At 47.2% G+C, this 72,089-nt stretch overlaps 1 long non-coding RNA gene across 1 annotated transcript; it reads right to left on the bottom strand.

Annotated features, from left to right (window-relative positions):
* Positions 1–20,482: 20,482 nt before the first annotated feature.
* Positions 20,483–62,915, bottom strand: LOC138581881 (uncharacterized). Its single transcript, XR_011304841.1, has 3 exons — positions 62,525–62,915; positions 45,400–45,631; positions 20,483–21,147 (listed from the first exon to the last, which is right to left on the bottom strand). It is a non-coding gene; the product is annotated as an uncharacterized lncRNA (long non-coding RNA).
* Between the last annotated feature and the right edge of the window lie 9,174 nt (positions 62,916–72,089).

Below are 72,089 nucleotides of genomic sequence, written 5' to 3'. Positions count from 1 at the left end.
GCAAGACTTGCCTGCTGATATCTTCGGTATGCTCTTTAGTCACGAATAAGTCTCTCTGGAGAGCGTTAGTCTCCTGTCTGGCAGAGTGAACCTCGGCACGAAGTTCTCACAACAATTGGGCCAATTGGTCTAATTCTGATGTTTCCATGGCGCCCAGGTGGATTGGTTTGGCAGGCTTCGCGTTCTGTTACGCTCCCCTGGTATCCACGGGGACGCCGCCCAGCTGTGGGGACTCTTGTGCCCTTCTCAGCCGCTCCCAGGTATAATCAGCGGAGAAGTTCTGCCTGGAAAACAGGTGGGCAATGTTCAAGACTGGGCAACTGGGGTAAGAGCCTCCCAACACCCTGCATGCCCGCAGCCCCTCCCTGGACATTTCCTCACCTTGTTATGAGTTTTGGCGCTTCTCTCTGTCCTGCCTTCTTGGCAGGGGCGCGTTGTCCTTTGTGGGCGAGTGCGATCTAGTTACTTCACTGATGCAGGCCCTTTAGAGTCTTTCAGGTAGGTCTTATTACTGTTATACTGTATGCCTTTCTTGGATTTAAATAATGTCTTTTCTCTCTCCTTAGGTGCGCGGAAGTTTGCTGTGGAACGTTGGCTGAATTGGGACTCGCCGGCAGGTGATGGTGCTTCGAGAGCGCCTTGATGCGGTAAGTAGGCGCTATGCGCAGCGCTATGATGCCTTTCCTTTGCTAACCTGTTGTCTTTTGTTCCCGTAGGTTGCGGTGCTCACCTGGAGCAAGAAGTCCCAAGGCGATGCTGGTCGATGGGCGACTCGTGAGGTAAGCTGCCGGCACAATTGTATAATGTCTAATGTCCTGTTTCTCTCCTTTTCGCAGATACGACGGTCCGGGAGGCTCGCTGTTCCTTGGATGCTGTTTGCAGGAGCGGAGGGCAGCTAGCGGTGGAATCACAGGTAAGCTGCTGCTATTACCGATGTCCTTTAGTTTTTCAAATGCTGTTATTCCGAGGTTCGCAGATGCAGCTGAACACGATGAGCGTCACGTTGCAGGATTGCAAAGTACCGCGAAGCATGCTATCCAAGTCAGGTGTGGTTTAAATAGCATCAAGAAAGTAGTCCAGGTAAAATAGTCCCTAGGCTACCACACCCAAAACACTATACCGCATAGCTTGGTTCCAAGGAGCCAAGCTGTGCGGATGCCTCCATGTTGACTGGCACTGAAATTAAGTAGTCCCCAAGCACAAGTCTTCATTAGGAATGAGCCTGGCCCCAAGAGGGCCTAGACAAAGCCTAAGCTTGTTGGGGGCCCGAGCCGAGACCCCTCCTGGCCCATGGACCTGCCGGGGGGTTTCAGGAAGTGGATCGTGACACATACCAGCAGCTGAGACGAAATGAAGAGTACCTACAAACGGTCCACGAAGAGACCCAAAGAGCCTTAATGGAGGGCCAGTGGAAATGACACACGGGTCTGGACAGACTTGCGAATGAACGAAAACGGCTATCAAGGATAAGCATGCCAGTGCGAGCAGCCATGAAAATAGATGTAATGGATACAGGAAAGAGACGATGTTAAAATGCAAAGAAACGTTGCTATGAGACAAGATGGAAGAAACCAACCAGTTAACGCGTGTAAATAGGCTTGGAACGCAAGAAGCTAAGAAAACGATATGGCTTGCAGTGCTTAATAGAAGAATAGAGTGGCAAGCGCCAACCATATATCTACCTCAATAAGGCACATTATACAAGAGCGACTCCATTTTGTAAAGCAGAAGTATGCTCAGGCGGCCAGTGGCCTACCAGGCCAGGTTTCATATTCCAGCTGAAGCCAGAAAGAAGAGCGGAATCGAAACTCAACAAAGAACAGCTCATGCCTGGGAATTCGAGGTCAACCCAAGGAAAGGGGGAGAGCGGCAACGCTGGAGAATCGAAACTTTAGAGCATACCAGCCTGCCCCGTGAAGGTCAAGAAAAGGGGGGCCCAGGCAGGTGGCGAGGCTAAAGAAGAATCGAATACACGAAAAGCTGGAAAACTAAAGCAGATTCACGGTGAACAGACATGTGACCAGTCAGGCGCGAAGCATTACCAATGTCTGATGTCACCCAGATCCAAGGGTGCCATAACTTCTCCAGATAAGAGGCTACAGCTTCGAGGCCATGCTTAGCCAACTAATTGACACATAGCTCAAAAGCCCTGATTGATGGAAGGGAGGCAGGGTGAATCTTGGGACACTAGGCACCTGGGTGTCCAGTCTGCATGCTGCTAATTAAATTGGAGATTTACGTCTAGGGGTGTAACCTGCCCAATCACAATGGACCAAGTTATCTAGGGTCTTATAGATCGTAGAACCAATGGGACGTCATAGTTGTAGTGACGTCTATCAAGCATGATGTAGAGGGTTGGACGTAGACGCCCACCCGATAAGAGTTATCCAATCTACATGCTTTGTTACCATATACAGATATAGCACCAATACTTAAGTTACCTTTCCTAACCAATTATATGGCATGACGAGTTTTGTAGAGTTAGACGTCAGTAATGATGAGTTTTAAGTATAAAAGCTGCTGTTCAACTGAAGTTTGAGGAAGTTGGAGCGAGACAGGCGATCGCAACGATGCTGATTTCCAATTGTTTCCCTGTTTGATGTTCTTGGCATTAAACAGACTTCCCTTTGCCAGACTAATGAGTCCTCATTTTTTAGTTGTGTTGGCGTAAGTGAATCCTGCACCCCCATTCCTCACGTGGTGCAGCTATCTTGTCTTACAGGTACTAGAGTGTGAGCACTGACCTATGGGCCCGTACGTGAAAACACCGCCCTCCTGTACAACATTACTGCATGGGCAACATTCTCCGTTGCAGTGGTACGGATTCTGGGATAGGACTGCAACACCCAGGTGAGACGGGAAGCTGTGCCGTATGTGTGGAGGCAGTGTGTGGAGGTGCCTGATGAGACAACAGCCCCTATAGAAGAAGATTGGAATGGAGGACATATGCAGCAGAAGTAGTTGGTTCAATATAGCTCCCCTGGAACAGAGCAGCCTGGATCAACTGGGAATATAAATCCAGCAAGCTGCAGTGAAGTGGGCCCATGCATGATTTGTATTACATTTATTCTTATGTATTACGGTCAAGTGGCACAGATCTGTGCAGAGTCTGCTAACGCAGGTTCGAATCCCGGCGGGGCCAAACTCAGCCTTTCATCCTTCCGAGGTCGATAAATGAGCACCACACACCGTGGGTAATAATAAGCAGCGCTCAGATATCTGAGGGTTCGTAGCGCTATATAAATGCCAAATTATTATTATTATTATTATTTTGTTCCATGTAAAGCGCTTTGGTGTAAAGCGCTATATAAAATGTAATAAATCCAAATACAAATGACAGCGCCAGGCAGTAGGAGGTGGAGACAACCAGGGTGCTAGGAACTAACAGCGAGAATTAACAAAGACATGAAGTGATGGCAAGGGGCTGGGCACGGAAGGAGGCAGAGCATACGGGTGTGTTACCAATTGATATTGAAGGTTCCTGGCAAAACGCCTGCACTGATGGTGGTGAGGAGAGGGGCGCTGGAGTGATAATAAGACGAGAAAACCCCCGACTCAGGTTGTGCTGCACGGTGACACCAGTGTAAAGAGGAAACCTTGTACCTAAGACAAACCCCAAGAGGTGTTGTGCAGACGGTGAGTGGAACAAGTTTGCTGATGAAGACATTGCTCACCACTGTACTACAGCAGATCAAACAGAGTACTGCACCGATTACAGAGGAAGAGTGGACCGTAGAGCACGTGGAGTCAACAATGGCATCTAAGCCGAACAAGACCGAAGGGAAACAGTCATCGATAGATGTGTTCGACGAACCAGCGCAAATGACGGACAACGCAAAAACAACAGGGCAGGACGCATGAGGAGAAGAAGCCCCCAGGCGGAGTAATCAGCAGATCCTGGCAGCCATAGCAGAGTTGAAGTCGTCATTGTTACTTAAAATTGACGCTGTCAGTATTGATGTGAACCTCTTGAGACAAGATGTCAGAGCATTATCAGAACTTACAGGTGTGTTAGAGAAAGAGATGAAGGCTAACACAAGCAGGTGCAACACAAACTCCAAGGAGGTCTCCACAATGCAACAGCAGGTGCGGAATCTGGTGAACATAGTGGAAGAGGCGGAAGGTTGGGCACGCAGAAATAATGTACACATCGTTGGACTCCCAGAAGGAGAGTAAGACTCAGACCTGACGAATTTTATCGAAAACATGTTGTTGCAAGAGATAGGAGCCGAGTCACTAACACAGGGGTTGAAAGAGCGCACAGGGCCCTGACGAGAAGACCGCCAGTCACAGCCGCACATCGGCCGATCATAGCCAAGATACTAAACTATAAAGACAGAGAAAGGATCCTGGAACACTTTCGGAAAGGGGGAACAATAAGCAGAGCATCGGCGACCATCACAGCGTACCCAGATTATACTTTCTTGGTGCAGAAGCAAATAATGAACTACGTGTCAGTCAAGAGGAGGTTACGCCCAGCTAATCTTAAATACATGCTGCTATACCCGGCGAAGATAAAAGTCTTACATAAAGACTGATCTGTTTTTTTGAGACTCCGGGTGATGTGAATAAATGGATGGAAACGTTGAACTTTCCGTCAGAGACAGACGATACGAGAAGTGGAAGTGAGAAGTGAACCTGCATTGCTTAAATACTGTACATTGAACCGTATGGTGGCCATTGTGTAATGATCAGACAATGAAATTCGAGTTAAATTGTATAGTAATTTACAACTGGCTAAAGGCAGGAAGCACCGGTGCCGCTTAGTTCTAGACGGCGCCATGATCACACTATCAACCCCATTAGATTAGATTAGGTGGGATACTAGTAATTCAGTATCCTCCTGCTGCACTCCGAATACCGGCAGTAGAGCCAGAATTAGAGCGAGATGCAGGAATGCCTGAGCTTTGGATTCGATCCTGGGCAAATGTTGGGAACAGTTGGGGAAAGGGAGGGGCGGGGAATTGGGATAGTTAGGGGGAAGTTGGCCTACAGATACACACAGCAGGAAGAGGGTGCAGGAGATAATAGGAGGGTGATGGTGGATAGCAACCTGGAATGTTAGAGGTTTGAACAGTTACATCAAACGGAACAGAGTAATGGCATATTTGAAATGCCAAAAAATTGATATAGCCTTACTGCAAGAAACACATCTGACCAAAGACAGACAGAACACCTTAGTTTAGTTTAGTTTAGTTTAGTTTAGTTTAGTTTAGTTTAGTTTATTACTTGTATTGCGCTCCAAACCCACAGGTAGTCGGGCGCATCATATAAGATTGCTCACAGCTTAGTTGTACGTAATATACAATACAATACAATATGCATTATATACAAAATGCACTTTTACAATTTTTTTACAATTTTTACAATTTACATATTTACAGAGAATATTTATACATTATATACAAAATGAATATATGCAAAATCTTTGCAAGCGGCATACCGAGTGGGGTCCGGAGTAGAGGAGGGTAAGTTCTAGATGAAGAGGGCGAACGCCAGAATCACGCTTAGCCATCAGAGTCTTTGAACATTTTTATAAGGATGTGGCGACATTTTGTGAAGGATGGTTCTAGTCTGAGTAGGGTAGGGAGTGAATTCCATAGTTGGGTAGCCTTGACCTGGAAGCTGTTGCCTCCCACTTTGGCCAGTTTGAATCTAGGGGTCAGGAGGCAATTAGTATTTGACTGTCTGGTTAGTCTTGTTTCAGATTTAGTGATGATTCTGTCCATAAGATATCGCAGGGCCGCTTTGTTTACGCATTTACGTGTAAGGGAGGCGACTTTAAGTTTTATTTTGTCCATTGTCGACAGCCAGTTGTAAGCTCTTCTGGTGTCCGAGATATGGTCTCTCCTGGCAATTCCGAGCGCGGCTCTAAGGGCGTTGTTTTGCAGGAGTTGGATTTTATTAGTGGTTTGCTTGCTCGCCCCAATGTACATGGCATTGCAGTAATCCAGTCTTGATAATATAAGAGCTCTAGCAAGGGTGATACAGCTGTCGTTAGAGAGGAAGGCTCTGCCCACTCTGATTAATTTACAGGTATAGGCTGTGGCCGAGGACAACGTGTTTACCTGTTTGTTAAACGTTAAGGCAGAATCCAAGTAAAAACCCAATGTTTTTACTTCCCTAGCAGTTGAAATAATGTTATTGTCGACGCTAAAGGAAGAATAATTCGGGCTTAGTTTCTTTAACGATAGTTGTGTACCCAGGATGATGATCTCTGTCTTGTCATCATTCAGGCATAGTCCATGAGAGGCCATCCATGCCTGGATGATGAGGTAAACCTTATTTACCAAGGCCAAATCCTTTTCATAATCACCGGTAATTGGTAGGAGGATCTGCGTATCGTCTGCATAGTTAGTGTAGGTGATACCCATATGATCTAAATCATCGAAAAGGGGCTTGGTGAAAATATTATATAAGGTAGGCGAGACACATGAACCCTGGGGAACACCACACGTGATAGGGATAGGGTCAGCTGAAGCAATGGGAGAGAATACTCTCATGGTACGATCACTGAGGAAGGATTGTATCCAAGCTATAGCTTCTGGGGAGAAGTGTGCTGCCGAGTCCAAGTGGCTGCCCAAGACCTGGTGATCGACCAGGTTGAACGCGGCCGATAAGTCCAGAAGCAAGAGGAGAGCTAGGTCGCCTCTGTCCCTGAGGTTATCGATCTGTGCCTTCAAGTCAATTAACGCAGTTTCAGTTCCGTGTTGGGGCCGGAAGCCTGATTGTCTAGATCCCAGCAGGTGATTAGATTCTAAATGTTTTTGGATTTGTAGATAGGCTATTTTATCTATGATTTTCAGGAGGAATGGTACTGTGGTAATGGGTCGGTAGTTCGTGGGAATTAGGGGGTCTAAGGTTTGTTTCTTTAGTAAAGGGAGCACCCAGGATTCCTTAAGGATAGTGGGGATGCTGTTGGTCCTAAATGATGCGTTGATCAGTTTAGTGATAAAAGGTGACAGATCTCTGGCTGCATCCTTTATGAGTTGGGCAGGGCACTGGTCACCATGGCAGTTAGAGGGTTTGAGTGAGAGTATTGTCTTTTCTGTTTCGAGAATAGTAACTTTTGAGAATTTGAATCGTGTTAGTGTGTCAGAAATAGTGGGCGGGGTTATAATGGTATTGTTGGGCGAGTTGGTTGATAGTGAAGCTTTTTTATTCTTAATTTTTGTTTGAAGAGTAGCAACTTTACATGTCAATGCTTGTTGGATATTCGAGCACCAGGGTTTGCCTTAATGCAGTTGTCAGGTACAGGGATGGGTTCTTCAAGTTCTTTGAGGATAGAAAAAATTCCTTAGTACTGGAATTAGCTTGGGCTATTCTTGAATTGTAAGATTCACGTTTGGCTAAGAGAATTTCTTTTTTGTAGAGGGCAGAGATAGCGCACAGATTAGTTTTATTTTCTTCAGAAGGGTGAGCTTTCCATAGTAATTGGCATGATCTTTTTTTGGTACGTAATGTTTTTAGGTGGGGTGTGTACCAAGAGTTGAGGTGCGCCTTAGGTTTGCTTTTTCTGAGTTTAAGTGGCGCAATTGTATCCAGGGAGGTGGTCATGGTATTGTTAAAGATTTTGATCAGGGCATCTGGTCCCAAGTTTTCTGGGAGGGCATTGAGGGTGGGTAAAATGAGGGGGAGTAGTTTATCGCAAGTGATGTTTTTTTTGTTGCGAGTAGGGACTGAGGGAGCTAGTAGTGCGGGCGGGGCAATAGTTTTCTCAGTGTTGATGGTGAAGGTTATCAGATGGTGGTCTGACCATAGCACAGGTGAGTTGGAAGAGATAGTCGCATTGCAGTTATGGTCCGCTATCCAATCCAGAGTTCTTCCTTTAGAATGTGTAGGGTCCAGTACTTTTTGGGTGAGACCTTGTTCTGTAAGGATATTTGCCACAGTAGAGGCATGTGCGTCTTTTGGGTCGTTATATCCTAAGTTAAAGTCTCCTAATAAAATGACTTGGGAAGAGTTTTTTAAATTGTTTGATATGATATTAGATAAGTCATCTTCGAAGGTACCAATGGAATTTGGAGGCCTGTATATTAGGTGGATTGTAAGAGTTTGGGTACAATTTAAGTTAAGTTTGGCTAATAGGTTCTCGCATGAATTGGTATCCAGGTGTGGTATAAGTCTGATGTGTAGGTTATCTTTTACAATGAGTGCAATTCCACCACCTCGTGCCTCAGTTCTGTCTGATCTAAGGATAGTGTAGCCTTTAGGGATAGCTAGTGATAGTGCCGGGCCTGCCGCGGCGTGCAGCCAGGATTCAGTGACTGCTAATAGGTCTAGTTGTTCTAGCTGTATGATCTCCGATATCTCAATGGCATGTGCTACCAGGGATCTAGCATTTATTAAAGCTCCTTTAAGAGTATGGCAAGGTAGGCCGGCTGGTGCTGTGGACTGTGTAATTTGTGTTTGGTTACCTTTGGCTTTACTAATATTGGTGACAGGTGACATGCAGGATCTATTGTTACTAGGTGCTAGTGTTCTGGCAAGAGGTTCATACAGTTTAGGCAGTCTTGCCCGGAGTTTGCTATTTCTGACAGGGGTCGTGCACGGTAGAGATAACAGTGATTCTTGCATGGTTAATTTGGAAAGCCTTTCTATATTGATCCCAAGTGGGTGTAGTGCTATTGTGATGGTGGGAGGGTAATAGTTTACCAATGTGTTTATTAACAGCGTGGTGGCTAGGACAAGGGTCATGCAGGTCAATGGGCTCCTAGTAGTGTACATTGTAGAAGTGCTAGATGCAATGGCCATACAGAGCCCTGTGGCAATATCTAGGTTAGAATCAGTACTTCTAGACCAAAATACAATGAGCTAGGGAGGCACTTAGCCGTACAGTGCCCTGTGGTGATATCTAGGTTTGGGTCCTCACTTCTTGACCAAAATATAGTAAGCTAGGGATACACTTAGCAGTGTAGTGCCCTGTGGCCGAATCTAGGTTTGTGTCAGCATGTCTAGATCAGAATACAATGAGCTGGGGAGACACTTAGCCGTACAGTGTCCTGTGGTAGCGCCTAGAATTCAGGTAGGTACAGCAGTATGGCTGGAGGCATTAGGTGACATCTAGATTTAACATCGGGCAGCAGGGCAAAAATGCATTAGTAACACCTAGATTTGAGGTACAGCAGTATGACTAAGGGCAACACCTAGATTTAACATCAGACAGAATGACTATGGTACATTGGTAACATCTAGGTTTGAGATAAGACAGTTGTCTACAAAGCATTAGGTCTGAGTTCAGTCTTAGCGTGTTCTGTGAGGTTGCACAGATGCTGGCAAGGCAACAACAGGCTAAAATCTGGAATTTGATTAATGGCAATTCAATGGCAAACTTAGAATGTAAGGATAGCAATTCAAGTGAGGTAGCATGGCATGATATGGGGTGGGTAACCTTGGGTTCCATGTACTCGGCATACGCCAGGGGGGTGCTGATATGGGTGGCACCGACAGTCCCGTTCAAAGTCCTCCAAACCTACCTGGATATGGATGGTAGAATGGTCATACTGCGGGGAAGGGTGGACAGCAGAGAAATATGCGCTATTAACACATATGCCCCAAATCACGACACAGCTGCATATTTCCGATATTTGTATACCAAGATAAGCCCGTACAGGGATGGAGCGCTCATATGGGGAGGAGATTTTAATGGCACGCTAGACCCCGTAATAGACAGGTCGGATGATAAATTTGTTCATCCAGCCCCTGCAGCGAAAGATTTAAACACGTTGCTGCACGCATTCAAATTGGAGGATGTGTGGAGAACAATGCATCAGCAGGAATGGGTATGTTCCCACTATAATGCTCCCACAAATCTTTATACAAGGTTGGATTACATGTTTGCGGGAGGAGAATTACTAGGGGAGTTCATAAGAGCTGAATGCAAAGCAAGGGTACTCTCGGACCATGCTCCTTTGGTTGTCACGTGGCACGCTCCCTCCCAACTTCCCCGAGCCAAGATTCCAAAATGGAGACTCAGGGTGGAAGCACTCAGAGATACAGGGTTTGGGGAAGACCTAAGGGAAGAGGTGAAGGCATATTTTCAGCCTAACAAGGGCAGTGTGAAATCAGCAGGTACACTGTGGGAGGCTTTTAAACTCGTGGTGAGAGGAGTGGCCATATCGCAGTCAAACGGAATACAAGATGTTATTTTACAAGATTTACAGGTGGCAGAGGTTAGGTTAGAAGTTATAGCGTAAACGGGAGAAACGGGAGAAAGGTCCCTAGAAGAAGCACAGGAGGTGACCCGCCTGCAACAAGAATGTCGAAAACATTGGGATAGGTTAAGCAATTTAAGTTACAGGAAATACACTGAGAGACAACACGCGGAAGGGGATAAACTGGGGTGATTTTTAGCCTGGCTCTACAAAAGCGAGAACCAACGGGAAATAGTCAGAGCAGTGGTAGGATTTGATGGAGAGTTGCACGAGTCACAAGAAGGAGTAAATAAATGATTTTATGATTATTATAAGCGACTGTATGAGGAAACCTCAGAGTGTGACGTGTCAGAGATACAGGAAGCACTGTCCGAGATTAGTCTGCCCAAGCGGAGTACGGACGAACGAGATAGATTGGAGGTACCCATTACGATAGAGGAATTAGAGTATGTGATCAAAGAACTGCCGACGGGCAAAGTCCCAGGGACAGACAGGCTCCCCAGTGAACTCTATAAAGAATACAAGGCAGATATCCTAGCTCCACTGTTGGAAATGCTTAATGAGTCACTGGAAATGGGCAGATTGCCTGGATCGTTAAGGGAGACGTTGATAGTCCCCCTTCTGAAACCGAATAAGCCAGATACAGACTGTGGCTCGTATAGACCCCTTTCATTACTAAATCAAGATGGGAAGATACTTAAGGTGGTGATGGCATTCAGGCTCAAAACGGTCATAGCCAAGCTTACACACTTGGACCAGACAGGATACGTCCTGCATAGAAAATGACCATTAACTTGCACCAAGTGATAGATTGTACTTAAGGAGATATATAACAATGTGCGGTGGCATCGCTAGATGCAGTCAAAGCATTCAATTCGGTCAGATGGCCATGGCTGCTGTCGGTGTTGGGAAGGTTTGGTGTGGGACCGACATATATCAAATGGGTGCGACTGTTATATAACAAACCCATGGCTAGGGTCAAAACAGTCGCAATCATTTCAGAACAGTGGCAGTTAAGGAAGGGTACAAGACAGGGGTGTCCATGGTCACCGATGCTCTTTATATTGGCATTTGAGCCGCTGGCGGTTTATCTTCCGGATGAATATGGTGAGGCAGGGATAGATGCACTAGGAGTAAGGCATTTGATATCATTGTGCGCAGACGATATGCTTCTCTACTTGTAACATCCCGAGACAAATTTGCAATATATTCTAGACGTGATGAGGTGATATGCCGCTTTTTCGGGTATAACGATGAATCCACAAAAGTCGAGTCTGTTTCCATAAGGTGAATATGTCGAAAAGCCTGTGCATATGCTGCTGGTGCTCCCGATTAGATGGGAATTAGGCATGTTCCGTTACTTAGGGGTAGACATTTATCATGATCCTAAGACAGAACATACACGGAACACAGTGAGACCAATGAACGAAATTGAAAATTCCATATCTTTCTGGGCTAGATTGCCATGATCCATGATGGGTCGGCCAGCGCTGCTAAAGATGGTGGTACTCCCGAGACGCCTTCACTTTTTCACAAATGTCCCATTTGCAATACCGAGGTCTTTCCTCAATAAATTGCATAATATATGTAGGAACTTCCTGTGGCACAACTCAAGATGCAGGGTGGCACTTTGGAAGCTCCAGAATACCTATGACCGAGGGGAATGAAACTACCGAACTTTGAATTATATTTCGTTGCTAGCCAGTTGCAATTTGTAGCTTAATGGCTATCAGAGAAACAACGGATAATAGACTCTGGCACAACCTGCTCGCCCAGGTTGATGAGATTGGGGTGTGTAATGTGGCGAAGAGCCTGTCAATTGATTGGGAACATTGCACTGTATTCCCTGCAGATTCCGCTGGGGGCGTTAGAAGGGGTGAGTGACCAACTGCGGTTGAATGTGAGAAAATACTGGGAACCTAAAGGGGTGGCGACAGTAGGAGACCTGATAAAGGAGGGTGTGCCTAAGGAGTTTAGGGAATTGAAAGACAAAACTGGAGTGCACCCAGGGCAACACCTTACACACTCCAGCATACTGAGGAATTTAAGGCGCACCTGGCCGGAGACTGAACCTACGTTGCAGATAGATTAAACGATTGAGACATTTTATGATGTGCCCGATGGTGGACAGGAAGTCTCGCGGATATATGAGCTGTTAATGTCCAAAGTGGGGAGGGAGTTGGGGCAGATGACACAGCAATGGGAGGCAAACTTGAAAGAACCAATGTCAGTCGCAGTGTGGAACAGAGCTATGGTGTACCAAAAAAAGGTATCCAGAAACGCAAAGCTCCAACCGATTCAACTACATATAACTTACAGAGCATTTCTAACCCCGAATAGAATAGCAAAGTTTAGACAGGCAGCGACACAATAATGCCTGAAGTGTGTGGAGGTGGATACAGATCTGGTCCATATGTTGTGGGCCTGCATAGAGATAGGTAGATTCTGGGAGGAGGTGGCTCAAGCATTAGCAAAAGCAGATATCACTTTGGACATCAGATCCCCCCTAGCCTGTTTGCTGGGGGGCTTTGCAAGGCCTAAGAGAGCTAAACGTGTGAGTAAACTGAGGGATCTAGCATATATATTGGCGAAACGCACAATAGCGATGGGATGGAAAGTGCAGACGAGGGCTCTGGTGCGAGTATGGTGGAGTGATATGCGAAAATGGGCAAATGCAGAAACTGTGGTGTGGCAAGAGGCAGTAGATAGGAACTGGGCAAAATGAGAGGGAAGGGTGGATGCCTGGAAACATTTCATTACGGATTTGGTCACGTCCACACTGGATGGCAGAGTATTGGAACACAGTCCTGCACAGGATGGTGTAGTCATCAGAGTTGGTGGTGGAAAGTAAACAGTAAGGTGGTGGAATTATGTGGTGCTCGGTAGGCCGGGGTCGGATGGGAGGATTTGGGGGCAACTGGGGAACAAACAGATGAGTTTTATACTGTGATGTGTTGCCATCTATAATGCAATATGTGTAAGATGTTGTGATATACAAAATAAATAAAAATTGTTTAATAAAGAAAAGTCTCTTTTTATATGGCTATTGAAATTTTCTTAACACAATGCATAACAACAATCTGGAAGTGTGTGTGTGAAAGAATCCCAAATACACTGCTGAACCAAAGTGTGTGACCCTCAGCAAATAATTTTATCTACTGTGTATTGCCTGCAAAAATTGGGAGTTTTCAACGCCTGCCATCTTTTATGCATATCAATACTGGTGTCAAAACAGGTCAAAATCCGTCTGTGATTGATGCGTGTCTTTGAGAGATGGTTCCTTTATGCTGACAGAATCCGAATGAAAGGTAATGAGCTAACAGTAAACCATTACTTTCAGATTTTGGTTGGAAGCACTGAGATGTTTCAGCAGAGCATGTCCCCAAGGCCAGTCTCCACAGTGAGTTAAAGAGGGTGTGGGAACATAGCTGAAATGGGAGTGTGATGAGTGATACATATAGAAATGGACCCAAAAATACATTGAGGCACACATAGAAAGTGAGATATACGGAGAACCAGGGTAATTAAATTGAAGGACAGCAGGGTGAGATTAATTGAAATGGGTCAATGAGCCTCGCGGATCAAGCGTGAGAGAGATTTTAAGACCCTACTTGGCTGAGCTTCAGCCGACTTAAAGTCGAGATTGGCGAGTAACTGACTTCTTTTTTTCAATTTCAAGCACTAAATATGACACACTCTCTTACGCTTTATCCTCTGCACGGTGTTGTATGATATTCTGCATCCCATGGCAGAATGATGGAGTGGTGTTCGGCAATCTTCTGAGCCACGCCCACCCGGAAGGCCTACATTGGGGCTACCAGGTGGGCGTGGCTTCATATGATATGATATGATCGTTTATTTATATAGCGCCTATACACAATGTGTTTCAAAGCGCTTCAAGGCAAGGGAAGGAACAAGGGAAAATACAACCACATTCTTACAGGCCATGAACAGTAGGGATGTGAAATTAACTATCGTACTCGGCCTGACGACATTTCAGATAGTGCAAGAGCTAAGACATAGATAAGGAAGGGAGGGGAAGAGTGGGAAGGAAATGGAAACAGACAGGCGACTACCGTACTAGGCCTGACGACATTTCAGGTAGAGCCGGAGAAAAACAAAAGGTGAGGGAGAAGGGTGCAGAAAGGGAGGGGAGGAACAAAACAAGCGACTATCATACTAGGCCTGACGACATTTCAGATAGTGCTGGAGGAGCGGTGGGGAGGAAAAAAACAGTAATGGGAGGGTGGAGGAAACAGACGAGGTTGCTATCATATTAGGTCCAGGGACAATTCTGATAGAGTAAGTGCATAGAAAAAAAGTAAGGGGAGGAGAAGGGAAAAGGGAGAAGGGAAAGGAGGAGAGAAAAGAGATTAAGCAGTCAAAAGAGTGGAGAAGCAAGAGTGGAGAGCGAATACAATTGCAGAAGTCAGTAGTAACACATAATGTTGCAAGCCAGGATACAAGAGGAAGATGAGAACAGCATGATTCAGGGCCACCATGAGTACAAGATGCAAAGGAAGTCCAGCATGAGAGTTGAGAAAGAGTGACGCACCGTGAATGAATGAAGTCCATAAAAGTCAAATCCAGCATTGGCCACAAGACAGTGATGGTGAAGGAAGGCACTGGGTGGGCAGGGCTTGAGCAGCAGGCAGGAAGGTAACAGGTGGGCGGGGCTTAGGCCAGGTGACCTAGATCCACTGGCACCTGCTCCCCATCTGCAAAGGAAACGAAGCTGGATGGCTCCTTAAGTATGGAAACAGAGCGGCAAGCAGGAAGGCACCAGGTTGGTCGTGGCTTGCTAAGTGGTGAAAAAGAGCGGGAAGCAAGAAGGCACCAGGTGGACGGGCTTGTTAAGTGGTGAAAAAGAGCGGCAGGCAGGAAGGCACCAGGTGGGCGGGGCTTAGGCCAGGTGACCTAGATCCACTTGCACCTGCTCCCCATCTGCAAAGGAAAAGAAGCTGGAGGGCTCCTTAAGTAGGGAAACAGAGCGGCAAGCAGGAAGGCACCAGGTGGGCGTGGCTTGCTAAGTGGTGAAAAAGAGCAGCAAGCAGGAAGGCACCAGGTGGGCGGGGCTTGCTAAGTGGTGAAAAAGAGTGGGAAGCAGGAAGGCACCAGGTGGGCGGGGCTTACTAAGTGGTGAAAAAGAGCAGCAAGCAGGAAGGCACCAGGTGGGCGGGGCTTGCTAAGTGGTCAAAAAAAGCAGCAGGCATGAAGGCAGCAGGTGGGCGGGGCTTGCTAAGTGGTGAAAAAGAGCAGGAAGCAGGAAGGCACCAGGTGGGCAGGGCTTAGGCCAGGTGACCCAGATCCACTTGCACCTGCTCCCCATCTGCAAAAGAAAAGAAGCTGGAGGGCTCCTTAAGTAGGGAAACAGAGCGGCAAGCAGGAAGGCACCAGGTGGGCGTGACTTACTAAGCGGTGAAAAAGAGCAGGAAGCAGGAAGGCACCAGGTGGGCGGGGCTTGCTAAGTGGTGAAAAAGAGCGGCAGGCAGGAAGCCACCAGGTGGGCGGGGCTTAGGCCAGGTGACCTAGATCCACTTGCACCTGCTCCCCAACTGCAAAGGAAAAGAAGCTGGAGGGCTCCTTAAGTAGGGAAACAGAGCGGCAAGCAGGAAGGCACCAGGTGGGCGTGGCTTGCTAAGTGGTGAACAAGAGCGGTAAGCAGGAAGGCACCAGGTGGGCGGGGCTTGCTAAGTGGTGAAAAAGAGTGGGAAGCAGGAAGGCACCAGGTGGGCGGGGCTTAGGCCAGGTGACCCAGATCCACTTGCACCTGCTCCCCATCTGGCCTTCCCTCTGTCACGGTAAGCCGAATATCACACTATATTGTATAATCTATGGCTTCCCATGTTAGAGTGTGGGAACGGGTGTCCAGCAATCTTCGAACACGCCTAAAGAAAATAAACAATCCTTTCAACTTTCCTTCCCGTCGGCGTCAATCTAGGCGGGCACAGCATCTCGGCAGTTTACCCCCTTGCTCTCTCTGGCCCTTCTGCCAGAATCTAGGGACCGTTTCTGAGATGATATATATTAAAAACTGGTTGTTACTCGTATGACTTTTTATAATTCCTTTAAAAAAAACAACTGCTATAAAATGTGTTTGGCCAGGGCATGAGTTGGGCTGGTGGTCGCTTGCTTATATTCAGGGCAGAGGTGGGGGTATTTCTGCCCCTGTAGTGAAAATCAAAAGTTGGAACCCATGAACCCCACAGTTTAATGTCCTAATAACTACTGTCAGCATAACAGAACCATTTATTTGTAATTAATCAGTTTGACAAGCATATATAATATCTTTATAAATATAACCTGTGATAAAACACGAATGACGCCTGGGGAACGGAGCACAGAGCGAATGACGCCTGGGGAAAGGAGCACACGAATGGCGCCTGGGGAAAGGAGCACACGAATGACGCCTGGGGAAAGGAGCACAGGGCAGATTAGATCACTAGAGCATATTAGGCTCAGTAAAGCCTTTTCAGGGTTGAGGCAGGTCGGATCCAAAATCCGGGGAGACATCTGATGCCAAAGTTGTGCATGGCAGAATGATGGAGTGGCATTCGGCGATCTTCAGGGCCACGCCCACCCAGTAGACCACCTTCAGAGCTACCAGGTGGGCATGGCTTCAGGGCCGTCACTCTGCCATGGGAAGCCCAATAGCAACCCATATTGAATAATATACAGCTGCCCATGTTAGTGTGGAACTGGTGTTCGGCAATCTTCTAACACGCCTAAAGGAACTAAACGGATGCTGCTTATTCTACCCCTGACATCACTCCAAAAAACACATCGAATGCTGGATTTATACATTCAAAAGTCGAAAAGAAAACTTCCAGTCCCAGCGTGTAAATATTACTATGGAATATTTTGTACACTACAGAAGTGCATATTCAAGAAGGGTCATCATGTTATGTGTTACACTTTCTGCCAGTGTTGGTTTTACACATTGACTGCTGGACCCATACATTCAAAGAATAAAAATTAAATGTCCAGTTCCGGCATGCAATGCCACGCCATCATTCCGCCATGGGATGTAGAACATCATACAGCAAGACTTTTAAATCTTTGGCCAGCGTATTTAAAGCGTGCACGGCTGAGATTCTAACCCAAGTCCCACAATGTGAATCCAGGCACTTAACCACAAGGCCACAGGAATACCATATTATATAGCACTACATTGTCTCATATGGACAATCTGCTATACAGGATTTGTTTTGTTACACAGATGTGCACCTTTTATACTTAGCCAGCAATATTCTATGAACATCTGTTCTCAGTTGGAAAAGACAAATTTAATGAAATGTGCACATTTTGCCTTAGCATATGTTCACTTTTTGTGAGGTCACTTCCCAATGCATCCGCCAGAGTCTCCCTTATTTTTAGGACATGAGCCCTCCGTACAGCTCATACAGCTGATTGGACCACATATAGTGCCACATAAAGTGCCCACATTTTTCCTCTGTCTCGTCATTGCTTTTCTTTGTGCACCTGCATGGGATTTTCATGCAGCCATACACCAAGTGTATTTCTATGGAATCTGCCCTAGTTTTGATCACGACCATAAGGATTAAGACAGAATACATTAGTAAATGCCACCTGCAAAGTGTATTTGCAGGCAGTGTTTACATTTTTCACGAGCTGGAGAGGAAAACTCTTTCTTTCTCCCGCCGCCTTGTGAACGTTTAAAATTGCATGCAGGGTACACAATATCACATACGTGCTAATAGTGGTGGCTCCCTGCTTGCAATTTACATTTCATGTAAAATAATGCTGACAGTCACTCCCCCACACTTTGCACCTTGGTGCTCATGCTTCACTGTGTTATGTTATTGAGTATCTGCACTGCCACCATCATTAGTGTAGTGGTCATTCTCTGCCAATTGTGTCTGCAAAAGGATGAATTGTGCCTACGGGGGGGGGGGGGGGGCGGGGGGGGGGGGAATCCAGTCACATGTATAAGTACGATTTAGGCCCTCACAGGACAACCCCATACATTTTGATTGGGGAGATGCAAGATATCATGGCTTTAACATACACCCATAGTCATTCACCCCCACCCCTTTTTCTGTGGTTTAGTGACAGTAAGACAAGAGGTCATCCTGTTTTATATTTACTCTGATCCCCCCTACTAATGTATCTACATCATCTTGACCCTCCCTGGACACACCCATACCTTTTTAATGCAGGGATGCAAGATATCATGGCCTGAACACACCCATGATCATTTCAATCCCCTGCCTCCCTGGGTGTAATTCGCAGCAACACAAGTGGTCATCCTGTTTTATATTTACTCACGTCCCAACCAATTTATATGCACTACCTAGCCACACCCTGGATACTTCAGTACCTTTTGGTTGTGGGGATGCAAGATCTCATGGCATGCACACGGTCATGGTAATTCACATCCCCTCTGTGTCTGGGATTAACTCACAGTAAGGCAAGTGGTCATCCTGTTTTATATTTGCTCCAGTCCCAACAGATGGATATGCACCATCTATCAGCTCCCTGGACCCCCCAAAACATTTTGGTTGTGTGGATGTCATGGCCTGAGCACACTCATGGTAATTTGCACCCCTTCTCTATGTGGGGTGAATTTGCAGCAAGGCTAGTAGTCTTCTTGTTTTATATTCACTCTGGTCCCAACCGATATATATGCACCTTAGTATCCCTCCCTGGGCTCTCCATACATTTCTATTGCTGGGTTGCACGACATAATGTCTTGAACACACCCATGGTAATATGCATCCCCTGCCTCCCTCAGTATAATTTGCAGTGAAACAAGTGGTAATCCTGTTTTATATTTGCTGTGGTCCCAACCGATGTATAGGCACCAACTAGACCCTACAGGGACACCCCCATACCCTTTGATTGTAGGGGTGCAATATATCATAAACTGAACACACCTATGGTAATTCGCATCCCCTGCCTCTCTGGGGTAATTTACAGTAACAAAAGCGCTAATTTGGTAATATATATATTCTTGTCCCCCAAACCGATGTATATTCACCACCTAACCCCTTCATAGACAACCAAAAAAACCTTTGATCAGTGAGGTACATGGATGGTTTAACCGAGTGCTGAAGTATCTGTGGAGGACCTGGATAGGTGTGCACTCTGTGGGAGCGGTACCCAGTGGCAAGGGAGCTGCAATTCTAAGTGTATGTGAGATTGAGTGGTAATGTAGTGGTGTGCTGGAGGTAGAAGAGGACTAGGAGAAGAATGTAGATTTCGAAGGAGAGCAAAGAGAGTGAAAGTGAGTGGTGAGTGGTGGAGAGAGGGAGTAGTTAGTGGTGGAGAGGGGGAGGTAGAGGCAGGAGTTGTAGAGGGGGCATATAATGCGGTGGAGACTGTCAGTGTGAGAGGGGAGTGTGAGAGACAAAAGGGCGAGGAGTGTGAGAAGATCGGAGGAAAGAGGTGTGAGGGGATAGGAAAAAGGGAGAAAGGAGGAGAGAATGGAGGGTGTCCATAGTCAGAGAAGGTGGCAGAGTATGGTGGTAAGAGGTGAGAGAGTAGAAGACAAAAGAAGAGAGTAAGGATGTATACAATCATGGAATGGAGTGAAAGAGAGTCAGAGAACACAGATACACAGTTCTATTTGTATACACAATACATTTCTGCACCATTTAGCCCTTTCCTGCATTGCCCACTCTTTTTCATTCTTAGGCTGCAAGCGATCATTGCCCCACGCTCATATATGATAATCTGTCTCTCCTGATACAAAAGGGTTAACTACATATACAGCGGGCTTGCCTCTTTTGTATATATCTAATTGGTCTGAACTTTGCATTCATACTTACATCTATCGAATTCATAGAACAAATTTAGGCCCTACCGTACAACCCCCCCATCTGTGATTACATATATTCTTATCCAGAAAACTCCACCCCCCACTCGATTCCTCCTTGACCAGCACCTCCTTTTCATTTGAAATGTTTCTCACTGAAGCCTCTCCATTCATACTCAATATAATTTTCTTTATATAGCAGTGAGCCGCTCCATTTGAAAAATGTCTTTACCCAGACACCAAACTAGCTGGTTTTATATTTGCTGGAATCTCAAAATATGGTTCTCGATCATGTAGCACTCCGGTAAATTACTCCCACCCTTTATATTGTGGTGGCTCAAGATATTATAGCCACATGTACACCCTTCATAATACGCCTCCCCTGCCATGCACGGGTAACTCATAGATGGACACCGGGTAAACCTGTGTTATATTAATTTGTGTCCCAAGGAATTGTTGTGTATCATGTAGAGATTATTGGATGATGGATTTTCAATTGTAGGTCTTTCATTTTTTTCATCAATCACATTGGAAGGAAACTTTGCTTAGATTATCTTTTTTAATATAAGCATTTTAAAGAACACAGATTTTTAAAAATGCACTACCTTTATGAAAAGGAATAACTTGAAAATAGAAACAGAAATGTTTTTAAATACTGCAATTTTAGCTGAAAGGGAACAGTGGTGGCAGCAGCAGGACCTCAGTATTTCTATGCTGAGTATGTTGTGGCAACAAGGCCTGTACAGTAGTAGTTGCTGAGGTATTGTTTGTGGCAACTTGATGAGTTTATTGTTCAAATGTGGCTGCTTTTGTAATGAGGACATGCATCTCAGAAGCCTTTGAAACAATAAGTCTTCTCGAGGATGCTGACCACTAAGAGATGAATGTGTGCAGCCTGGTCTTCTGGCAGCTTTTGAAATTTCATAGCACTGTTCCCCCTCTGAAGAACTACAGGAGAAAGTCCACCCAGTGTTTTAGACCTTTAAGGAACCTGATCCTTGGGATTGAAAGCATGGTTTAGATCCTGTGAAGGGCACCTCTGACTGTGTGTCTTGTTTAGTCCTGGATCAGGTTACATTGATGAAGCCTACAATCCGAGGACCTATGGGCAACTCGTAGTCACCCTTGATTGTGTGCATGGAGTGACGACCCAGAGCGTTACACAAGTCCCTCTAGACAGTGACTTCGAGCCAACAGATAGCTGCATAGGTTTGCCTGCAAAAAAGAAAATGTTTACATTACACATTTTAAGTTTTTACATAGATTATTGTCAAAGAGAGAAAAAAAATACTGAATTTGTTTTTAGTCTCTTCTTTAGAAACCATCACTATCAAGTGAAAAAAAGCCATTACACTTGTACTTGACTTGCACAGGCATCGTCAAATTAATGTAACTGCTTTAAGACATAACACATGTTTTGAGAGTCTATTTTAATGCTCCTCTATGGTCAAGTCTGTGATGTTCACATGAGATGTAATCAGATGCGTGACAACTTCCTTTGACATCTGTTACACAGAAAGTGTGCCTTATCCACATCTACCGGTCTTTGTTTTTCATCCACACAGGTCCAGTGGAACCATAGTTTGCATGCATCACAAGCATCGTGAAACAAGTTAAATCATATTAACAGAACATTTTTTATTACATCAGTGCGCTTACATTTTGTATCCAAATTCTAATTCCCATGTTTGTTACAAGCAGTCACTTGTTTCATACACTATCACAATCAAAAATTCAAACATGAATTGAATATATATCAAATAGTACAGCAGATAATTGTGGTAATCATATACTCTCATCATATAGCGAGAGAGAATCCAAGCTATATATATACATATATATATATACAGAGAGAGAGAGAGAGAGAGAGAGAGAGAGAGAGAGGGAGAGAGAGACAGACAGAGAGAGAAAGGAGAGAGTTTGAGAGAGAGGTTGAGATTGACATGGACAAAGTGAAATGGCAACTGCCAGAGAAAAAAGGCAAACAGCACAACAATGTGACATGCAGTTTGGTGAATGGAATCCAAGACTCGCATGCATTCACAAGACGGGGCTCATTGTGAAGATCAGATGTGGAAACATACAGGCAGTGAACGTCAATATATATGCATGTGGTGCCTTGTTGGGATTTGGGAAGCTGCTAGGCAGGGACCACCTGATTCCAGTAGGATGGACTGCCATTTAAGGCCCTCTGCTTGCCCAACTACAGAATTAGGTACACATGAGAGAGCAGTAGTTGGAATGGGCCTCTGCCGATCAGAAGTCCCCCGGCCATATTCCCCCACTTCCCCAGTAGAGGCCACAATTACTGACCTTTGAGTGGTATAAAGAGGTGACAGAGGAAAGTGGATGTTAAGTGTGAGAAGAGCAAAAGAGGACCAAAGAATGAAATGCTCAAGGCGAAGGAGGGGAAAAGCAGGGAGGATGATGACTCATGTGAAGAAGGGGCAGAGGTAAGAGTGTGAAGGAAAGGTTGCTGAAGCGGCAGGGAAAGCTCCAAACAGGAGAACCTGTGTAGAGGGCGACACAGGGGGTGGCAGGTGGAGCTAAGTGGATGCTCAGTAGCATAGGACCAGTCTAGTGGGGTAGAAACTGTATATTACCTGATTGAGCAGGGGAAGAGAGGTGGTGAAGCCCAACCCACCACATTCCGTGACAATTCATGGGAACTCTTCACTTCTCCCCATAGGAGAGCCCTTCCCTTTGGGGTTAGGGAGATGAGCCTGCTCCGTAACATTCCCCTAGTGGTGGCGGTATATGGGACCTTACTTGGAGAGACTCCCCTCTTCGGGATATGGACTCCTGTTCCATGAACGAACATCCTTGTCCTCTTTTCAGTGTCCCCAGCTGTTCAACCTGAACAAACTACTGTTTGCTATTGTAATATCTCTTCTTTTACTCAACCAAGTTCTAAATCTACTGAGAAGAGGAAGAGTAAAGGAGGCATACAGAATGGCAATAGCTGGAAACACAATGCTTTTGAGAAGAAGATTGAAAGAGTAATAACAACCAAGCTTTCATTAGAGATAGACAGTATTGTGAAGAGTTAGCTCCAAGGAGGCATAAAGAATACCTATTGGAAACAAAGGAAGAGCTCCTGATCCCCTGCTGTGGAGTTTCCAGCTACCAAGGATAAAAACCAACAAAGGACTTGCTGAGGAGAGAAGCCGGCGTCAAGCTGGCACAGCACGGGAAGTTCAAACTTGGGAAAGAGGAGGCTATATAGAGAAGCTGTTCCAAGGTATGACCTGGAGCGATCGAAGAAGCAAGCCATGAGGACCGACTCAATTGATTGGTGGGGAAACCCAGGCAGTGGCGTGATCTCTTGGATGTGGACCATGTGGTCCACAAACAACGCCGAACAAAGCAATTACAAACAGAATACGAAAAGCAAAGAGGGCAACAGGAGTAATCACCTTTGTTACAGTGATTGCCAACAGAATTAGAAAAGTCAAAAGTGCCACAGGAGTAATCTCCCTTGTCACTGTGACTGTAGGAACTGTAATAAAACCTAAGAATACTACGGGAGTTATCTCCCTTGTCCCTTGTACCAGTGATCGTGAAAACCCTAAGAAAAGCCAAGTAGAGTATGGTTGTGGTCCCCTTCATCGCAGTGGTTGTGAAGCTTATGGAATAAAAGTCCCACCATTGGGGAAAGAGCCAAGTTGGACATTAAGGAGAAATAATCCTTGGACACTTGATAAAGACACAAGAAGCCCCATTGAGGGCTAATCAGAACTGCTGCAAGAGACTATAAAATCAGTTACTAAGGCTGAGTGAGAGTGTCATTCTCCTGGGTCCTTTTTTTGTTTTACTGAATCCCTGTCGATTAGTGGTAGGGTTCCGAATAGGATAGTTTTTGGACAGAGGATGGACACTTTGTCTTTTGACAAACCACCCTGATGACGAGCACCCGAGTTAGACTTTTGTTAGGTAGGGCAAACCCTCTAGTATAGGTAAATATAGGTATTTTTCTTATTATTTCAATAAAAGCTAAGTGTATATGAATGCCACCACTTTGTCCCACTCCTTCTTCCGACAGACCACAATTACTGAACCCTCCTCAGAGTGCAGCTAGCCGGTAGACCCAAACCTGGATATGGTGAAATTGGCAAGTCTTCTAAGACTAAACATCCTTGGCCAGGAGTTTGGATCCAACAGCTGATGACACAGAGGGCCTCATTATGAATCCGGCGGTAACCGTGCCGGAAACACCAGCAGGTTACTGCCGGACTCGTATTACCATTTCGCCTCTGTGATTCCCGGAATCACCGGGGCACTACAACACCAGTGACCCGGTAATTCCAGAGGCGGAATTCGGTAAATCCCCATTCCCATGGAGTGCCATAGGACTCCATGGGAATGGGGAAGTGGAAACACCAGCACCATGCTGTAATGGTGCTGGTGTTTCAACGTCCGCCTGCAGGCGGGTGGTGTTAAACCCGCCAGGTCAGACCTGGCGGGAGTGACACCTCCCGCCTGCAGAACTTGAGATCAGCCGGTCCGGAAAGAACGGTGGTGGCGGATTTACCACCACTGTTCTTTCTGGACCTGCTGACTCGTAATGAGGCTCAGAGGCTTACAATGCTGTCCAAGGCCAGGAGATGTTCACTAAGGTTGAGCACAGCTGCTTACTGCAAAGACGAGCTCAGAGAGATTGTTCCCTTGGCAGGGGTTGGGCTGGCTATCATGAAATTGGCCTGATAATCCACCCATTACTGTCAGGGAAGGAATTAACAATCATTTTATACTCACTCGCAACCTGACATCGAAGGAATTGATAGTCATTTGATACTCCTATGCAACCTGTTTTAGGGCCAGGAGCTCTCTGAAACTGCAGAGTCGATCTAGGAACTGTAAGTGACACTTTGTTCTGGACAGTCACTTTTCCTATTCACTTTTGTTGAAGTTTGCCAAGGAAAGACCTGATGAAAAACTCACTCAGAGCCTTGAGAAAATGTGCTGCATATTTAATTTCTTCTGTCCTCATCACCTTGCTGAAAACATATTCACCCTGGTTCTCATGTTTTGTTCCACTATTGTGGTATTTGTGTACAATAAACCTTGTTTCGCAACATTTCGCGTGTGTCTCGAGTCCTCTGAGGATTCCCTTCTTTGTCATAGTGTGTATTTTGTTTTCAGAATATATGGATAAAGGAGGTTTTTATTTTACTAACAAGATGTGAGGGTACGGATGCATCTCGTTAATGTAGACTGTGACTATGATTACAATGACTCACAGCAATGAACTGCATCACTAATAGACAGCACATTTTTCCAAGGAAAAGTTAAATAGGAACGAGAGCACTGAAATAACAACTACCCATTTTTCATGCTCTTACCCTTCTACTTCCACACCTGATGTCCACTCCCCACACATGTGCCACAAGTCATGTGTGTTGCAATTAATTAACAATATTAGTATTGTAAATACATATTTACTTGCATAGTTCTTTTACAAAAAGAGATAGTGCCTTAATTTTAGGTAACAATAAGCTATGCATGGAATTATATTTTAACAATGTATGTATGATAGGGGATAAATTAAACAGGGCATAGCATAAGATAAAATACACATTTCTCACTGTAGGTTCTCTTGCATGTTTTTACATGTCCCCACCTCTGAGAGCTTCCTGGGAAAGTCTTACTCTCATTACAGCGATTCAACCATGTCTTGCAAAGCTAAAGAAAGCAGTGGAATAACGTATGCAGACCTCACCCCCTTAAGCACACAACACCTTTGGTACCTCAGTCATACCCTCCCCATGGGTGCCACAATAAAAGTTAATAGCATGTAATGGGTTAGTCATCTGTAGTAAGTAAGATACAGACAAGGTGGTGGACCAACCGAACAAATGGCACATAAATCCAGTGTTAAGTGTATTTATTATCGGTGTCAGGATGGGTATGGGATAAATGGGTATGGGTACTGGAGTTGTTCTCATTCGATCAGGTCTTGTCTCACAGCCTGGTATTGAGGGCATGCTTTCCTGCTCTAAACTATTGTGCACAGAAGCACCCACCTTAGAAGAATAATCCCATATCTTGGTACCATTATTAGAGGAGTTGACCAACATAGGTACCCTATGCCTGCCCCTTAGGGGCCCTTCAACACAGTGATAGATGTGGAGAGGAAAAGCAAAATGGTCTCGGGCGAGCACTGCAGTAGATAGCAAGGCTTCAGTAGCAACTTGCAAGAGAATTGCTCAGTTTGTGCAAACTTTCCACGGTCTCCAGATGGCATCAGTGAGCTACAGCCCATCCGGCCCTGGCATGACATAAACTCCCAAAAGAGGATCTCAGCATGTAGAACCACTAAAAGAATCTTGGAAAACAAGCATTACAAGGTGCCTGTGTAGGTGAAATAGATGGTGTAGCCAGGGCACTTTTTCCAGGATCTGAGCTACTGCTGTGGAAAACAAGGCAAAAGAAACGACCTAAGACAACCCCAAAAGAAATTTGATCACATCACTTATGGTTGAATTGCAACTTAACAAGAAATGCCTGGTCTGTTCCAGCAGAGAGAAGTGACTGAGGTATGAAATACAGTGAGTACATGAGGAGATTGGTTCAGTGCCTTGCAAGGGTCAAGTCAAACCTGCTTACATGGCTCTAGTCACTTCTTTTGGTTTGCAAAACATGCTCCCATCTCTCTACAGAGAGTGCAAATAACTGTGATGAATCAAATGGAGTCATCACGGAATCCCTGGTGGTGACCTCCTCGTCTGCGGTCAGAGGATGGCAGCCGTTACCTGATCCTAACCCTTGGGGCGGCCTCACGAGGGAGGATCACTTTGGACGAGACAACTACCGGGGAGATGTCATGACTTCATTGGAGAAGACACAGAGTCTCCCACTTTCCCATGAGGTAGACCCTCTAATACCCAGGGCCTTTGGAAGACCCTCAAATACCCAAGACCTTAATGGCTTATTGCCAGCTGCTTGTTCACCCTTATAGAAAAAGTTAAGAAACCTCTTTTTCATATTATTCTAGTCAAACACCCACATATGACATAAACACACAAAACTACAAAATAGCACCTTTTGCTTCTGAGGTACCTTTATGTAAAGTCACTGAGAAGAACTTTCTTTTATTTTATTTGATTTAGATTTTTGAATTTCTAATGCCCATATCCCACAAGGGAAACCTGGCAGCGGACTGCATCTAGGCGCAGATGGATTTATACTGAACCAACCCCATTAAACTATGCCAGATGACTCAAAATATAGTTAAAGAACTTTTGCCTTGAGTGTAAAGGAAGGGAATTACAAGCACGGGGGCCCTCAACAGAGACACATATATTACCCCAGGTAGTAGTTCTGGAGGGGGGAATTACCAACAGGCTTTTCCCCATCAATCGCAATGACCATGTAGGCTGATGACTTACAATTCTAGATGCCAAATAGGTAGGAGCAAGGCCGTGAACACACTTAAAGACAAGACATAGCACCTTTTACACTGTTTGTCCAATGACACCTATGGACTTCGACTCCCAGAATCACCCAAGTCTTGAGACGAGGAGGAATAAGGAGTTTGAACAAATTGACAATAACTTAAAGCACAATGTGCAGTCCAATTGTTTTTCCAAATCAAATGTGCATGGGATATTCAAACATGGCCAGCACACTATAGAGAGAGGCAGTGCAGGAGAAGACGTTAGCTTCTATCCAGAAGCTTACAAGCGTGAAAATCACATATCGGTGTGGCAGAGCAGAGTAGACTGCCAAATCAGGAGGAGAAACACTGCATGAGAAACAGAAGTGCTGTGGAGATGCTGGGAGCCACGAGAGAGGTTTTGGGTGCTCAGCAGCTTGGCAAGACAGCATTCCCTATTCCAGGACCGGAAGGGAAGCAGGCGTCTGACTGCAGAGCCACAAAGGAAGCTGTAAGGACTCTTTGCAGCCAATAAAGATGGACATTCAGGAGCTCAAGAAAAGAACAAAAGTGCTGGAAGAAAGCGCTGAGGAGGAAGGGAGGGCCCCCGTAAATAACATCAGGATCTTGGGCCTATCGGAAAAAGCTGAGGGCCCCTTCATGGAGTTGTATCTGGAGAAGTGGCTGTCTGAATGGATGGGTCCATTGGGGCTCTCACAATTTTTTTCGGTGGAAAGGGCCCACAGAACCCCGAGCTGGGTGACCCCAGGTGCCCACCTGCCACTTGAAGGCCGGTGATAGCAAAATTATTGAATTATCGGGACACGATATTTCAGGTGACGGGGAAGAAAGGGGAAGAAAGGGCCTATGTTAGTCGACGGTTCCAGACTTCCAGAGGGAAGTACAGAAAGCTAGGCACTCATTCCAAGAGGTCGAGAGGAGACTGCGAGGAGCAGAGATCAAATACTCCCTGCTCTTTCTGGCCACTGTCTGGGTGGTGGTACCAGGAGGGTCCAGTTTTTCCAAAGTCCAAAAGAGGCCTGGGACTGGGCTGATGGTGAGGGCCTACGCAAACAGAATAACTCAAGGATGGTGGAGGGGGGTGAACCCTGTTGAAGTCTCCGGCGTGGGAGACATAGAGACTGCTATTACATGAAGCTTTGAATCAGAAATGATATTTGAGCCGGGGCGACGCGAGGCAAGCATGACATACGAGAGAACATAGCTGGAGCAGAGCTGGAGGGGTGCTGCTAGCGCACACCAGAGGGTTAGGGTGGAGGCAAGGGGAGCGAGGGAAGATTATTTCTTAATTCAGGTCAACTTTAGTGAATCCGCACCATCCCAGGAAGGAAGGGAGGCAGGGTCCGGGGAGTTTGTAAGCACAACCCAGACCCTGATGTTGCGTCTCTTCAGTTGGTATGGCGGGGGAGGATAGTTAGCGACCTAGGAATGTTAATGGACTTCTGGACAAGGTCAAGCGAGGCCTGGTGGCAAAATACTTAGCGCTACATCAAGCGGACATTGTGCTGCTGCAAGAGACTCACATGATTGGGACAGTTTGCATATTCTGGGGGAGGAGCAGCTACTCGGTGGTGGAGCATGCAGGCATTATGAGAAGCTCCTTAGGGGTGGCAATCCTCATTAAGAAATCAACACCGCTAGAGGTACGGCATGTTGAGAGGGACCAATGGGGGGGGGGGGGGGCGATTCTCCTGAGCCGGTCTTTGCGGGGAGAAACAGTGTGTATCATCAGTGTGTATGCGCCTCCAGCATTACAAGGGGACACATTGCAGCAGGTGCAAACTCTGCTAGCGAGATATGGGGGGCGGAATTACACTGGTGTGGGGGTCTTTAACGGTACAGTAAAACCAGCAGTAGACAGATCACTGTACACGGGCAGGCTGGTTCATCTACACACCAAACTAAAACAGGGCTGAGAAACGTATGGCGGAAACTGCACCCGGATGAACAGGGTTACTCCTTCTACTCCAATGGGCACTCCATTCTCTCAAGGATAGACTACATGTTCCCTCCCAGTCACAATGGTGTGCAGGGTGTCATCCACAAAACTTCTTTCGAGAGGTATATCGGAGCATTCCTTGCTGTTGGTTGGCATACGAGGGCGAGGAAGGGTGCAGACGGGGAGCTGGAGGCTCAAAGCGTTCAATTTAAAGGATGCCAAAATAGCGGATGCCCTCATGGAGGAATCAGAAGCCTATTTCCAGAATAATGCAGGTACAGTGGACAAAAAATACACCCTGTGGGATACGTGCAAGGCAGTGTTAAGGGGAAAAGCGATGCAGATGATTCAGCATCACCTCAAGGGGTGTAGGGAGAGAATGGACCAGCTAGAATGGGAGGTGGAGGCGGCAGAGACCATTCACTTTAGACAAAATACGGAGGAGAGCAGGAGGGAGCTATCCAAAGGTATGGGGTTATATGGTACAGCGGCCCAAGAAGAGGCCAAGACGCCATACTGAGACAAGCAGGCAATGGTGTTCGACACCAGGGATAAATGCAGCAGACTATTGGCCTGGTTGTAGAGAAGGCATGAGGAGGCGAGGTGGGTGAGAGAAATTAGGCAGACTGGGGGGGCATGGTCAGAGAGAACGATGAGATAGCGGAGGCTTTTGCTGATTACTATTGTGCACTGTACAAGGACCCATCCAACGGGGACAGGGCTAGAATAGCACACTATAGGGGCGATATATGGGAGATACTGAATTGCCGCAGTTGAGTGAGGAACAACGGGAAGGACTGGCCCAACCCTAGAAGAGATCCAATCAGCAACTTCCCAGCTCCAGGCAGGTAAATCACCGGGGGCCAAATGAGTTGCCGGTGCAATTCCTGAGGCTATTAGGGCAGGGACCGGCAGAGGAAATAAGTGTTAGGACACTTACCTGGCCTTCTCGTCGCATCCGTTCCCGGAGGTGGCAGTTATACCCATATTACCGGCTTGGGAAGCGTGGCTGTAGGCAGCGGGCCGGCGCTCGCTTGCATGCGCGAACCTCGCGGGTAACCAGGAACGGGCAGACAAGCTTGTGTTCCAAGCCTCGTTCTGGTGCCCGCTCGGCCATTACGCATGCGCAGTCCCGCTAGCGTTCCACGCCTCGCTTTCGTGCCGGACGCTGTAAATAGCGTCCAGCCCTCTACTGATCGCGTCTTAACGCGGTTTGTTCCCCACTTACCGTCGCTTGGTGCCTTGCATCAGGTTCCTGCTCCTTGGTTCCTGCTTCCTTGTCCAATTCTCTGGCCTTCGGGCTGCCTCAGCTCCTGTTGGGTCCCTTACTTGTGGTTCCTGCCCTCCAGTTTCCTCTCCCCTCCCTGGGTTCATTTCTATTGGGATTAGTTTCCCTTGGCTCTGTGGCTCTTAGGAGGTTGTGGGGTTCCCATCTTGGCCTTCTCCCTCTCCTTGGGCCTCCCTGTTCCCTGGGTCCACTCTCTTCCTGATCTCCTTGTTTGCCTGGATCTTTCTTGTCATATTGGCTCTGGGTGCCAGCCCTCCTGATTATCAACTGCCTTGGTGGATCATGCCTGGACATCTTTGAAGACCTCTCATCCTCCAGTTGTGAACCTCTACCGGATCATACCAGCTCAACACCTCATCACCTCCCTGTCAGTGCTTGCACTGTCCCGACGTCACTTTAATCCACAGGGAGGTGAGCCAGTGGTGTTGGGAGGTGATTCCAATCCATCCCTGTTCCATTAGGGTTGGGTCGGGGTCGCTTCCTAGAGTTACAATTTCTGCATTCAGTTTGGAGGTTTACCAGTCTGGCGTCACCGGCGAGACCAGCAACTGAAACTTCAGGTACGCAGCGCTCCAGAGACGCACAGCTTAACAGATTAAGACGCCTAACAACCAGTTCCAATTCTGAAATGGAAGATTCTGAAGAATTGAGGAATGAGATCAGGGCCCTACGCGCCGAGATGACTGTATTGCATCAGGAGAATTTGGCCTTACGTCAGCTGGTAGCTCAAGGGACTAACCCCAGTACCTCTGCAGAGTCTGTGATGGCTCAGACCACCCCAATAAAGTTTGACGGAGATCCTAGACGGGTGGCAGAATTTTGCAATCATTGTAGAATACATTTTTTGTGCCGTACTACGCATTTCAACCAGGATAAGGCTAAGATTGGGTATATTTTGGGAAATCTCACCGGAAACGCATTGGCCTGGGCCACTCCTTTGGTAGCTGCCAAGAGTCCAGTTCTGGAAGACTTTGTGGCCTTTGAGAAGGCTTTTCTGGAAGTGTTCCAGTCTCCCAACCTCGCCGCTGCTGCGCAAAATCAGCTCATGGACCTGAAGCAAGGATCCAGTGATATAATCGCCTACATCAGCCGTTTTCGTCAGCTGGCCACCGATTCACAATGGCCTGAGATTACTCAAAAGACCCTTTTCCGTAGGGGGTTGAGAGATGAATATAAGGATGAACTTCTCCATATTCCAGAACCTGAAACCCTGCAAGCATTGCAAGAACAGTTGATGCGGATCGATCACAGGTTGTCTGAGAGAAGGGGTGAGAGGCGCCGTTTGGAAAGGTCAATATCAAGATTCATTCCAGTACCAGCCAAAGCATCTACCTCGTCTGAACCAACTCCTGAACCAATGCAACTAGGAGTGGTCAGAGGTCCCCTATCTGATGCCGAGAAGAAACGTAGGCGTGACCTACGGTTGTGCCTGTATTGTGGGGACTCCGGTCATTATCTCAGTACTTGTCCATCAAGACCGCTTCGAAAGTCGGAAAACTGAATGGCCTATCGTCTAGGGGAAAGGCGACGATGGGCCCCTCTTCTTCTACAGTCCTTCCCGATTCGGTACAGGTCCGACAACCCATGCAATCAGTCGTGCTTATGGTCTTAACACTCAAGGTCTCTTGGTCAGGAAGAGAACCCATAAGGGTGCTAGGATTATTGGATTGTGGAGCCTCTGGAAATTATATGGATGCAGATTTTGCCATCAGGAATGGTATTGCTTTGATTGAAAAGAACTGTGCTTCGGTGGTGGAAGTTATTGACGGTACCCCGTTGTCTTCGGGTCCGGTCCATCAACATTCCGAGACACTAAGTTTGTGGATTGAAGAACATCATGAACAGATCTCTTTGGATATTATCAAGACTCCCTCTTATCCGATCATTTTAGGGTTGCCTTGGTTGTTACATCATAACCCCAACATCAACTGGCAGACTCGGACCTTGGTTTTCAGCTCTGATCGTTGTGTGCAGGACTGTTGCCATGTCGGTTCTTCTTCAACGCAATCTTCAATCGCCACCCAGACTAAAGGGGTTGGTGTGCCACGCTTACTCTCTGTTTCTTCAGTTCCCTCTGAATATGCTGAATTTCATGAGGTTTTCTCTGAACCTAAGGACATACCCTTACCTCCTCACAGATCTTTCGATTGTGCCATCGACCTGTTGCCCGACGCTGTGATTCCACACGGCAAGGTGTACTCCCTGACCGCTCAAGAAAAGGAGGTGTTGCAGGAGTATCTTGATGAATGTCTTCAGAAAGGGTATGTTGCCCCTTCTAATTCACCGGCAGGATTCCCACTGTTTTTTGTAAGGAAGAAGGAGGGTACTCTGCGCCCGTGTGTTGATTATCGCCAACTAAATGACATTACTCGAAAGGATAGATACCCACTTCCCTTGATTCGATCCATTTTGGAATCTTTACGTGAGTCAAGAATGTTTTCCAAGTTTGATCTCCGTGGAGCCTACCATTTGGTACGGATAAAGGCCGGGGATGAATGGAAGACGGCCTTCAAAACTCCAAGCGGGCACTATGAATACAGAGTTATGCCTTTTGGGCTATGTAGTGCCCCAGCTGTCTTTCAGCGTCTAATGGATCATATATTTTCTGATTTAATCGGGACCTCAGTCTGGGTTTATTTGGATGACATATTGGTGTTTTCAAGGAATCTCGAAGAGCACATAGTACAAGTAAAAGAGGTACTTCGGCGGCTACATGTGAATAACCTTTACGCTAAGCTTGAGAAATGTCATTTTCACCAAGACTATATTGAATTTCTTGGGTATGTGATCAGTGCGTCGGGTATACACATGGATCCAGCCAAGGTTCGTGCAATCCTAGGATGGAAGGTCCCCAGCGACAGAAATTCTCTTCAACGTTTTCTTGGATTCATTAATTTCTACCGGAGATTCATTCCATCCTTTTCGCAACTAACTGCACCCTTAACCTGTTTGACCAGCAGTAAGAGAATCTTTGTTTGGGGGCATGATGCTGCCGCCTCTTTTGAGCAACTAAAGAAGGCCTTTAGTTCCGCGCCTATCTTACATCATCCCCAAGACGACCAGCCATTTATCGTGGAAGCCGACTCTTCGGATTTTGCTGTGGGAGCCGTTCTACTTCAGATGGATCCGAGCGTTGGAATGGAGTTTCCTGTGGCCTACTATTCCAGAAAACTTACGGCTAGTGAACGGAACTATCCCATTATCGAAAAAGAACTACTGGCCATCAAGACCGCCTTTGAAGAATGACGCCATCATCTTCTCGGAGGACGCTTTCCAGTGGAGGTACGCACTGACCATCGAAACCTGCAATTTCTACGCTCTCTGCAGTGTCGGACCTCCCGCCAAGCTCGATGGGCCTTTTTTTTTTCACAGTATGATTTCCGTGTCACCTATGTACCCAGTAACTGTAATGTGAAGGCGGATGCTCTTTCCCGTTCTTTGGCTGCTGATGTGCAACATGAGGGACGGGACCTGCCTGTGATCGCTCCCAAGCATTTTCTACTGGCTTTGCCGTCGTTCTTGCATAAGGTGGTGCAAGCTACTTTGTCTGACTCTTCTCGGGATACGTTGGTGAGACGTCGCCAGTTTAGGGAGAAGGACGGATTGCTTTTTTTCCAGAACAAGTTGTACCTACCCACGGATGAGCTTCGCAAGACAATCCTACAAAGCTTTCACAATTCCAAGATAGGGGGTCACCGTGGTATTCGGTCTACGCAAGAACTAATTTCTCGACATTTTTGGTGGCCTAAATGGACTTTGCAAGTCAGACGTTATGTGGAATGCTGTCCCATCTGTGCCCAGGTCAAGGTTCCACGCATGAAGTCTGTGGGTCTTTTACATCCCATGGAAACACCGCCTTTTCCTTGGCATACAATCGCCACTGATTTCATTGTCGACCTTCCGCCCTCCGAAGGTCATACCTGCATCATGGTTATTGTCGACTGTTTCACCAAGATGGCCCACTTCATTCCCTTCCCTGGAATTCCCACGGCTGCTCTAGTAGCGCGTGCCTTTTTGCACTATGTATATCGCCTGCATGGATTACCTGTTAAGATAATATCTGACCGTGGTTCTCAGTTCATCTCTTCCTTTTGGGGTCGATTGTGCCAGCATTTAGGCATCCAGAGGGCTCTCAGTTCTGGATACCATCCTCAGACCAACGGACAGACAGAAAGGACGAACCAAACGTTGGAGCAGTACCTCCGTTGTTTTGCCAATGCCTCCCAAACAAATTGGATGTCGCATCTCGATTTGGCCGAAGTTGCGTATAACAATGCAGCTCATTCTGCAACCAGACTAAGTCCTTTTTTTTGTACTTTTGGCCTTCATCCCAGATTGCTGCCTTTTACTCCAGTACAATCAAGTAATGTTCCTTCGGTGGATCACCTTGTCACCGATATCCAGAATCTGCAGCGTCGAGCGGCTGGTACCCTGGCCAAGGCACGTGAGGCCATGAAGAGACAGGCCGATAAACATCGGAGCACTGAGCCACCATTCCGGGTGGGAGATCTTGTGTGGTTATCTTCCAGATATTTGCCCGCACGGAACGTACCCTTGAAACTAGCTCCCAAGTTTTTGGGTCCCTTTCCGATGGTCAAGAGGATATCTTCAGTAGCTTTTGAACTTAAGTTGCCGGAATCCTGGAGGGTCCGCCCTGTTTTTCATGTATCTCTTTTGAAAGCTTATCATTCGGATCCCTTCCATCGTGCCTGCCCCCGACCCGCTGCTATTGACGTGGAAGGTTTCCCTGAATTTGAGGTGCAGGAAATATGTGATTCCCGTCTCTTTAGGGGTAAATTGCAGTATTTGATTGACTGGAAGGGCTATCCTGCCTATGATCGCACTTGGGAACCTGTTGAGAGCGTTTATGCCCCTCGTTTGGTTAAGGAATTCTATGCCCGTTTTCCTTGGAAGCCGGGATCTTCCGGTCTTTCCGGAGGGGGGTATGGTGTTAGGACACTTACCTGGCCTTCTCGTCGCATCCGTTCCCGGACGTGGCAGTTATACCCATATTACCGGCTTGGGAAGCGTGGCTGTAGGCAGCGGGCCGGCGCTCGCTTGCATGCGTGAACCTCACAGGTAACCAGGAACGGGCAGACAAGCTTGTGTTCCAAGCCTCGTTCTGGTGCCCGCTCGGCCATTACGCATGCGCAGTCCCGCTAGCGTTCCACGCCTCGCTTTCGTGCCAGACGCTGTAAATAGCGTCCAGCCCTCTACTGATCGCGTCTTAACGCGGTTTGTTCCCCACTTACCGTCGCTTGGTGCCTTGCATCAGGTTCCTGCTCCTTGGTTCCTGCTTCCTTGTCCAATTCTCTGGCCTTCGGGCTGCCTTAGCTCCTGTTGGGTCCCTTACTTGTGGTTCCTGCCCTCCAATTTCCTCTCCCCTCCCTGGGTTCATTTCTATTGGGATTAGTTTCCCTTGGCTCTGTGGCTCTTAGGAGGTTGTGGGGTTCCCATCTTGGCCTTCTCCCTCTCCTTGGGCCTCCCTGTTCCCTGGGTCCACTCTCTTCCTGATCTCCTTGTTTGCCTGGATCTTTCTTGTCATATTGGCTCTGGGTGCCAGCCCTCCTGATTATCAACTGCCTTGGTGGATCGTGCCTGGACATCTTTGAAGACCTCTCATCCTCCAGTTGTGAACCTCTACCGAATCATACCAGCTCAACACCTCATCACCTCCCTGTCAGTGCTTGCACTGTCCCGACGTCACTTTAATCCACAGGGAGGTGAGCCAGTGGCGTTGGGAGGTGATTCCAATCCATCCCTGTTCCATTAGGGTTGGGTCGAGATCGCTTCCTAGCGTTACAATTTCTGCATTCAGTTTGGAGGTTTACCAGTCTGGCGTCACCGGCGAGACCAGCAACTGAAACTTCAGGTACGCAGCGCTCCAGAGACGCACAGCTTAACAATAAGGGCAATGTTCTTGGAGGGATTTGAAGAAGGTATACTGCCGACAGATCTCTGACAACCCACGGTAGTGATGAGTCACAAAAAAAGGAAACCCGCAGACCAATGCAGAGCATACCGCCCCATTTCACTGATCAACGGGGAGGCAAAGATCATCGCAAAAGTGTTAGCCAACAAATTACTACCATTAGTTGGCAAATAAATTCCCCCAGAACAGTGCTGGTTTGTCCCTGGAAGGGCAACCAGGGTGAACATTAGACAATAGCACAACACTCTGGACGTGGCCCCTTCCCTACAGGTCCCACATACAGTGATTGCGATCGACTCAGTGGTTTGGGAGTACGTGTGGGCATTTACCTATAGGTTTAGGTTTGGGCCTCGATTCATCAGGTGGGTGAAGTTGTTATATAAGGATCTGGAAGTGAGGGTAAAAGGGAACGGGTGGACCTCTGGTATCTTCCCGTTGTAGAGTGGGACCAGGAGTGGATGTCCTCTATCACCATTGTTATTCCTGAGGGTGATGGAACCCCTAGTGGTGATAGTAATGTTGGATCCACTGTTGCAGGGTTTTGTGCAGCCGGAGGGAGAAGATGAAGTACTTATTTATCTGAGGAATTTATCTGAGGGATCCTAAGTGTACTGGGCCTCGGATCATGGAGGTCTTCTGGGCATTTGAGGAGGTTGGCGGCCTTAGAATCAACTGGGAAAAATCAATCCTAATGGTGGTTATACAGGTGGATGAGGTAGTTCCTGAGGGGTGCCCTCTCACGATAGAAAAACTTTCCATGAAATATTTGGGCATCACAATGGGATTAGAGGGGATGCGGTTTTTAGCAACAACCTGGACCCAGTGCTGGACTGGTTGAAGCGCGATGCTAAGCAATGGGCGACATTACCAGTATCCTTGGTCGGGAGAGCAAACTTATTTAAGATGATGTCCCTGCCGCTCTCTTTTATGTGCTGCAGAACTCCCTGGCAAGGGTTCCCCCAGGGATCTTCTGGACCATTGAACAGTTGCAGAGGGGGATCATTTGGGAAGATAAGGCCCCACGTATAGCATATAAAATGCTGTCTAGATTGGTGTGGGACAGGGTTTAGGGGTCCCGAATGTTCAGAATTACTACTGGGCCTCCCAGCTGGTGGTGATGAAAGAGTGGATGTTTGGAGGGAGGAGGTGGCCGCACTTAGAGTCGGAACTGGGTCGGATGGGCTCTGTTACGCCCCTTGCAGGTGATATATGGTAGAGGGCAGTGCATGAGTTTACTAGATCCGGGGCGGGCGTACTTTTCTCCCAAAAGGCTGCCTTGAGGTCGATGGGGTAGGGTGAAATAGTGACTAAAGAGGCACCCATATGGGAAAATGTAGATCTACCAGAAGTGCATAAACTGGGCAGGCAGAGGAAGTGGCAGGAGAAGGGCATTATATGAATGAAAGATATTGTGACACAGAACCAACTCACCCACTTCCAACAGCTGCAGGAGCGGTATGATCTGGGGGAGGGGGAATCTATACACATATATCTGGCTGTAACACGCAATGTCTCGAGAGGGGCGATACACGTGGGATATATCAGATAGGTCACCAATTGAAATCAACCTCTTGGAAGGAGAGATCAGAGCGAAAGCGATCACGCAGACACATCAGATGCTCAATAGTTTTACTTCAAAACCCCTGACGAAGTTGGGAGGTGCATGGGAAGGGCACCTGGGACCATTGGATGAAGAAAACTGGCTGGAGGCATTGGGTTCGCCAAGGGAGGAAAGCATAACCCTAAGACTGCGGTTGATACAGTATATTGTGTTACATAGAGTGTTTGATGGCAGGGATCGCCTGCACCGAATGGGATGGCAGCTGACCCTAGGTGCTTGAAATGTGGGGCGGGAGTGGGCTCCTTTTCTCATATGGTTTTGGAATGCCCTGAGGTGAAGGACTTCTGTGACAGGGTTAGACGCAAGATGTCAGGGATGCTTGGTGAAATGATACCAGATTGTCCCAAGATGGTGTTGTTAAACGTATGGGAAAAGCCCAGGTTCAGCGCCAAGGACAAATCTCTGATCAGGACTGCGCTGACACCGGGCAAGAAAATCTTGGTGACGAAATGGGGTACCCCTACACTCCCTAGTTTTTAGAGGTGGTTAGAGGGGATGGATCACTGTGCAGAGTTAGATAAGTGTGTGTATAGAGATAGGGATGCCCCCAAAAGTTTAAACAAATGTGGGCCAGGTAGACTGGATAGAGCATCTCTTGTGGTCAGCAGGCTGGAGGGGACAAAAGGAATGGAAGGCTTAGGAGTATTTGAAATAAACCCCATTGAAACTATCTATGTAGTTTGGGTACTTTAAAAGCCACCTGTGATAGACAGCAAAGAGCTAAAATGATTGTTTGAGGGAAAGGGCAAACAGCTATAAACTCTTGGAGAGGCAGAAGATCAGGAAATGAGGAATAGACATGGGCTGGACCTCAATTATGTGCAAGAGATCTGAACATCAAAATCTAAGCTATCTGAATCAGGCAGCAGGATTTAGAACACATTCATTGGCATGGCAACTTTAAGATAACAGCAACAGAAAGAAAGTGGGGTTCACTTTCTGGTTCAATAGAACCAGAGCCTGCGCTGAAGTCGACGCCATGATGACATTAAAGATCTCCTTAAAAAAGATATGCACTGAGGGTCCCATGAAAGTAATCATGTCATTTATGCATCAGAGATTACCTATGGCAAGTAGCGTGTAGGCAGATTATCAGGGATAGGTACTGATGTCCAGGCACCGATGGATAAGCCGAAACGTTAGTGCTCTGTGTGAGGGGTCAGAAAGGAGAGCTGGACACAAAGTTATCTTTTCCTCTAGCCCTGTTCTAAAGAGAGACCTCCCTACCAAAAACTAAAACTAAGAATCTGTCTGTTTCAGTATGTCAGTTGTAAAAGAAAAGCCGTCCGTGTGCCCAATATGTCCTATTCTGACACCCACACTAAACAAAACAACAAAAAGTAAATATCTTTGTCTGGATGTTGGCCCAAAAGTTTTCAAAACAAGAAACATAAAGGATGACTCCAATTAAATATTTTCTTCAAGGTAAAGACTCTTAGATCCCGAGGTTGTTCCCCTTCCACTGGATTCTTAGATCAACTGGAAAAATAAACATCTCTTTTGCCAATAGTTCCTTCGTATCTTCACTAGAATTGCAAAGTTTTTGTTTAAACAAAATACATTCTGTAACAGTCTTTCTGTAGTATTTCTGATACTTGGTAGACCACCTGGTAAACTCACCTGCGAGGAATCATCGCACAATTTCAACTGCATGGTGTACTTGCCTGCCAGGACTTTTCTTAAGGTTTCTCAGACCACCTGGTATACTCCCCAGCCAGGATCTTCATATAACTACAGCTGCCTGGTATACTCCCCTGCTAGGATTTTTTATGGTTTCAAAGTTCTTTCGTTATCAAAGTTCCTTGAATACCAAATCAGCATATAACATGAGGTACTTGGTAGATTGATCTGTGGCAATCTTTATTCAATCCTATTTTGTATTGAGTTTATACTGTGTCATGTCTCAAATCAAACAAACTTGGTCTTTGTCTTTTCTGCATTCAAACTTTCTTTGTGCCTTTTCTGTGTCAACAATAGTGTAGCTTTCAAGCACTAGATGGCACACTTGTCAGAATGGCCAGGGATCCCCCGCTGCTTTGGGCAGACTCCATCACCCACTTTCCAGTTTGGAGTGTGCGGATGTCCTCCCTGCATCCTGCGCTGCTCCACGGGCCTACGCCAACTGTCCTGCTTGGCCCCGGCTGGAGACTGCTGTCGGGTCGAGCTGTCCAACCTCCATGAGCTCCGGTGTAGCTCCCAACTTCTCCATGGCCCTTTGTGTTCACACGTGGTACTTTTTCTCTTCTCCCAGAGGTTCTCTCCATTACACCAGCTCTGTTGGTGAGCCTCACGCTCCTGAGACCCAGCGTGGGCAGCAACGTCTCCTTCTGCACTGCTCGACTGGACAGTGCAGTTGCTGGCTTTAAATGTCACGCTCATTGCAGGTTTGAAAAGAACAACTAGTCTGTGTGTGAAACTTCAAGCACTTATCAGTTTGCACAAACTCCCTTGTCCTCTTCCTCGTCTCAGTACTTGGGTGGTTATGGGAGTTGGAGTCCATAGTTGTCCTGGGACTTTTAACTCCTGGATGGTTTTCCTTATTCATTCACAGAAAGGCACATTAGAAAGAAAAGATGTTGTGTACGAGTTGTGGGTATTTCAGCCAAAGGTGGAGGCCTGACTAAGATGACAAACGGTCATCAAAAACTCAGGTATCAGAGGTTCTTCCTTAGGGTATACTGCGTTTTGGCCAATGGAGTCAAACGTCTCCCCGGTAGTTGTCTCCTCCCATGTGATCCTCCCTCATGAAACCGCCCCCATGGTCAGGATCAGGTCGGGGCTGCCATCCCCTGGCCACTTCAGAGGAGGTCACTGCCAGGGAATCTGTGGTAACTCCACTAGATTCATCACATCTGTGAGGAGCATGGTTTTGGTAGCCGATCAATGACTAAACAGTAGCCAGGTGATACCACTGGCAAATGGGGGAATGGAATATTACACCAATGGAGAAGGAGATGTTTCATCGTGGGCATAGTCAAGCCACTGTCTGTCTACCCAACATGTTTATGTCGGGAACCTCTGGGAATGGGGGAATTCCTGTGCAAATGATTTGCATTAAGTAGTTCACCTACCTCTGAAACAAACAGACCTGGAGGTGGTTGGCAATACGGACAAGTTGTATAGGCTTAGCGCATGACTCAGAGTTTCTGAGCATGGTGAACTCCCATGTTGTGAACTGTGATAATCTGCTCACCGACATTAGTTTGCAGCATAGAAATTTAATGATGAACTTGGGTGGTGAGCCATGTGAAACGCTAAGTGGGCACCAAATGCCAATACAGACTTCTGATAAACCTGATGCCTTGTGGCCTGCAGCACTTTGCAATACTTTGTGGGGTGCAGCACCTCTGGATTCCTCGCAGAACTGGACATTCAGTGCCTTTTTATGCCATTTTATATGCCAGAAAAGACCAATTGGGATACTCCTCTGGTTTGGGGAAGTGAGAGCAGGCAGAAAAACATGTGTTTAGCATAATGATGTTATGTGTACAGGTTTACAATGTAACAGCGGCATACTGCTGTTGCTCACAGTGGCAGTGTTGGAAGACTTGGGAGCTTTAACTCACACACCAACTTTAGGCACAAATGTTATGTTATGTTATGTTATTTTGCATTTATATAGCGCCTTATATACCATTGGTATAGTCTGAAGGCGCTGGTAGGTTGAACGCCCTCGGGAACCGAAGTTCGGGTCAGTAGAGAGAGAAGAGACAGTCAAAAGTGCGTGTGTGCACCAGGTATGTGTGCAGCTGATGCAGAATTCAGGTGGTAGCTGCTTCTTAGCGGTAGGTGTGGTGGTTGAGAGATCAGGAGTATGTGTTCGCTCTGGCTGGCTTTATCCAGGACGAATTTGGCTGCGTTAGGCCTGAGGAGAACGCCTGGCTGGGGGGTGTGAAACCAGCAGTGTTTACTTAGAGTGTTGTGGAGTGAGCGGGAGATGTAGATATGAGAACAGTTATACCGAATGGTGTCATAGTATCTCTGTGTTCTAGTTGAGTGGTGATGTAAGGGAGAGAGTAGGCGTGAGGTGTGTTATGATAAGTACTCTTTCAAATGTTCACTGCATTCCAAAACATATTATGTATGTCACGCAGTTCCGAGCGGGCAGGTCCGTTCTATTCATTTTGTTCATTTCAGGCGTTCGGGATTGTACTACACATTCATGCTTGCTTGACCTATTCTTCTCCAGTGTGCCTCACTCATGCTCTCATGTGTTCCATAAGTGTGCACTCCTGTCTTTCTTGTGCATGCATTCCAGTTCACCCAGCGCATGAACTCCTGTCTGCCTACGCACGCATCCGCTTTGTATACTCAAACGCTTTCTATACACTCATCCGCCCTCCACATTCATCCGCACCCCACACTCATCTGCTCCCCGCACTCATCGGTCCTCCACATTTCTCCGCTCCCGCACTCATCCGCTCCCCACACTCATCCGCTCCCCAACACTCATCCGCTCCCCAACACTCATCCGCTCTCCACACTCATCCGCTCTCCACACTTGCTCTGTGCTTTCCACATTCAGTCGCTCTCCATGCTCCTCCGTTCTCCATGCTCCTCCGCTCTCCACACTCATCCGCACTCCACACTCATCCGCACTCCACCATCATCCGCTCTCCACCCTCATCCGCTCTCCACACTCATCCGCTCTCCACACTCATCCCCTCTCCACACTCATCCGCTCTCCACGCTTATCTGCTTTCCACGTTTCCCACCCATCCGTTCTCGATACTCATCCGATTTCCACGCTCATCCACTCTCCATGCTCATCCGTTCTCGGCGTTCATCCGCCCTCCTCGCTCGTCTTTTCAACATGCTCGTTCACTCTTACACTTTCGTCTGGTTAGACGTCGTCCGCTCCGCACATTCGTCCGGTCCGCACATTCGTCCCGTCTACACACTCGTCCTGTCTATACATTCCTCCCGTTTACACAATCATCCCGTGTACACACTCGTCCCGTCTAGACACTCGTACAGTCTTGATACTCGATTACCCGGACCACCCACATATCGGCAAAACATACTACTCGTTGGCCTGATAAATTACTTGTCTGTTCTGCGTGACTATCCGTTCCAGACACTCATCCGCACTGTGTATTTGTTCGCTCTACACATTCATCTGTTTCACAACTTTCATCCGCGCCACACATTCATCCACTTCACACCCTCGTCCGCTCCACACACTCGTCCGCTCCACACTATTCGTCCGCACCAAAACGCTCATCCGTTCCACACACAACATCCATTTCACACACTCACCCGACACCACACATTCATCTTTTCGTACATTCGTCCGCTCTATCAGCTCATCTGCGCCGCTCGTATGTCTGCTCCACGTATTCGTTTGTTTCGGAACACTCATCCGCTCTCCGCACTCATCCGCTTTCCACACTCATCCGCTCTCCACACTCATCCGCTCTCCACACTCATCCGCTCTCCACACTCATCCGCTCTCCACACTCATCCGTTCTCTACATTCATCCGCTCTCGCACTCATCCGCTCTCCACCGTCGTCTGCTCTCCAGGCTCACTGCATCGTACGCTTCTGCGCTCTTCACTCAGTCGTTCTCCACCCTCGCTCTGTGCTTTCCATACTCATCCTCTCTCCACACTCATCTGCTCGCTACACTCATCCACTCTCACACTCATCCGCTCTCCACCGCCATCCGCTCTCCAGGCTCAACTGCATCATATGCTTCTGCGCTCTTCACTCAGTCGTTCTCCACACTCGCTCTGTGCTTTCTACATTCAGTCGCTCTCCACGCTACTGCGCTCCTCACACTCATCTGCTCTCCACACTCTTCCGCTCTCCTCACTCATCCGCTTTCTACACTCATCCGCTCTCCTCACTCATCCGCTTTCTACACTCATCCGCTCTCATACTCATTCCCTCTCACACTCATCCGCTCTCGCGGCTCAACTGTATCTTACGCTTCTGCGCTCTCCGCTCAGTCGTTTTCCACATTCGCTCTGTGCTTTTCGACATTCAGTCGTTCTCCACGCTCCTCCACTCTTCATGCTCCTCCGCTCTTCAATATTCATCCGCTCTCCACACTCATTTGTTCTCCACACTCATCCGCTCTCCACACTCATCCGCTCTCCACACTCATCCGCTCTCCACACTCATCAGCTTTCCACGCTCATTCGCTCTCCACGCTCCACACACATCTGCTCTCCATACTCATCCGATTTCCACGCTCGTCCGTTCTCCATGTTCGTCCGTTCTTGACATTCATCCGCCCTCTTCGCTCGTCACTTCTAGATTCTCATTCACTCTAACACTTTCGTCTGGTCAAGCGTCCATCCAGATCTCCTAGTTTTCTGATGATTTATTCATATTATCCACTTCACTGTTTTGATCTACATTATTCGTTTGGTATTGTTTGTTTTATGGTTTACATTCGATTTTATTTATTTATTTATTCATTTTTTTTTTTTTTAGTTGTACATTTCTTGCTTCCGGTCAAATTGCTGGTTAGTTTTAGGGGAAGAGCCAGGTTTTCAGTAGTTTGCGGAAGGCCGTTAAGTCTTCAGTTATGGTGTATTAAGGTGGACCACATAGAAATACATCTATGCCTAAGGACTTTGAGTAGTGCCCCTACTTCAGTATCACGCAGGAAATACATCTCAGCCTAGGGTGCCAGCATACAAATTAATATTTTACTTATCTGACCTATCTGCATACTAAGTTCTGGAAGGCAAAAGAGAAACAGCTGACACTTTAGATGCACCTCTTTGGAGTGAAGCAAAAACATCACCAAGAGTACCCAAAGGCCAAGAGAAATTTGGTCCAAAGCCCTTTGCAAAACAGACCAAATGGTCCCATGCTACTGAACAATCACCATCTTAACCTGTTTACAGGTCAATGAAGAAAAGTGGGTCGGAAATAAAAAGAAAGAAAACTAGCAGTTTAGGCACAAAGCGACCAATTTCACCAGGTGCTCAATCCCCAATGATGTGAAAAAAGCATAGCCAATCAGAGCTAAAAGGTGTATGAGGGGGAAGTCCAATGCAAAAGGCATATGTTCGTTGACAGTGGGTCTTTATCTTTGCCTTTACGTCCATTGCTACAGCAGTCTTTCCTTCGCTACATTTGCATTGCCGCCATGACATCATTCTCCCGTCCGTCACGCTGTGATGCTACATTTAAAAGTATCATGCCCCTTACCCCTCTTCAGCTTGCTCCCCCGTCCTCTCTTATCCTCTCTCCCTTCTGCTCATTTGAACGCAGTGTTTCCACCCACTTCACTCCCACTCACCTCCTGTTGCACCACCCGGTCCTACATCTTACCTTTTCCCAGTTTCCTTCAACCCGGCCGTACTTCTTTTTTCCGGCACTCTTCTTCCAGCCTTGCCTCCTGTCCATCTTCTAGTGACTTCTCTTGCCCGCTGTGATGAATCCGCTGGTGCCATCACTTCTTTCCCGGCGGTGACCTCTCCCCATGTGGCATGGGACGGCAGCTGCTTCCTGATCCTGTCCCTGGGGGCGTCTTATGAGGTAGGACCACATGGAGGGATAAAGCCTGCGGGAGAGTGGCGGTGCACCATTGAATGAAACATGGTATTCATCCTTTTCTTCTGAGAACACCCCATACATGACCGATGCCTTGATAGCATATTGTTACACCTCCCCTTATTCACCTAGAAAGGGAATGGAAAACTGTCCGGCAAGGGCTGTGTGTGAACCATCAAGACTTGACTAACTGTCCAGAATTCATGAAAATGTCTTCCCAGACTTTAACCACAAGTTATGATATGATATGATATGATAAGACATTTGTAACGTGCCTATACACAGGTGTTTCAAGGCGCGACGAGGCAGGGAGGGGGGACAAAGGGAAGACAGACAACGATCCTACAAGGCCAGGTGTCATTCAGTGCATGGGCAGAGGGGGAAGGGAAAGTGCAAGGGGAAAGGGAGAGGGGAAAGTGCAGTACAGGGGTATTAGAATAACAGGATAAATAATAAGGGCCAGCTGGTGGCAAGTGCAGGGTATGTGCAGACAAGTGCTGGGGAGGGGGGGCTGTAGGATACAGAGACAGTCCCGCAGTGCAGTGGTTGCCAAGGGAGGCAGTGCAAGGGGAGAGTGGCTGGGCCAGGGACCGAGATCGCTGAGAGTGGCCCAGTTGTAGATTCAGTGCAGTTTCAGTCAAAAATTTAGCAGGGGAGAGGAGGAGAGAAAGTAGAAGCAAAGAGGAAGGTTTTGAGGTGCTTCCGGAACCGGAGATGGTTCTCCTCAAGTTTCAGGGAGGCAGGAAGGCTGTTCTAGAGGGAGGCTCCTGCCGCAGAGAGAGATCTACCCCCAACTCGTTGCTTGGAGAAGCGGCTGACCCTGAGGGAGTTGGAGGCGGATGAGCACAGAGCTCGAGAAGGAAGATATTTAGGAAGAGAGAGTTGAAGGTATTTTGGCCCCAAGTCCCAGAAGGCCTTGTGGACAATGCAGAGGGTTTTGAACTTAATCCTCGCAGCCACTGGGAGCCAGTGGAGAGATACCGTCCCTAGGCTTGAGGCCAAGGACAAGTCTCACAGTCCTGTTCTGGATGAGTTGCAGTGGGCGGAGAGTAGAGGCAGGAAGATTTAGATAGAGGCTGTTACAGTAGTCCAGCTTAGAGAGAACCAGGGCTCTGGAGACAGTGAGCTTCTGGGGGAAGGAGAGGAAAGGAAGAATACCTCTGAGGAGGTGCAGCTGGTAGTGTGACTTCTTAGAGACGTCAGATATGTGAGGAGAGAAGGAGAGAGTGGAGTCGAAGATGACCCCTAGGTTTTTTGCCTTACAGGTAGGAGCAGGAAGAGGGCCAAGAGAGGTCAGAGGTCATTGGCGGCACACCATTCCTGGATAGCAGACAGACAGTCAGAGATGAGGGAAGGAGAGGAGGAGGCCGAGGGTAGCCTGAAAATGAGCTGGGTATCATCAGCATAGCACTGAAGGTTGGGGCAGAGAGCAGCGATGCAGTGGGCAAGGAGTGCCAGATATTGGCTGAACAGCCAGGGAGAGAGGTTAGATCCCTGGGGGACATCACAGGTAGAGAAAAAGATGTCAGAGAGGAAGGACCCCAGTTGGACCTGGGAGGGTCGATTGGAGAGGAAAGAGGTCAGCCATGCCAGAGCCTGACCAGTGATACCCAGGTTATCACGGAGATGGTTGAGCAGGATGGCATGGTTGACAGTATCAAAGGCAGAAGAGAGATCGAGCAAGATGAGAACATACGGAGTGTTAGAATCAAGGTTGGAGAGCAGGTCTTCACGGATGTTCAGGAGAGCAGTTTCCATGCTTCTGGCAGCTCTGAAGCCAGACTGATGGTCATGAAGACAACCAACAGATTCAGCATGGACATTAAGCTGGGAGATGGCCAGTTTCTCCAGGAGCTTGCCCAGGAAGGGAGTGATGGAGATTGGGCGATAGTTAACCGGGCAGGAGGGGTCGGAAGAGGGTTTCTTAAGAAGAGGGTGCACAAGGGAGTGCTTAAGGGGGGATGGGAAGACTCCAGAGGTGAAGGAGTGATTGCAAGAGCTAACTTGCCTTTAAACACTTCTAAAGACACTTACACAAATTCCACATATGAAACATCAAGAATGTACTTCCACTCCCATAACCACAAGAATACTGGGACGAGGATAAAGAACCAAGTAATGCAGAGCAGAAAAGACCAAGAGTACAGGCTGCACTCTAGCTGTTGGAGGGAGAATTCTGCTTCTCTCGGAATGCACTGAGAGACCTTGGAGCTGCAGATGCCGTTGTGGAGCCATCCGGCTCAGGAAGACAGGCGTAGGAAATGGACCCTGAGAGGAGAAATGGTGTGAGAACGCCAGAAGCCAGCACAGGGCTCCTGGGCGTTCGCCGGTATGGAGCTGCAGCGTTTCCTTTGCCAAAGCAGAGCTGAAAACAGAACAGCCCAGCAGGAGCCACAGGAAGTGTATCGGCCAAGGAACAAAGGCAGAAAAATGGAGAAAGAGCCTAACGACCGCCTTTGGCTGACCACGTGAAGATATAGGAATGCCAGAAAGAGCCAGTGAGTTCCCTAAAGGGAAGGAGTGACACTGGGGCGTACAGGCAGATATGACAAAGACGAATGACTACAAAACGTGTGAATGAAAGGCTTGAGAGAGAAGGAAATACTGAACCTTCTACAATCAAGGAAAGCGATCAAGAAGTAAGAGACTTCAGATTTTGTATGTGTATGCAGTACATATTGAAGAAAAGTCCTGGCAGGATAGTGTTCCAGGCAGGTACTGTGTTAGATAAAGTAGACTCAAGTGAATATTGAATGTTGTCTCGGGAGGATAGCTCACGGGCAACGTGCTCGCCTTGGAAGCAAGACGACATGGAGAAACACACGTTCGATACCCCGGATCTGTGCTTGGAAACCTCTGGGTATTAAGCATTTTATAAATAACCTATCATAGCATATCATATCATATCATTAGATTCAAAGGTGTGTGCAGAGCACACCGGAAGAAAAGCCCTGGTAGGAGAGTATACCAGGCAATTGCAAGAGAGTAAAGAAAGCCAGGGCAAGACAGTAACCCAAGCAATTGCAGTGTATTAAATAAAGCCCTGGCAGGAGAGTATACCAGGGAAGAACAAGCGTGTCTACAGGAGAAAGTCCTGATAGATCAACACACCAGGCAAAGAAAAAGTGAACAGTGTACAAAGAATACATCAGCAGAAAGGAGTTGTGAGGGGTCAGTAATGCAAGGCGGATAACTGCTTGTAGTGTTATCAGTCTTTGACAATTTATTTTGACAAAGAAATGGAAACAAAAGCTAACTGCGTGCAAAAACACGGGGGCTTATGCTGTGACTTGATACTATTCATACCCTCACACGTGCTGTTTACAGAAACGCACATGTTTTTGAAACATCTTTGTTCACGTTGTATTTTAACGTTTGGAAATGAAACTGCCCTTTCTATCTCGAAGTGATACAACTTCTAAACTAACTGTGATGTCTGGCTTTAATTGTCAAGCCGTTATTATTTTTGCCCTCGCCTGGCATCTTACGAATTACAAGTTGGATAAAAATGTAATGCTGAGGCGAACTCATGCCTTAACACTGCTCATACTTTTATTTTATACATATAGACTGCGTGCCCGCTCGATACTAGGTTTTTGCTATTAACCTTAATACTTATTAATTTAAGGTGTAAAACGCTTCCAAGAAACTCATTCCTATTATATATATTCTTTTGTGATTTTCACACAGGTGGGATTTATCCCTGTGAACCCCAGTTTCTACATGCATTATGCAGTGACTCATGTATTAACTATTTAGGTAAGACCAAGTGTTCCTATTCCTAACATGAATTATTATGCTCATTTCACCATTAGCCTGCTTACCACACATTTTTTAACATACAGACTAAGATCTCTGTCTCTTCCACCACTCCCACCTGACCCTAATATCCTTCTTTTCCCACAATGAATTGCATGCTTAATAGCACAGGCTCATCACTCCCCCTAACTTCCTCTTTTGGTCTATTTCTGGTGCAATGGTAACTATACCATTTTAAGAGACAATGTTTTCCTAACGTATCTAGCAATACTTTATATTAGTGCACTTTGAATAAGTGTAAATGTATGAATACTTGAGTATGACGATTATACATATACAGACTTTCATGTGTGTTTATTTTTTTTGTTTTTTATTATTTTCTCTTCTTTTAACAAGCCTGGATTTGAAAAAGGCAGTTTTGCCGAAACACGTGTCATCCACAAAGGCTCTTAAACACAAAAATAAAAGGAATTTACAACTTTGACCACAATTACTTGTCCATTCTATTACTCCTCGGCGCACTATTAGGTCATAGCTCAACACAACCATACCCATTGTCACAAACGGAGTGGAGGGTCTCAATGTCTCCGTAGTAGCTAAACCTAGTGCGACGCAAGTTCCTTAACATTACTTCAATTTTCAAGGACAAATCCTTCTAACTTAAAAGGGCGCGCAGGTACCAACGACAGGTGTCATTCTAAAAAGTCCCTCACCAGTAATGCAAAACCTAACTAAGCCTACTCTTCCAGGGAATTCCCTACCTAGTATAGAATCTAAGGGAAAATCTTACAGCATGCATAAAATGGCCCTTACACTCAACAACAGAACAATCAAAACAAATCATTAACAACATAAATAAAGGATTACCAAATACGAGTGCCCTTGAATGACTTCTACTTGTCATGGGTAAATCTTGTTCCACCAGGAATGTCCAAACTCTATTTCTACCATGGAAAAAGAAAGTCTTAAATCAGTTCTTGAAAAGTTCCAAAGAAACAAAAGTTAATTCAAACATAAATCCACTGGTAACAGTACCTTCTTTGTTTGATGACATGATTCCCTTTCCAAGTACCACAAAGAAAACAGCACTTATGGTATTCCTGGATAACCTCCTTCCATGAAAGAATGGATAGAGTTCAGAACAAAAGTACCACTTCTGCTTAATACCAACTCCTCTTCTTGTAATCTCTGCAGCGTCTTGAATACAGTTTGTCAGGATGCTTCTTCTTACGGTTTGTTCTCTCCTTAGAAACTCCCTTCTGGCAATGATACTGTGAGAACAGACTCCTTTGCCTCACAGTCTACAACTGCTTCTACTACATTCAAATTATAATGTTCTGACAATATTATAGAATACCACAGTTCTACTAGTTCTGCTGCAACATTATACTTGTAGTAAAGTAGTTAGGCAACTTAAACAAGACTCTTCAACCTCTACAGGTTGGCAAGGCACTCTTCTTTCCTCTGTGATGAGAAGGAGCAGCCTCTTTCCCTTTCCTATAATTCTTGCAGCTACCACAAAATCTGTCTTGGCTGCCAGACTGCTTCTCTCAGTCAACTTTAACAGTCTCAGCTCCTCGGATTAAAGGTCCGTTCTTTTACAAGCACCCAACTCCCTACCCCAGCTTCATGTATACCTTCTTGTTTCCAGTAGTTACTCCAAAGCTGTATTGCTACTCTTCCAGCCTTGGATAACCTTTTCACCCTTGTATCAGAGGACTCTAGATTTACAACAGTTTCAACGACCTTAAAGCAATGGTGTTCAGTTCTTAATTGGGCTGGGTTCAATTTACAAAGGCTTTGTCTACTGGCTTTGGCAATGCTTGTTCTTTTCGTGACTTCAGCAACTTCTACGACTTCTATAATAAGTGTTATGAAAGTTACAAGAGACAATTTTCTTTGTAGAAATACATTTAGGTACACACGATTTTGCTTTGATGACAAGCTTCTACTTAAAGGTGTGCATTCCCATTTTTCAGGCAGCGTTATGCTTTAATAGAAATTGGGAAACACAGTTTCATACATGGAACCTCTCTTTGATGTTATATAGCCTTGTAACACTACGGAAAAGTCAACTACTGCTTCTTCAAAGCTTATCAGCACTGTTCTCCTCCTTAATAGGAGACACACAACCGTTCGGCAACAGTTCAAATATAACAATGGGAAAAAGAAAGGCTTTCTCTTTACGCGAGCACTTTAACTTCTGTGAAACAAGCATGTGATACAATTTCCTTGTTATAGTGACTTCCCACAGTTGCAAACAACTTTACTCGCTTTTACTTATATGCGAGCATCAATTAAGCTGGTTACTGTTACTGGCAAGGTATTACTAATGATTTGGAGTACAGAGCTTCATTCATCGACTCCACAATCCTAGTGGTTGCAGGATGCTTCTATTTCCTGTCTTTATTTCTTTTGCTACTAATGCTACAGGCACTCTTGGGACCCACACCCCTCCACAGCACGGGTGTCTCTGATCCGGCCTTGATGATGGAGAGTCTTCCTTTCTCAAGTTTCAGCACATGGGCCTCGTGGATGCAGGACTTCAGGTCTGTATTCACAGCAATTATGCGCACCTGGAAAGACTGCCTGTTTATCCCAGTCTCTTCCAATGTAGCCACAGCCAAACAGAGTTTGTGAGCACAGGACCAACTCAGAGCCTGCAGGTGAAATCTGCTCTTCCTTTGCACCGGCGTTCCTTCTAGGGGTCACAATTCCTAGTGGAACTGCCAGCCTTGTGCTCTGTGTTAGGGAGAATTCTCTTAAAAGGCTAATTTCCCTAGTCCCCCAGCAGCTTTGCTGGATTTCAAGGGTTTGTTTTTTTACTCCTGCAAAGAATGAGACTCGTTTTCCCACTCTTAGACACAGGGCCTCATCACGAGTTGGGCGGTAACGGCGCCGGTATTACCACCAGCGGTATTAGCCCTACCGCCAAACCCCCGGTGCTATTAGTGCCGGATCACGGGTTTGGCGGTAATGGAATTCCCCACTGAGCCCATTCGGGAATGCCCCATTCCCCATTGGGCTCAAAGGGGAATTTTCGTGCTCTTACCACCGGCGGATTTCCCGCAGGCGGTAATAGTGCACATTTTCGGCAGATTTCCCCCCAGCTCAGAGCTGGGGAGAAATCCGCCGAAGCCCTGATTTGGCGGACCCTTAAATCCGGCAGTAATAGCGCGACCGCCGGATTTAAGGGTTACCGCCAAACTCGTGATGAGGCCCATAGTTTTGATGTGTGTTTCAGGCTATTTTTGTGCTTATGTGCTATGGAGCTTTTTCTCACTCCATAGGTATCATCTTTTTACATGTGTGTTACACAGCACCCTCAGTGCAGTAACACAGAGGTGTCATAGTGACCCCCAAACATAGACTTCATACCCTGGGACTGACTACTGTCTCCCAGGGCATGCAAAGTTACCATTGACTTTGCTAGTCAATAGTTATGAACAAAACCAGGACAAACCATCTTACTATGGAGGTACTGGGAAGGGTTAATAATTTTTCCCTGGTGTTCATTTTCGAGAGGGTACTGTCCAGTCCCTCTCTCCAAAGTTTCTGGCTGTTGGCAGTGGTTACTACCATAAATATTGGACCGCAAATATTTTCCTATGGGATTTTCCCATTGTTCGAGGCTACCACTTTTACTGACAGCCTTAACAAACCGCCGGGTCATATTAACTTTACTCTGGTGGTTTTTTTTGCCAGATCTTTAATAATATTTCTTTCTCGTATCGCTCTCTGTAATCCAAACCGAGGTCGGGGCCCTTTGTTCGTCCTTTTGGTGGGGTTTATGGAAAGAAGCCCTCCTTCAGGCGCCAGTGAGTCTGGGGTAGACAGGATGTGTGGGAGGGGGAGTAGGCACCCTGGACATGGTTGCCCTAAGCAACCCAAGTCGCACTCTGCCCTGATAGGCTGGGGGGTTATCCCGCCAGGATAATCACCCTGCTGCGTGAGTGACAGCTAGGCTGTATGAATGGGGGTTTTTCTGCATAAAAGCAGGGACCTTCGGACTGGAAGATAGACGTCGCCACTGGACCTGAGAAATCCAAAGAGGAGAGAAGGCAAAGACATCTGCAACGACTGAACCACCAGTAAAGCCCTGCTGCAGATCCTCACCACTTTTCTCCAACAACAAGAGAAGATCTTCACCTGCAAGAGCCTTCTTCCATTGAGCTGGTGGGACCAACCAGTTCACCAATCATCTTCCAGGACCTGCCTTGGTTGAATCGCCAGTGCCAAGCACTCAGAGACCGGATAGCCAGGCACCCGTCCACCACAACCGTGATTTAAAGGAGCGTACCTTTAATTCCATTTTGGCATCAAAGCGGCCGGCTTCATCCCTGGGCAGTGCAGTAACTCGAACCTTCCTCCACGATGAGAGCCTCTCTTCCTCTGCTGGATCTCCCGAACTGCAGGAACTGCCAGGAACTACCGCCACTGCAGGAGCCTCTTCCACTTGTAAGGTACACTGTTCCGCCAGGCCTCCCGTTTCGTTGGGTACTGCTAAAGGTGTTTTAAATCCTTTACTTACCTTCTGGGCTGGCCGTCCCTATCGTCTAACATTGTCTTTTACCTTCTGCACCTTCCTTTTCAATCGTTAAACAAACGCTTGACTGCAGCTACTAGAACCGTTTGAACCTGGGCACTTTGCCTTGTACCACTGACTCTGGCACAGGCCTCTTGACTCTGGCTAATTCTGTTACAACTGCCTTCTCTAGATTTCTTGTCATCAAGAAATGTGTTGGTGCACCTAAACTCTTATAATCACCTTTTCCTCCCCCTTTCTATATTGTTGAAGTGCCATTTTGCTCGGTTTTCACCTAAGTATTGCTTGTGCTAAAGTACTACTAACTTGTTCACAATCCAATTGGGAAGTGTTGCTGGTGTGTTTAGGAGTCTAACCCTGTATAACTTGACCTTTCCCTCCCTCTGAAGAAATTGTTAAAGTGCCATTTCTGCTTGGTTTACACTGTGCCATTTTGCTCAGTTTTCACTCTTGCTCAAACTTGTCTACAATTTAAATAGGGAGTTGTGTATACTTTTCTTGACTGTTTCAACTTGCTTTAATGATAGTGATTTGTGTGAAGAATTAAGAGTGTGTAAAACAAATATATATTCTTTTTGATACAAAGCTTTGGTCAGTGTTTCCTTGTTCTATAGTACTGTGGTCCTATTGTGTAAACCCTGAATACTGCTCATCTCCCTCTTGAGATAGGTCTGACTGCTCAGCCACAGCTACAAACTAAATCTTTGTGGTACAGACTGATACCAAAGGAACTTTATTGCATATACCTGTAGTCCTAATCTTCTGTAGTGCTCCCTAAGGGAACTGCATAGGATTCTGCCTAAAACTCTGCTTCCTCCTCTGCTATTGGCGCTGACCTTCTGGCTCCTGCTCCAGCTTCTCTCTACTGCTTTCTCCCGCTGCAGCCTTTTTTGCCTCACAGGTGGGTTAATTGGCTTTAGGTGCAGGCCCTTAGAGCTAATTGCCTGGTCTTGCAAAACGCTGTAAAGCCTGCCTACCATTGGTCTCTACATGCCTTTTCAGCCCTCTTCATCTTCACAGTCCCTGAGGGACTATGGGCATATAGTCCATGTTTGATAAATTTGGTTTTCTTAATTCTGTAACAATGTTAAGGATGATTTATCTTCCCTTGATGTTATTAGAAGAGGGATTATAGGGTTTGTCAAAAGGTAACGTTTCCGTCATTCCTTTTGGCATACCTTTGTCCTTGGGGAGGATATGGGAGTTTAGGGGTACAAATGACTTGTACTTTGGGTACAACATGTGGTTGGATAATGCTATTTAGAGTTTACCCTCCCATCCTTAGTAGGAGGTTGAAATATATGAAAGTGGAAATAGGTCAGTTCCTCCTTTATTCCCGTGGCAAGAATATTCTTCTTCAAGGAGAAATACTGTGTCTCACCCTGCAAATTCTCCCCACCGCCCTGGGTCTTGTCTCCATCCAGGTAATCCTCCCAGAGTACACCTCCCCCAGGATTTGGATCAGGAAGTGTCTGTCCTCTTCTGGCCCCCTGGGAGGAGACTTTGGGCAGGGTTTTGGTGGGGGATCTGTAGGATTCTCCACAAGGTCCTGAGAAGAATATATCAGGACAAGGCACATGCTGTGTAAAACTAAGGCAAGAGAATATTATCTTTGAAAGTGTATACAGAGCACAGGGGATTACACCAGGTGAAGACAAGTTGAACAGTATACAAGACATATATCAACAAAAAGGGGTCCTGAGAAGGATATATCAGGACCAACCAAAGGTTGTGTGAAACAAAGGAAACAAGAAGTGAAAACCTGGCAGGAGAGTACACCAGGTATTCTAATAAGAAAAGGATAAAGAACCAAGTTGCTTTTGCAGAACATTTGCATTGTGAAGAGCAATTCAAGGAACTGATATCATTGAGCATACAACAGAGGGAAGAGAAATCCAGGGGACGGGAACTACCCTCTGAAAGAAGAAACTCTGTCTCTCCTGAACTTTTGTGCTGGAGTTATGCATTTTTCTTTTGAACATTTATAAACCACTTAAAGCCAAAGATATTACCCTTTTCACCTCAGACCTTACTTTGTTAGATTCTTAAGAAAAGAATAGTACTTTGGACACAGCACGGTTTTACTTTGGGCATCTTGACTCTGACTGACCCTTAGTTTTGGTTTTAGGTAGGGAAACACCTGTTGTGCAGGCACAGAAAGGCATTTTCCCACCCCCTTTTTCTTTGAATTAAAGTATTTAACCAAAACTGTGAACCCCTTGTGTCCAAGTCTCATTCCTGGCTCCTCATACTGCCCTCTCCTTTGTATTCGCTGCGTGGCCCGCTTTGCGCACAGTACAGACCCATGAGTCAAAACTATCAGGGAAATCGTTACATGCCGAGACATGAAATGGTTGGCAGTAAGCTAAAGAGTGTTAATTGTCAAGCGAGAAGAAGGCAGTTGGGGAACATGTAAACTGGTACAAATAACAGAGTATGATTAAGCAAGAATACATGAGGGACAACAGAGTTGTAATGTTTTGAGTAAAGAAAATATGCCGTAAAATACCAGGGTCATAGTTAAAAAGTGGATTTTGTTTGAAGTAAGTTGTATTATGCATGCAATTGAATTATGTAATACCACAGTCAGCCAACAACTGGACTCAAAAAATATTATACAAGAAAAAAATATATATTAAAAGCGTGCATGAAGCCATGCAAACTGTAAGGTGCTTGAAATTAAACAAATGCTAATGGACATATTACGACCTCTTCTAGAGACTTACTATGCAAAATAGCCAACTTATAGTTACCCGGTTCCTAACGTCTGCAAACATGTTTGGCCAGTAGTAGCGCTAAGCAATTGCATCACAAGTCTTATTAATGCCACAGTGAGCATCTACGCCATTTCCATGGAAATGTTTACATATTTCTTGTGCCTTTTCAACGCTAGACACTACTTTTTATGAAGTTGTAACGTGACACAAATCTCTACTTGTAGAGAGGCATAATGACAACATAGATGAGGATTTTAAAATTATGTTATACGTGCAAGAGATAGTATTTATATAAAAAGCCATGTAGGTACCTGCTTCACCATTTACAATCACAGAATTGATTTCAAGAAAAATGTTTCTTTTTGTGACGTTTGTTCATTCATTGATTTTAATCAGTATACATTTGTAAAATAATTGATAATTACTAATTACTAAAGTGCACATACAAATCCACATATTTTAAAAATGAATGTGTATTTGCACATGCATATATTTCATTGTAATCAATGATGTTTTGTGACATGTCCTTAATGGTTCAATGAAAGCTACTGAGTAATATGAGTGTGAATTACCTGCCTGAGAGTTGTGTTGTGAAATATTTAACGGTTCATGTGTGAAAAATAAGAGTGGCAAAAGACACTGTTGCTGACGAGTACTGTGGGTGATTGGACTATTGATTGTGTCATGATTTGAGCCTCAGTTTCATTGTAATTCAAATACATTTGGTTTAAAATAGAAATATGGAAAAAAGATTTTACCTTATAATTCAAAATTTGAGGATCTTCTTCGAATTGTGAGCTTGTCTGGCTTTGTGGCACCTATGGACATGTTTTATTTGACTTTTAATCAATGATTTATTTTTATTTTTATTTTTTGGGGATCAATCACATCAAAGCCAAACAGCCAGCCATGCACGTGGCCTTCCTGTGAGACCATGGGCCTCATTAGGAGTTTGGAGGTAGCCATGCTGTTCTTACCACCATGGCTACCTCCAAACCGGGTACCGGGTCCCAAAAATAGGGAATTACCGGGCCATGCCGACTTTAGCAGGCCCGTTAATTCCCATTCTCGGGACCTGGACCCGGTACATCCCCATTCCCATTGAGACCCCATAGGGCTCAATGGGAATGGGGATGGGGATGGGAATCAATGGGAATCAATGGGAATGGGGAGGATGCTAACAACGGACCCGTTAATGACGGGTCAGTTGTAAGCATACTGGTTTGCTCGCGGGTGGCGGTATGCATGTCTGGTGTGGACCCGCGAGGAAACCCGTAATGTGGCGGCCGCCAGCCTCCTAATGAGGCCCCATATCTTTTTAGCAGTCTCATCATCACACCATTTACAACGGGAAGTGATTAGTGATGGGAATATAGGTAACTGGCAGTGACCATTGATGTGGCACTTTTTACTTAGACTTATACAAGGCTTTAATAAGCAATTTAAGTGTGATAGTAGGATTGTTAAAAATTTTGAGGGCACAGAACACACTGTAAGCTTGCATTTCACTTTGTGTCTGTGGAAGATTTTTTTGTAGTTTCTTATTCATTTTCAATCTGCCGGAGCCATCCATATATGGTGACTGAGCATATTGAGTGTGCACTCTACTTCTGGGTGAGTTCTGGTTCTACTGAGACAGGGACTGTGTTCTTTTTCTCTTCACCCAAGGAAAGCCAAGGTTAACCACCTATTGGCTGAAAAGGTTTTAACCTGGAGCATCTGTGGTGATCACTATGCTGGGTAACGCTACTGCGAAAACTAAGTCATACAACTTAAGGATAAATACACTTGTGCATAGGCACCTTACAAATGTCCAATAAATAAATACATTAAATAAATAAACCATACTGCAAAGTGCGATACCCCCTATAATAAATATTGAAGAACTGGGAGGGCAGGAAATAACTCCCACTCCCACCATTGAGGTGAATGGCGATCAGCCGGAAATAATCAAAGTTATCAGGGGCAAACTAACTTCTTTCTTCCAGCCTGAAGTTGCTAATCCAGCTGAAGAGATGTCAAGGGGAGGGCAGGTAGCGGCTAGGACCAGCACTGTTGAATCATCAGAAGTTCACAACAGCCGTAATGGCTCTGTTATAGATAACAACTTGCTATTAGAGCTTTGCTATTCTCTGCAAAATAGTGCAGCAGCCGTTGCTACTAATGCTGCTTCAGCCGTACAACAGTTTTTGTCTGATGTGTTCCATGTCAATGCTATAGCACACTGGAATTGTTTGTGTATGTAGCTCTAACGAGTGTAACATACTGTCCCCACACTTAAAACACATACAGTAATCAAAGAAGTTGTCTCAAATTGTACATCCACTAGGCCAAACACCCATTATACACTGTCACACCATGATTGCCACTAGCTGCAGACCAGCACTAACGAGATGCTAATGCCAGCTCTGTTTGATAAAGCATGGGCCTGCTCTTTTTCACAGAATTAACCCCTGAGGCCTGCGCAATGGTGAGGAGGTAGAGGCTGAGGAACTGTGGGCCCTATACCACGTATCAGAAGCAGTTTTTTTTAGACAATACATCAGAGCATTACTGGTCAGGCTAAAGTTTGTAAGAAGTAAAATCCTTTCTGAGAATTTTTCTCTCTTTCAGTATTTACAGGTTCACGCATACAACCCTATTATTGCAGACTTGTTTATCAAATACAGAGATCTCTGATCATTGTTATGTTCCCGAAATGCTCTGTGATTTAATGCAAACCCTCGGGCCTCCACAACTCTGGCTCCTGTGCCAGCTGCTTCTCTCCTGGCTCCCTTGCCAGCTGCCTCTCTCATGGATCCCTTGCCAGTTGCCTCTCTCCTGGCTCCCTTGCCACCCTCTGCCTCCACTTCTCTGGTTACCAGTGCCAGCTGCCTCTCTCCTGGCTCCCTTGCCACCCTCGGCGTCCACCTCCCAGGCACCTCTGCCACTTCCGTTGGGTACTGCGCTCCCCTGTACCCCTGCCCAGAAGTCTATCAAAAGTGGCAACCTGCTCCACATTGCTACTCTCAACTCCTGCTCTGATGTCAAACACTCCTCTGACATCAGCCACTTCCTTGAACTGAAAAATGATTTAGGGCCAGCTCTGTCACAGGTTTTGACACACTCCTCCCTGAGGGTTACAAGATCCTCTCCGAGCCCAGGCACAACAGGCCCAGAGGCACAGTGGTCCTGATCTTTCTTGAGTGGATTCCTGCCTCCATCATTCCCTCTCAAACATACTCCTCCTTTGAAAGCCTGGTCTGCAGGCTCTCCATCTCTCCTGGCTTCTCTCTGACGTTGGTCACCTTCTACAGGCTACCGGGCCAGGCCACCCTCTTCCTTTCTGAATGGGCTGACCTCAATGCATCTCACCTCTCCTCTACCTCCCAGCTTCTCCTCCTTGGGGACCTCAACATCCACCTGGACTTCCCTGACTCCTCAGGGCTTCTTTTCTGCAACCTCTGTGACTCTCTCTCCCTCTCCATTCTTCCCTCTGGCCCGACTCACTCTGCCAGGCACACCTTGGATACTCTCATCTCTTCAGACATTCCCCTCTCTAATCCTCTCACTACTCCTCTCTCCTGGACTGACCACACTCTCCTTTCTTCTCACTTGAAGCTTCCTGTCCCCTTGGCAAAGGCTCACCCAACACGGCTACCTTCCTTTGCAGTCATTCGACCTATGAAGCGAGTATCAGCAACTGTCTTTGCCTGCACATTCGCTCCACCTCCTACTCCTGTGGCTGACTCCCATCCTGACACAGCCCTTTCCAACCTTCACCTTTTTATCTCTAACACACTGGACATCCTTGCCCCTGTCATGAGGATACCCATGAAGCCATCCAAAGAATGCTGCTCTTGGTATGACTCTGATCTGGCCACTCTGAAACGCAAGTGCAAAGCAGTTGAACGGAAATGGGGAGCTACAGGTACACCATCTGACAAACTGGCCTGCCCCCTACTCCAAAGGCAATACAGACTCTCCATGCTCTCTAATTAAAGGATCCATATTCAAGTCTGGATCTCCGTGGCCTCTAACAACATGACTGAACTATTCAAAATCTGCAAGAAGCTGGCCACTCCTACTGCAGTATCTTCCTCTTCTACTCCTACCCAGGCCTGTCTGCTCGGCCCTGGCCTCTCATTGCATTACTAAAACCCAGGACATCCTGTCCTCGCTCTCCTCTTCTCCCCTCCCAGCCTCTACCTCTCTCAGGCCTTTCTTGGCCTTCCGCTCCTTCTCTCCTTGCTCTCTCTTATCACATCTGATGAGGTTTCCAGACTAGTCCAATTTATGAAAGTCTCATCCAAACAGGTGATCCCCTACACCTGCAGAAGCATTAAGCACAACATTGGTACACTCGTTCCAGCCTTGGCCGATCTCTGCAACCACTCTTTTGCCATTAGAGGTTTCCCCTCTCCTCTCAAGCACTCCCTTGTACACCCCCTTCTAAAAAATTCCTTCTGCTGACCCCTCCATTCCAGCAAACTATTGCCCGATCTCTATCACTCCTTTCCTGGGCAAACTCCTGGAGAAGTTGGTTATCTCCCAGCTGACCCTCCACACCGAAGTTGTTGGTTGTCTCCATGATCATCAGTCTGGCTTCTGATCAGCCAAAGACAGACACTGGTCTCCTGAACACCTGTGATGATCTGATCTCTAACCTTGAATCTAACTCTCCCTCTGTTCTCCTTGAACCTTCCTCTGCTTTTGACATGGTGAATCACAAAATCCTGACCATTTGTCTCTGCGATACCTTGGTTATCACAGATAAGGCTCTGGCATGGTTGTCCTCTTTTCTCTTGGACCACCCTTCCCAGGCTCAACTTGGGTCTTTACTCTCCACACCACACTCTCCACATGTGGTGTTCCCCAGGGCTCTAACCTCTCCCCCTGGTTTTTCAATGTCTATCTGGCCGCTGTGGCCCTCCTGATCTCTACCTTTTCTTCTAATTTGTAATATTATGCGGATGACACGCAGCTCTCGTTCAGGCTACCCTCGTCATCCTCCTCCTCACTCATCCCTAACGGCCTATCCACTATTCAGACATGGTGCACCTCTAATGATCTCTGCCTGAATGCCAGGAAGATGGAGATCCTTCTCATTGGAACCCCTGCTCCCGCTTTTCCCCCCTGTCTCTGGCTGGCCTCCCTGGGCCCTCTACCCTCACCCTCTTGTGTGGCAAAAACCTTGGGGTCATCTTCAGCTCCACTCTCTCTTTCTCTCTACACATCACAGACTTTGCCAGAAAGTCCCACTTCCAGCTGTACCTCCTTTTCTCACCTTCCCCCAGAAACCCACTCTCTCCAGAGCCCTGGTTCTCTCTAGTCTGGATTACTGTGATAACTTGCATATAATGAGGATCTGATTTCAGTTTGGACCCACCTTACCAACAACCTGGATCTGAGACAGCAAAGAGTGGATGGGAGAAATTTCCCCGGTAACCCTAGGCCCCTGCACCGGAAAACAGAAGTATAGGGCTCCCAGGGAAACCCTCTGGGGTAGAAAACCCTATGCATCTTCACTGGGGACTTCTATTTCTTCTGTTGGTTGGATATCAATATTCCAGACATGTACTGGAAACCTCAAGGTGCCTCTGTGGTATATTCAGGACGTGAACTACAAGCCTCAATGTGCATCTGTGGTGAGGGGGCACTGCAAGGGAGGAAGGGAAAGGATAGGTTTAATCAAGAAAGCAGAGCAGAAGGGCGAAAGAACCCTTTCTGAATGAAATAAGAAATAATGAATAAGCCAGTGTTCACAGAGGAGAGAAACGAACATGGAATCCGGAATCAGGTCGGAAGGAGGTCTGAGAATGCCTGTAAGTAGCACAAAGAATGGAGAATGTAGAACCTAACAACAGAGAACGGAATGTTGAGATTCCGTAACCCTACCTACCCGGTAGTTGAGTCACATCGTATCGGCTCGGAGTGTTCACTGTGTTCCTTGCCAAGCAGCGATAGTTTTACAGAAGGGGGAGAAACAATCCCAGAGGCTCGGGTTGTTAAGTTCCACGCTGCAACCTGCAGGGTGGCTATGAGAGAGAGGCCATTAGATGTCAGTATGAAAGCAAAACCAAAAGTTGCTAAGGTAACCCAGCAATGCGTTCCTAGCCGGAAGCGGATACACCTTCTAAACAGTTTGCTTGGAGTGAATACACTAGCAATGTGGGCGAGGTGATTCTAAGGAAGAGAGGAGTTATGGATCATAAGGCAAGATAGGCCGAAGGATTTAAAGAGTCTAGACAGAACGTATGCAGACGTACAGAGCGTTTGCTACGACCAGTAGCAACGCAGTGAGTTCCCATTCTTGCACCCAGAAAAGCATTCCCCTGCCTGGGGGGCGGAGCCAAGTGAGGACGTGCCTCCTGAATGTCTGCAATGCTGCATTCCCCTGTAGGCGCCATATTAGGTGGATTCTGCAGGGCAGAACTAATCTGTTTCCATCGATACCACAACGACCAGCAAAATCTGTTCAGCATGATAATTACTGCAACAGCATCTTTATCAATTTACTTTACTCTACCCTTTGCCCTCTACAACTCATCCAGAAAAGGATCACAAGACTTTTCCTTGGCCTCAAGTCCAGGGACCGCATTTCTGCGGCTCTGATATCCCTTCTCTTGCTCCCCGTGGCTGCAAGGATCAGGTTCAGCACCTTCTGCATCGTCCACAAGGCATTCTGGGGCTGGGGCCCTTACAATCTCTAACTCTCTCTTCCAAAGTACCTTCCTACTAGAGCCCTCAGCTCATCTACTTACTGCGGGTGAGTCGTGTCTCCAAGTAGAGACTGGGTGGTAGATCTCTTTCCTCTGCAGGTGCCTCCCCCTGGAACGGCCTCCCTGCAACTCTCCGCCTTGAGCCGGATCTCCTTACGTTCTGGTAGCTCCTCAACACCTTCCTCTTCTCCTCTTCCTTCTCTCTGCCTCTCTTCTGCTAACATTTCCCTTCCTCCTACACGCTATGCTGACTGGCTGCTTGGTGTTCCTCTGAGTCATACAGGGCACCAGACCCCTCCCGCTGTATGGACCCACTGCACTTGCCTTTTGGTCTTCATGCACTGCCGCCTGGCCTACTTTGCACTACCTCAGTGTAGCACCCTTGGGAGGCCCAGCCCTTTCTTGCAATAAACTCAGGGCCCTGTTGCTCTGGGTGCACTTTCCCCCCGTAGCCATCCCCTGCACTTCCTGGGTGCGCACTTGCACGATATAAATGATACTAGGCCTAGTAAGATCGTTTGTCTTGTTTTCTCTTGCCCCCCCTACCTTGTTGCACCTTGAAACACTTGTGTATAGGTGCACTAAAAATTAACATAATCAATCAATCAATCAATCAATCAATCAAAGCAGACGGGAGCACTCAATGGTGCTATTTGTCCCATTTCCCTCATTCATGAGGAGATTTCGAAAGAGTACAATAGGAGTGTACCAGGCTGTCCACCTTGGAATGATAACCTTCTATCAGAAAATAATTCATATGGTTAGTCTAGTGTTGCCCCTTGGGAAATACAAGTGAGGTGGTTTGAACAGAACGCCTGCAACACAGGGCCAGTGGTCAGTGGACCCTCAGACTGTGGCAGGCTAGTCACAACGCAGTGTTCCAGTAATAGCAGTTTGAAACTGCAATCAGGCAAGGCCTTTGTTAAGAGCAGGTGACCGAAGAAACATTTACATGGGCAGCAACAGCTGTGTTTTCACATTAGATTTCTTCTGTAAAGTACTTGAATTACAATGGCCCTCATTACGACCCTTGCGGAAATCGAAAAACGATGGCGGAAATGCAATACCGCCATCGAATAGCGCTCGGTGCGACTATGACCCGTCACCGCAAAGTACGAAGCCATTAGCGACACCGTAGTGAACGCCAACGCTAACTGCACCAAGCACGCGCGCGCGCGCCATGCCAAACCGCAAACACCACCATGGTGCAACGGTACGCCAATTCCGACCCTAGCGGACATGTACCTAACGCCATCAGGCATGGCGGAATGTACCATTCCGCCATGGCGAGAAGTACGGCATCGCGAATCAACCGTAAACGGCCCCACTGAGTGCCTGTACACCGCTCCCTGCCCACAAAGTACAACTCCCCGTAGGTGCAATGAAGCCACAATGCAACCATTGAAATGTACAAGTCACCCATGCATGCCAACGAACAAAAGAAACACAACAGGGGCCAATGGGAGCTGCAGGGCACAGATGGCACGAATACAGAAGCCATCCCAATGGACATGACCACAGTCCCCCACCAAGAAACGCACGCAAACACAGGCACCTGTGACCAGCAATATTCCGAAAACCACATCATTCAACCAGTCCACCTGGCTGACCGGCATCTGTTACACAAAACCCAATCCCCCGCCCCTGAGCATGACAACATTCAAACTGGCATATTGGCAGCCCCCATCCCTGACCTCACTGGGCTTCGTAGGCAAACGCGCACAGCACAGTACCACGCAACTAAACCCCGAAGCTGGAACCCAATGCAGATCTCCTCACAATACATCGCCCCCCAAATAGGCATATGCCACATCACTTGCAAAGAAAAACGCTACACGGGCCAAATCAGAATAGATATTTATGCACATCAAAATCACCAAGCACATACAGCCATCAGGCCATGAAATCCAAAACACCAATCACCATTGTGGGCTGCTTCCGCAAGAAATGACCAGCCACTACCTGTGTGTCGCCCTGTTCCCCCATGGTACACAGAGCCACATTCACGTCCGAAAAGGCAACATGGAAGCGCACAGAACCGCAGGGCCGTCCCAATGGGGAGGCACTAGTCCAGCTGAAAGGCCGAAATGTTGCTCCGAGCCACCAGTACTGCGTAAGGGCATGTGGCACATTGGCGATCGTCCCATAAGATCGTAATGCTGCTCCACTGATTAACACGAAGCAGCAGGTGTCGGGAGTAAAATCCATCTGCAGGAGTGGCATACAGATGGCAGTGGCAAAAGGGGAGGAGATACCTGTCAACCAAAAGAAAAGAAAAAGAACAGAATGGCCATCAGAACTACATACCAACAACTCACTTCAATGATCACACGAAATCCACAGCCATATGCATGCTAGCCCACTCCAAAGGAACATCACCACCCCAAAACCACTTGCGACTCATAACCATCTATATCGAGGTGCAAACACCATCGCAAACGAGTGTCTGAGGGCGCCTCGAGACAGGGAGGGCTCAACAAGGCCAGATGGACGATGGTCCCACTATGGCAGCCCTGCATCACATAGCGTAGGGGAGGCGGATAGATCCCAAGAAGCCCTGTACATGGCAAACTCTGTATCAAATCACCTGCCCATGCATCCATCCATCATTCCCTCATCCCGGGATCAAAATGCCTGAATAATTACTCACATGACATTAGAAACATCCATTGAGTCTGTGCGTTATGCAGCCTGCTAAATCCACAGTGCCCCAGCCCGTAATTCCAGTGTTGTGAAGTAACATGTATTTGGGAACGGACGGCCTCATCGCCCACGTAGCTATTGCGCATCCCAAACTATTCATATCAATCATTGCTCCCTCGCCATGGGCCCTGTCTCAAGGACATAGAACAATAGAACGTTACATTTGCAGTCAGACCTGTGGGCATCTCCTCGCCGCTAGCTGGAAACCGAAAGCGCCGCCCTTCGAATTCCTCATTTGCAACATCACGTCGAAAAGGCATCTGTGGCCGTTTGAAATCACTAATCATCCCATCGAGTGCGGCTGTGTGTGAAAATGGCAACTGCCTTCACCCACGAATGGGACGCCCCGCCCGTCGTTGCAACTCGGTACAGTGATGCATGAGGGCCCACCGTTACTCGAGTACTACGTCCCACTGACCCCTCACAAGTCTGTTCGCGACTGCACAGATAGTATGTGAAACAATGGGACCACAGCAGAATGAACATATCAACCAATCTTACACGGCCATCGGGTACTAATACATGATTGCAATAGCAAGATACAATTCCCCGAATTGCAGCGTTGTGCGCGGGACGTGCTCGGCCAAAGGGGAGAGCAGTTTGCACAGGTGGAATCAATCACCACAGGTGGAGGCCATACAGCCTGAAAACACATAAATTGCACAGCCAGTCTCCTCCCACAACCACACCGAAATGCTACCGGCAGGACTCGCGATGTTGGCCCTGGGGGACCTGATAGCACTGCAAGTGCTCCGACTCCAAGAAGTAGACGAACACCAACTACAACCAGCCGCACGGAGGAGACGCAGGAGGAGGAGGAGGCCAAGGCAGGGCCAGCAAGGCCCACCAGCACAGCCACTACCACCACGCAGGCAGCCCGCAATTCAACGCCTCCGAGCACATCCGTTCAACCTCACTGATGAGCAGATCCACACCCTCTACCGTCTGGACCGGGACACCATAGCCGCCATTGTGGACATGACACAGGCTGACCTTGTCAGCATGATAGATAGCCCAACCGCCATCCCACCCCTACTGAAGGTGGTGTCTGTACTCCACTTCCTGGCCACAGGCACCTACCAGCACACAGTCGGACAGTTGCATGGCATTTCTCAGCCACTGTTCTCACGGACACTATTGCAAGTGCTCGATGCCCTCCTGAAGCACGCAGACGACTACATCTCTCTACCACGCTCGGAGCAGGAAATTACCAACACAAAAGTGGGATTCCATGCACTTGCCGGCATACCGGGTTGCATTGGTGCCATCGACTGCACCCATGTTGAATTGGTCGTCCCACATGCCATGGAGGCCCAGTACCGCAACCGAAAACAATTTCATTCCCTGAATGTACAGATGGTGTGTGACTCCAACAGGATCATTACACATTGTTGTGCCCGATTCCCTGGATCAACCCATGATTCTATGGTCTTGAGGAACTCTACAATACCACGCTACATGGAACGACACGCAGGGAACAGATCCTGGCTACTCGGTGAGTCTCATTACATGCATGATGATGTGGGGTATGTGAATTGTCAATGACCTGCCAGGAAGGGGGGGGGGGTGCGTACGTATCAATGGCATTCCACATCATACGTTTCTCGTCCACATACAGGTGATGCTGGATATCCACTGAAGAGATGGCTCCTCACACCAGTCCGGAACCCACGGGACCAGCATGAGGAGGACTACAACCATGCCCACTCACGTACCCGTGTAGTCATCGAACAGGCATTCGGCCTACTGAAGACCCGTTTCCGCTGCCTCAGCAGGTCTGGCGGGGCACTCCTGTACCGCCATGAGAAGGTTGCAAGGATGGTCATGGCATGTGTCATGCTCCACAACATGTGCGTACGTAGAAATGTGCCCATGCCCCCTGACGCAGAACTGCAAGCACCTGATGATGGTCATGATGAGGGTGGGGATGTGGCAGCACCTCATGGAGTCTGCGAGGCACCGGAGGGCCGTGACATTCGTCAGCATCTCATTGATGTATGCTTCTAGCACTCACGCCTGGTGGCTGATGCATGGACACGGGACTCGTGGCACTGCGTGTGTCTGGGACATGCACAATATGGACTGTACGCCTATGATGGCCTAGTACACAAAGATCAATGTCCACACTTCTCATTGGTTGATCGTGCACTTTTTATGGCATATGTGATATCATGTTGAACACCCTATCGACCCGCCACCCAAGTGAGCCCAACACACCCCCTCCACCCTCCTACCTCCCACCCGAACACCAGTGTCCAAAGATGCTCATTGTCAGTGGGCTGTCGCTATTGCATGCCCCCTCTGCGGGTATCAGGGGCACCCCTGCCTGTGGAGCGCAGGTTCCTTCCAGATCTACGTTGGGGGCTGCCCTGGACGGAACTTGCAACGGATGATGTGTCTGCCTGCTCACGTCCATGCATGTCCCTAAGGGTTTGCGAGAGCTCAGTGAGCACACGGCGCACTGCGGCAAGTTCGGCACATACGTCTTTGGACGTCGCATGCAGTTCCCCCCTCAGGCTCTCGGTGCTACTCTCCATTTGGACTCTCAGGCTCTCGGTGCTACTCTCAATTTGTGCCCTTAGCGTCTCTGTACCTCTCTCCATTTCTGCCCTAAGTGTCTCTGTTGATGTTTCTATGTCTGCCTTGGTGCCCCCACATTCATCGGCATGGCCCTTGAGGAGTGTGGCCATTTGCTGCTGTTGGACGATTAACTTGTCGAGGGACTGTTGCCTCTGCTGGGCCATGGCCATTTGCGGTGGTGTCACAGAGGGGCTGTTGTCCTCATGTTGCCTTGCCACAGGGCTTGTGGGGGATGGCCAGTCGTCGTCTTGTGGCTGCACCTGCGTGGTATCCTCATGTTGTACGGGAGGGGACAGACAGGGGGATTGGGACAGGTCATGGATGGATCTGACCTCGACATCCCCGTCTTCTGTGTCCGAGCATGCTGCCATCAATGGGGTGTCACCTATGGTGCTGCTGCCACCAGAGGCAGTGCCTTCTGTGGCATCCATTGGGGGGACCTGTGGTGGTGGTGTTGTGGCCATGCTGGCTGCTGGGGTGCCTGTTGATGTTCCCTCCTCTGTGCTGCCACCTGATTTGTGCTGCTGCCGTGTCTTGATGCGTGCAGCTGAGGTGGAGGGTCTCTGGCCGTTGGTCTTGGCCCTCTTTGCAGGTGTGCTGGTAGGGGTGTCCTGTAGCTCGTCGTTTGGATCGGACCCTGTGGTGGAGTAAAGGAGGGCGAGGGTTATTGATGGGTCAGTGGGAATTGGAATGGCATTGTATCACATGCATTGGGGTGGTACCTGAGGGTGATTTGGGTCGGGGTCTTGGAGGTGCTTTGATTTGTGTGTGGAGTGAGGGTGCAGTTGTTTGGCAGCCTGCAGTTAGGGTGTGCCTGCTGCACGTGTAGTGCGTGTATTACGGGTTTTTAATTATTTATGTATTTATTGTGGGTTTTGACGTGCGCTTTCAGGCCGATGTGTGTGGACGTTCTCCTGGACATGTGTTTCTGTTGCACTATGTGGACGCATGGTACTTCACATGGTTGGACTTTGTGGATTTGGCATTGTTTTATCTGGCCCACCTACCTGAATCTTCGGATGTCTGCACTCCTTTCTCCATCCCTCCGACTCCCTCTATGCTCTCCATTCCGATGGTGGAGGCACAGATTTCTTCCCAGGGGGTCAACTTGATGGGTGATTCAGGACCTCCCCCGGTGGCTGTGGCAATGTTGCAGTTGGCAGAGAGTATGCTGCGGACGCGTATCCGCAGGTCGTCCCATCGCTTGCGGCATTGCTGTGGGGTGCGGGGTGCGGTCCCCACCGCACTTACCCGCTGTGCCACCAGAGCCCATATGGCCTTCTTGTTTGCAAGTGCCGTCCTGGTCATTTGCGTGGAGAAGACGACGGCTGCATTCTCCTGGAGGGTCTCTGTTAGCACGGTGAGTTCCTCACGGGAGAAGTGGACCTGCCGCTTGCGGTCGCACGCTTTCTTCGCTACTTTTCCCATTTTTCGTGGTTTCGCTAGGGTGGTTGACGGGTTGGGGTGTGTTTCAGGGTAGTGATTTTAGTGGTTGTGTGGTTTTGGTGTTTTTATAGGTGTACGCCGGGATGTTTCCCGTTCCGGGCCCATGTTTTAACTTCCGTTTCCGTATATTTCCGGGCACCGTACTTTCCGGTAGGCGCACACTGCGGTGACCGCTAAGAGGGGTGGCGGTATTGCACCTAGGGCGCCGTACGGCGGCGGTGTGGGCCGTTTTGGGGTCATTTCCGCCATCGCGGACTTTGCACTTCCGCCGTGGCGTGGTGCTCGTGCCCGATGGGTCGGAATGGGCCGCACTTTGCTCCTTCGTACAATGGCGGAAACGCTATTTACGCTGTGGTGCTCCGGTCAGTCGCTTTCCGCAAGGGTCGTAATGAGGGCCAATGTAATGAAACCAGGTTCATTTGTTTAGCAACGATTTATTGATATTGAGGAGAGTTTTTGTTGCATGGCACAGAGGTGTACTTTGCAGTGACATGTGCCAGTCAGGTAGGCGCATTCTAGAGTTTCACCCTGGGCACCATGTTGGCTAGAAACGGCCCTGGTGGGGGTAGGTGCATGATCTTCCTAATGATCGATGCCCTGCCTTCGATTTGACCAACACATGCAAAAGCAGTACAACGTATGTAGTTACCGTCATCAGAGTTCTGCCATGAGTGGGGGGAGGGGTTGTATGATATTCTGCATCCTAATGGCAGAATGACAGAGGTGGCGTTCGGAAATCGTCAACACAGCGATACGGTCAGGCCAACAATAATCTCTGACAACATCGGAAAACTAGAGAAGGGGAGATTCCTGCAGTAGAATTGCATCTCCAGCCATGCTGCACCTGTTGACTTTCTTAAGATCTTCATGATCCCTCTTGGCTTTTCCCAATGCATAGAGTATTCCCTGGTCTCGCGATTTTAGGCAGCAATAAACTCCATCAAGATTTTCCCCTTCAATTAATTGCACCATTCTATTTTTATTCATTGCTCTGTTAATATGGGGCAGAAAAGTAGGGGGCACATACACTGTAGAACCTATTATACACACACACACGCAAATGATATGCCAGTGTACATTATGTTGCAAAGGAAAGTAGCTTAGGATTCCTGCTCTAAACATTTTAATGTCCCAGAAAAGTATTTGTGATTTCTTTAACACTTCACAATTTGGTAATATTGTCATGCCTACATGCAGTGGGCTAGTGGAACTATTTAATGAGATACAGTGAGAGCAAATGCACTGGGGGTTACAGGGGGCAGTACAGAGCTGAAAAGATGCTCTGTAGGTTCTGATGTAAAACGTTTAATCCAAGTTCAACGTTAACTAACTGGCTGTTATAAGGCATTAGAATAAAGCGAGAGTTCCGATGTCTCCCTTGAATGAACTACTTAGTTCCACTGATCCTCTGGCTTCTGTATAAATGTAGTGTGTGGACTGGATGAATATTTTAAAGGGGGGGGGGCAGGAAACAGTTATTTTTGAAAGTGAACAGAAAGATAAAATGAGTGTCGGACTGCTTTCTCTTGACTCCTTGAAGATTAGAAAGAGCTGTCATAGGGATGCACAATATCATACAACAGCAGAAGCTGGAAGGCTGGGAACGTGAGCGGCTGCGAAGTCCGGGCTAACAAGGACAGGAGACAGTGAATGCAGCAAGCTTACCCTGCAATGGGGGCTTCCTAGGACCTCTTCTCTGCTCCACTGCTGCTCCTTTGCCTCTAATTCCATAGTGGCCAAATGCATCTATTCCCTAGTTTTTCTCATGGCCCTGGTTCCCTAGTGCCCCTATGTCTCTGGATCTCTTGTCCTCTCTAGGCTGGAGTGTTTCAACAGCCTCTTTCTAAATCTTCCTGCCTCTTTTTGTGGAGGAACTAGCGCCTTCCTGCACCCCTCACCCCTCCAAGCACTTTACAATTAGGCAAGACTTCTGTTGACTGTTTCTAAAGCACTATAGCACTAGGAAAGCCTTTTTCATGCAAGTATAATTACTCACAGACATGGGTGGCCACTAAA

This window comes from Ambystoma mexicanum, chromosome 3q, assembly GCF_040938575.1.
Source record: "Ambystoma mexicanum isolate Mex_15411 chromosome 3q, UKY_AmexF1_1, whole genome shotgun sequence".
Lineage (NCBI taxonomy): Eukaryota > Metazoa > Chordata > Amphibia > Caudata > Ambystomatidae > Ambystoma > Ambystoma mexicanum.
This window is presented reverse-complemented; position numbering and strand designations above follow the sequence as displayed.